The 72089-nt window shown below is 35.1% G+C and overlaps 4 protein-coding genes across 4 annotated transcripts; 1 reads left to right on the forward strand and 3 right to left on the reverse strand.

Moving 5' to 3' along the window:
- The first annotated feature begins 19482 nt into the window (after positions 1-19482).
- LOC133305709 (uncharacterized) lies at positions 19483-20794 on the forward strand. Its single transcript, XM_061505951.1, has one exon. It carries the CDS (start codon positions 19682-19684, stop codon positions 20537-20539), a length of 858 nt encoding a protein of 285 aa, XP_061361935.1. The 5' UTR covers positions 19483-19681; the 3' UTR covers positions 20540-20794.
- Positions 20795-31833: 11039 nt separating this feature from the next.
- LOC133305710 (alpha carbonic anhydrase 1, chloroplastic-like) lies at positions 31834-38681 on the reverse strand. The gene is made up of 6 exons (XM_061505952.1): positions 38557-38681; positions 38146-38354; positions 37197-37303; positions 32960-33062; positions 32665-32847; positions 31834-32202 (listed from the first exon to the last, which is right to left on the reverse strand). Exons 1-6 carry the CDS (start codon positions 38624-38626, stop codon positions 32041-32043), a joined length of 834 nt encoding a protein of 277 aa, XP_061361936.1. The 5' UTR covers positions 38627-38681; the 3' UTR covers positions 31834-32040.
- A 3512-nt stretch (positions 38682-42193) lies between these two features.
- LOC133305696 (uncharacterized) lies at positions 42194-46716 on the reverse strand. Its single transcript, XM_061505936.1, has 8 exons — positions 46553-46716; positions 46198-46229; positions 45609-46075; positions 43218-44790; positions 43005-43148; positions 42700-42904; positions 42442-42608; positions 42194-42351 (listed from the first exon to the last, which is right to left on the reverse strand). Exons 1-8 carry the CDS (start codon positions 46714-46716, stop codon positions 42194-42196), a joined length of 2910 nt encoding a protein of 969 aa, XP_061361920.1.
- Positions 46717-63730: 17014 nt separating this feature from the next.
- Positions 63731-69648, reverse strand: LOC133305705 (uncharacterized). Its single transcript, XM_061505946.1, has 12 exons — positions 69255-69648; positions 67361-67425; positions 66771-66843; positions 66457-66475; positions 66153-66272; positions 65605-65674; positions 65040-65083; positions 64906-64947; positions 64608-64667; positions 64375-64442; positions 64151-64208; positions 63731-64042 (listed from the first exon to the last, which is right to left on the reverse strand). The coding sequence occupies exons 1-12, from the start codon at positions 69575-69577 to the stop codon at positions 63950-63952; spliced, it is 1035 nt and encodes a 344-aa protein (XP_061361930.1). The 5' UTR covers positions 69578-69648; the 3' UTR covers positions 63731-63949.
- Between the last annotated feature and the right edge of the window lie 2441 nt (positions 69649-72089).

Below are 72089 nucleotides of genomic sequence, written 5' to 3' on the forward strand. Positions count from 1 at the left end.
GTCTAGCAGATGATGTTTTCTAACTTAAAAGAAGCAAGGAATTAATCATAAATGTGTGAAAATAGTCATTAAATGCAAGAAATATTGATTATTCCTTCTTAATCATGCTCTCACTCAAGTTATATGCTAAATAGCAGGAAACGCCTCAAAAAGGAGCAAAAATGAAGAAACCAAATTTCCCTCTAGCGCACGACGCGCGGATGTTGGCGCACGGCGCGCCAAAGCAACGATTTGCTTCTATTTTGGCCGCACACGGCGCGCTGGAGGTGGGGCACGGCGCGCCAACCTGGCGCCCGGTGCGCGGGAGTTGGCGCACGGCGCGCGGGACAGGCGCACGACACTCCAGAGTTGGCGCCCGGGGCGCCGTTGACAGATTCAGCTTCTATTTCTCCCAAGTTTGGGGCGCCAAGCTTGGCGCCCCGTGCGTGGGCGATATAATTTTTACTGCGAATTACCCAAAATAAGGCCCAATTTGGAGTGCAAGTGAAAATAGGTTTTCCCAAAACCTAATAAATGGATCAGAAACAGAGGAAGAAGGAACTTTTCTGACAATCAAGAGGAGAAAAACAACAAAGAGAGTGGAGATTCCTTGGAGCTTCTCGGAGATTCAAGGATTCGATCGATCAAGACGGAAGATCTTCATCTTCCCTTTCTCTCCTAGGTTTTAAATGCTACTTTATTTTATTGTTATTTTGTCAGACATGAACATGTTTGGCTAGTTTTATCATTGTGGTAAGGGTCACAACCCTTGATGTGAACCCCTTGTACCTTGGTTGAAATTTACGTTTATCTATTTTAATTGCATTTATCTTTTCTTGTTCTTCATTCTATAATTCTATTGGAACTGATCAATCTAGTAGGATTGCGAGGGTTAGGGTTTTCAATAGGGATGTTGGAATTCTAATTCCTGACAAAGAATAAGATAACTGTTCATGTACGCACTAGGGATAGGCTACATGAACCGCGAACGTTAAAGATTCATTGATTCTAAGGGTTAACTCGAAAAGGGATTTCTAAGGAATTAGGATTCTAATAGAGTTAACAAGGTTAAAGTCACTAAGGGATTAGGGCTTAACTACTCATATAAAAGATGATGAATTGTTCGATCAATTGAATAGGTAAATGTAAACGTTATCCAAGTTGCAAGGTGGGGATCGGAAAGGTGTTTGTTTCTCTTTACCGCAATATTTTTCTCAAATATTTTCTCCATCCTTAATCTTTTGTTCTTGCATTCTGAAAGCACTTTTGGAATCATTTACAATTTTCCTTTAATTGTTTTAGTTTATTTTATAAACCACAATTGCTCTCAACATATTTTGATTAATCCAACAAGAGAGGAACACTTATAACAACTTAGATGCCTCAATCCTCGTGGAGACGATACTCTACTCACTATTTATTACTTGGTACGATCGGTACACTTGCCGATCTTACACAGCAAGTTTTTGGTGTCGTTGCCGGGGATTGACTACGCCAAGTTATTTATAACTTTTGATTTTCTTGCTTGGATCTTTGTGTTACTAATCTGCTTGCTTTAGTTTATGCGTGGTACAGTTGATCCTGCAACTTTGATCTACGATCCAGAGATAGAAAGAACTGCAAAGAGGATAAGACAATATACCAAGCAGAAGAGGCAAGCAGAGGCTTCTACCTCACATTCTGAAGCAAAAAATTCTACTCCACACTTTGAAGTAGAAACAGAGCTGGCAGAAGAAAATCCACCAGCAGCTGAGCTGATGGAATCAGTTTTGGCCCCACAATTCACAAGGCCAAACTCGAATATTGTCAAACCACCGATTGCTGCTAATAACTATGACATCCAGCCAGCACTCATCACATTGGTGGAGAAAACTCAGTTTTATGGGGAAGACTATGAAGATCCTCACGATTTTATAGACAAATTTTTAAGGATCTGTGATACAACTAAGCATAACGGAGTGACAGACGATGCGATCAGACTCCGATTGTTCTCGTTTGCTTTGACCAGGAGAGCTCTCAGATGGTTAGACCGACAGGCTCCTAACAGTATCCACACATGGGATGAGTTAGCAGCCAAGTTCTTTGCTGAGCACTTTTCCATGGAAAAGTACATTAAGTTGGTGAATGAAATCACCAATTTTACTCAACAACCAGGAGAGACTTTATGTGCAGCCTGAACTCGATACCAGGAGTTAATCAGAAAGTGTCCACAATATGACTTGCCAGATACAAAGAAGGTCAAAGTCTTCTATAATGGGATGACACCAGAATGCAGAATGATTGTCAATGGTGCAGCTGGTGGCACCATAGGAAAGAAGACAGCAGATGATACCTTAGAGCTGCTGGATTTAATGGCAAGGAATGAGAATGCGTCTATTGTAGCAGCATCCCCATCTGTTCAGCCCAAGAAAGAAATTTCATAATTGGGGAATAATGATGCATCACTGGCTGAGCAAAAAGTGATTTCACAGCAATTGGCCAGTTTGAATGCCAAGCTGGACAAGATGCAGCTCTCAACATGCAAGGTTGATATATTTGACTGTGAGTATTGCAAGGAGCCACATGACACTAATGAGTGCCCTACACTCAATAAAGCTGAACCATTCCAGGTCAATGGGATTTGGTATGATCCACGGCCTCCACAGAATACTCAAGGTTACCAAAGGAATCAGAATGGAGGCCAAGGAAATAACTTTCAAAGGAGGAACCAAGGGAGTGGCTTGGATTATAAATCCAATAACTATCTGCAACCACCTCCTCTGCCACAAAAAGAGCCATCCGAATTGGAGAAGGCGATGATACAACTGTCCAAAACCACTAATGATCACATAAATGAGACAAGAGCCTACCACAAGAACCAGGATGCTTCAATCAGAAACTTGGAGACTCAAATTGGCCAACTTTCAAGGCAACTAGCTGAGAGGAATCAAGAAAGAAGCAATGCAGTGTCAAAGGAGCAATGCAATGTCATCACTACAAGGAATGAGGAGCTAGAAAAAGAGAAAGCTGAAGTTTCTACAAGAAAGAAGGAACAAGCTCAAAAGGATAAAGAAGAAGCAATAAAACAACCTCCTGCAGTTCAAAAGAAGCAATGAGATTTCTCACGTTTTGAGAAACCCCCAAACCCAATGAGGCCCAAGCAAAATGAGCAAAGGAAGCAATTTTCTAAATTTTTAGATATTTTTAAGAAATTGTAGATTAATATTCCTTTTGCAGAAGCTCTAGAAAAAATGCCTTCATATGCCAAATTCTTAAAGGAGATGTTATCTAAGAAGCAGAAGCTCACAGAGGATGAACCCGTCACATTAACAGAGGAGTGCAGTGTAATCCTACAGAAAAACATGCCTCCAAAGTTGAAGGATCCAGGAAGCTTCAGTATTCCATGCACCATTGGCAAGACAATTATAGAGAGAGTCTTATGTGATCTTGGTGCCAGCGTTAATGTGATGCCATTAACCCTGATGAAGAAGCTGGGGATTGATGAAGTAAAGCCAACAAGGATGAATGTTCAACTGGACGACCGCTCAACAAAGCAAGCACATGGAATTGTGGAAGATGTGCTAGTCAAGGTAGACAAATTTCTAATTCCTGCTGATTTTGTTATCCTTGACATTGATGAAGATGCCAGTGTGCCTATGATCTTCAGGAGGCCATTCTTAGCAACCTCAGGAGCATTAATCGATGTACCTAAGGGTGAGTTGATAATGCGCGTGGATGGAGAGCAAGCAATATTCAAAGTACTTATAAATGAAGCTCCTCCATTGCCTGCTCCTCAACCTAAGAATCAAGTCAATTACATTGCGAAGAAAAAGGTTGAGGAAAGGAATAAGAAGGAATTTCATCAGTGGCATGAAGGAAGCAAGCCAAAGGTTAAGATGGAAAAGCCCAAGGGTAAGGAAAAGCATGTGAGGACTAAGTTTAAAGTTTCTGAGAACCCTCATCCTTATCCACATGCATATGAGTATAACCATGGCGTGACACAAATTCTGAGCAAGGGTATAATGTCATCACTGAGCCTGAGTTACCAGCCACCATGATCACAAGGGGTACGTCAGGCTCATGACGTTAAACAAGCGCTACTTGGGAGGCAACCGAATGAGTTTTTATTATTATTATTTTTTTTATTTCCTTCCCCTTATCTGTCTTTAATTTTTATTTTGATGTTTTATTTTGTTGTCTTTGTTTGACCATCTAGGTTTATGTTAGGGTCATTTGAACCTCTTTGGTATTTTGAGTTATAATTCTCCAGTACATTGGTCATGTTATTTTCTGCCTGATATTTCACATGTGTGATGTTTATACTTGTGCAACAGTATTTTCTCCGACTACTTTAGTTATTACTGAGGACAACAATATTCTAAATCTGGGAATTGGGGCCGCATACAGGGCAATCGAGGTATCACACACATAAAAAGGTTCAGCAATTCATAGCTACTTCAGGGGAGTTATTTTAACCTTTCTAGTTATTTTCATTTTTATTTTTTTCATTTTGGTAGAAATTTTGTGTTTTTAGTTTAATTTCCTGCTATGAGAAAGCAAAATTCTGATTTAGATGTGCTACTCAGTCAATTCCTTAGTTGGATATGAGGAAGCATTGCATGATATGCAGGATTGTCATAACATTGCATAGAGCATGAATAGAGATTATGATTGCTCGTTTGTTTGATTTCTATGATAATGATGCTTAGAATGAAATTAAGAGGAGTCTAGTTTGATACCACAACTTGTGAGGTTTGTGCCTATACAGTTGAATTTTTTTAGAGTGTGCTCACTGCAGTAGTACTCTAGAACTTGATCTAATTCTCTCTAATGCATGTGTTGATTGAAGTGATAGAGGCATTTTATTCTATTAAGCTTATGGCCAAATAGCTACCTGAGAAATCATCTATTATTAGCCATGTTGAGCATGAGACCATTTTTTTTAATTACCTTATTAAACTGTTTAGACCACTTCCATCAAAACTTACCTTAATTAAGATTGAAATGTCAATAATCAAAAAGTTAGAAGTGATTGAGGTAAGCTCCACTAGAAGTTAAGCAGTTGAAAAGGAAAAGAGAAGAATAGTTCTAATGTGAAATTAAAGAGGAAGAAGAGTAAATTGCAAATATTGAAAAGCAATGATGAAGGTAAAGGTGAGAAAAAGGGAAGAAATCATGAATTCAAATAAAAAGTGGAGCTGAAACTTGAATTGAAAGATGATTGGGTCTTAATGAAAATGGTGTTTCAATCTCAATACTTATTCAGCCACTTTCCAAAAGATTATAACCTTAAGCCAAGCCAAGTCATGACCTTAAAAAGCCCTTTTGATCAATCATACATGTGTTGATGTTCCTCATCTTCAAGAACTTGAGAAAAAGATCAAGCTTATGGTAGTACAACAGCTGTGATGAATGAGTGATGATGAATGACCCTAAACACTGAGTGATGAATGAGTATCATGCATTATGAGGGGTAATCAAGTTAGACTCTGATGTTTGAATGTAGTTGATAAGCATCATCTTAAGATTGACTTGGAAATCATTCATGCTTAGTATAGTAATCTTTATGATTGTCTGTGCAATGTTGTGCTTGATTAATTAGACCTTGCTTCCCATGCTTAAATTTAATTTATTGCTGAGGACAGCAACATCTAAATCTGAGAATTGTTTGATGTGAGTCTAGCAGAAGATGTTTTCTAACTTAAAAGAAGCAAGGAATTAATCATAAATGTGTGAAAATAGTCATTAAATGCAAGAAATATTGATTATTTCATCTCAATCATGCTCTCACTCAAGTTATATGTTAAATAGCAGGAAACGCCGCAAAAAGGAGCAAAAACGGAGAAACCAAATTTCCCCTGGCGCACGACGCGCGGATGTTGGGGCACGGCGCGCCAAACTGGTGCACGGGGCGCAGTACCTGGCGCACGGGGCGCCAAAGCGACGATTTGCTTCTGTTTCAGCCGCGCACGACGCGCTGGAGGTGAAGCACGGCGCGCGGGACTGGCGCACGACACTCCAGAGTTGGCGCCTGGGGCGCCGTTGACAGATTCAGCTTCTGTTTCTCCCAAGTTTGGGCGCCAGGCTTGGCGCCCCGTGCGTGGGCGATATAATTTTTACTGCGAATTACCCAAAATAACAATTGGAGTGCAAGTGAAAATAGGTTTTCCCAAAACCTAATAAAAGGATCAGAAACAGAGGAAGAATGAACTTTTCTGAAAATCAAGAGGAGAAAAACAACAAAGAGAGTGGAGATTCCTTGGAGCTTCTCGGAGATTCAAGGATTCGATCGATCAAGACGGAAGATCTTCATCTTCCCTTTCTCTTCTAGGTTTTAAATGCTACTTTATTTTATTGTTATTTTTTCAGACATGAACATGTCTGGCTAGTTTTATCATTGTGGTAAGGGTCAGAACCCTTGATGTGAACCCCTTGTACCTTGGTTGAAATTTACGTTTATCTATTTTAATTGCATTTATCTTTTCTTGTTCTTCTTTCTATAATTCTATTGGAACTGATCAATCTAGTAGGATTGCGAGGGTTAGGGTTTTCAATAGGGATGTTGGAATTCTAATTCCTGACAAAGAATAAGATAACTGTTCATGTATGCCATAGGGATAGGCTACATGAACCGCGAACATTAAAGATTCATTGATTCTAAGGGTTAACTCGAAAAGGGATTTCTAAGGAATTAGGATTCTAATAGAGTTAACAAGGTTAAAGTCACTAAGGGATTAGGGCTTAACTACTCATATAAAAGATGATGAATTGTTCGATCAATTGAATAGGTAAATGTAAACGTAATCCAAGTTGCAAGGTGGGGATCGGAAATGTGTTTGTTTCTCTTTACCGCAATATTTTCTCCATCCTTAATCTTTTGTTCTTGCATTCTGAAAGCACTTTTGGAATCATTTACAATTTTCCTTTAATTGTTTTAGTTTATTTTATAAACCACAATTTCTCTCAACCTATTTTGATTAATCCAACAAGAGAGGAATAGTTATAACAACTTAGGTGCCTCAATCCTTGTGGAGACGATACTCTACTCACTCTTTATTACTTGGTACGATCGGTACACTTGCCGGTTTTACACAGCAGAGACCTAGAGAAAGAAAAGGAAGTTCATAATTATGCTTTACAGCTAGGGATATTGTCATATATTATTGTTGCTACCCCCTGTAGTGAGCATATATGCAAAAAATTTAAAGGTGACATAGTGTTTGATATCTCAATAGTAACAACCCTTGTCTCATTGTACACTAGATATGCATTATTTATGAATGCTATGATGCTATTCAACAATATTCACTATAAAGATGTTGTGGCATGGAATACATACTTGAATACCCTTGTCTCAATAGTTTACCAAATATGGTGCAAATCACACAAGTACCTACTCTAAAATTATCATATTATCAAAAGAAGGGGAAGAAATTAGTAAACTATCCTAATTCCATACTTGAATGTGGGAACTTTAACTTGAACATGCCAAATTATTTTGGGGGCAAAGCATTGCAGTTACTGCAAATACTTCAATAGCATAAAACATATAGCAAGCTGAATATTGTTTTAAACAAATGTTTAAAACATCCTTCTAAAATTTATAATAAAAATATATATTTACAAAAAAAACATATCTTAATTGTAGAGAGCCTCCAAATATCAAGCATTAATCCCCCCAAAGTTTTCATTAACTATCTTTTTACATACAAAAACTTAAAAAAATGTATCCTAATTAAATGGGAAAAATATTTTCAATACTAAGTATATATCTTCAACTTTAAGCACATTTTCATGTCTTTATCATAGCTGTCAATCCACCTCCAAGTGTTCCATGCAATAACTTCTATTTTGTTTGCATCTTTCTTGCAACATCCATCTACAAATGAAACTTAACAATTTTTTCATAAAGTTCAAAGAGAAAAAAAAAACAATTTTTTTTATAAACAAATACCTTTTGCTTTTGACAACCAGTCTTATGATGACCTTTTTCTCCCACAATACCTACAAGTCTTTTGTTGTTTTGTAGACAATTCCAAGCTAGATTTTATTTGTGAAGAACCATTTGGACGCCCTTTAGTTTTGATTGGATGAGTGGGATCACACACATCATGAATGAGGGTAATTGGTGAATGAATTGGTTGGCAAATTTTTTCATCTTCAGCTCTCTTTCTCTTTCTTTCCATTTGTAGTTGTCCTAGCCTGATAGCCTACAAGATTTTTTCATGGTTCATCTAGATAAAAGATTTTTCAGGAATGGTCATTATTTGTTTCTTCTTCATGATGTAAAGAATATGTTTGCATAATATCCCCATACTTTCAAACTTTGCATAAGAACAAAGAGCTGTGAAGTTTTCTGTAAAAATGATACTCAACAATTGCCCACCACTCTTTATCAACTTTGCGAGACCCAACCCGATACTTGATAATATTTTCACCCATTGAAATATTTTCATGAAAGAAATCATGCATGGCAGCCTCCACTCCTTTTTGAAGATTTCAACTAATTTTCTTGTGAAGCGCTTTCCAACTATTTCTTCAATTGGGTGATCATTCTCTAAACTTGCTTTTGTATTTCTAGTTTTGAAATCTTCATCTTCTTCTACATCCTTTCTATACTTTATCGCTTTCTCATATTGGGTAACAAAGTCATTTAACATTGTGTTAGAGTTTATGTATCCATCAAAAAATGCATTGATACTCTCACTTCGGCCACTTGTGATCATTCTAGAAAAAAAATATCTTTCAGATATGCCTTTGCCCAATAATGACGTGGAGCATACATGTTAGCCAGTCTGCTTTAAAATCATATTTTGTGATTAATGCTTCCTATTTGTGTTCAAACTCATCGACATTTCAAATTTTATATCATGCACGAAAGTCAACATAAAAGCTATCTTTAAATTGTGTGCGAAGTGCTTGGCTATGCTCCATAACATGTTTTTTATGTACCACGCACAAAAATGATGTCGAGCTCCTGGAAATATCTTGACAATTACTTTTTCTGTAGCTTTATCTTGATCAATGATAATGGCAATAGGAGACTTGTCAAATATACTTGTATGAACTGCTCAAACAACCATGTAATGTTGCCTCTGTTTCAACTTCTAATGAAGCCGCACCTAATAAAATTGACTGCCCATGGTGATTAACCCCCACAAAAGAAGCAAAAGGAAACTTGAACTTATTTGTTGTATAAGTCACATCAAAGACTAAGACTTCACCAAATTGAGCATATACAGCTCTCAACCTACCATCGGGCCAAAAGATGATTCTCAAAGTACCATCTTCTTCCATTTGCATATCAAAATAAAAGATCCATCAAGAATGGACTTCCTTTGAAAGTGTTTGATGATGCTCTGACATTCTCACCTTACATTGTTCTTTCGCTGGCTTGAAATAGTAATGCTTATTTGAACTAGAGTAATGTTAACTTCTTCGCCCATAACATTCACCACCTTTGAGATTTTTGAAGAAGTTAAACCCTTCTAATAGAGTTTGGAAACAATAGATTTAGTAAATTCTAAGCATCAAATTAATTATGAGAATAAAAAATTTTCACCTTCGATGGAGTGTTAATCAATGGATGATTATGTGTATCATTGAACTTATCCACTTTCCACACTCCATCCTTGAACCTTATTTGTAGCATGGCTAAACAATTGGTCCTTGTACCCCTTCACCTTTTGACATTGTTAATATCAATTCTTTTATCATTTAGGCACTTCAAGCCTTGCTTTGAGCACATATATTTTCACCTATATGGTTCTTATGTTCTTGTACTCTTGTTACAATACATCTTACGTATTCTGAACCCGTTTCCTTTTGCATAATCATTATAAAAATGATAAGCTTCTTCAGTTGTTCCAAATAGTCAATATAAAATAGGGGTCTCAATAAATTCACCATCATAATCTACAATAATTTCATATACATTATCTTCCTTGTGATCACCATCTTCTTGTTTCATGATTTCACTATCATCATCTACCATAATTTCATGTACATGATCTTCCCTGTGGCCACCATCTTCTTCTTTTATGATTTCACACCTATAATCTTCGCCAAATTCATCATTATCTTTCTCTAAATCAACAACATCGTCAAAACATACTAAACTTCCATTCATATCAATGTCTTTAATAGTTATTATAGAGTGATCCATCATAGAGATATGAAAAGTTTGAACAACAACCCCTGAAAAGTAACCAACACAACCACTAATCAAACAAGAGAAACACTTATTTTTGCCAATAATTGTCATTTATTTCTTAAAAAAGTAGCACATGTAAACAGTTGACATGAAAGGGAGAAACAAATAAATAGATTTTCAACCTGGAAATTTCATCACATAGAGACATTAGTATTTTTTTCCTGATTTTGCATGAAATCCAACAATCTGTGGGGGGGGGGGGGAAGAAGGATTTTCATGTGGGTTTACCTTGACTATAGTCATTGTGAAGCAAATGGCATTGTCGATCACAACCTTGTTTAGCTGTGAAAGCTCAAAGTCAGTGAAGTAATAATTTTTCTCGAATTTCAAAGCTGAATAAAAACAAATTTTTAAAAAACAAAGATTTTCGGAAGAAAAACATTCCGGATACATGCAAAAGGGAAATAGAATGTTAGACACTATAAGGAAGGAAAGTCATAAAATTGTTAAAATACTGATATCAGTACAAAATAATTTGAAAAGTATATTTTTTCTCTCCCTTCAAAAATCTTGTGATTTTTCAATACTAAGGATACCTGTTAAAAAAACACCATCTCGTGTCCCTTGCTAATGATCGGTGGAAGGTTACTGGCGTGACTTGACGGCGGTGTGCAATTTAGCAACAAAACTCCAACACAGTGGCTGGTTTGCAACTAAAGAGGGGGGAAATTAGAGGCAAAAGACAATCAGAAACCAAAGGGGGGGGAAAGAGAAAGAAAAAATGTTGTCCTTTTTTCCTTACTGCTAAGTTTCTTTTCTGCCTTAAAAGCAGATATATTAATCCCCAAAGGGGGTTTATTGTGCTGCCTAACCAATAATACTATAGTGTTGATTGTCCTATAAGCCTACTTTCGTGTTACTATTTGAGGGGTCGTGTTTCAACAGTGGTGTGAGAGGTCGATCATAAAGGGTTCTGAAGGAGACGAGATGGAGACCAGCGACAATATTTCCCATGATGGAGACATTTTCAAGTTAACAGTGAATAATTTCACTTACTATAGATCGATTATGGACGATCTTCTCTTATGTAAAGATCACTATGAACCCATTCTTAATGCCATGAGACTTGAAGGAAAGAATGAAAGAGAATGGGAGATCCTGAATAGGAAGGTCGTGACCATGATCAGGAAATATATTGACAAAATTATCTCTAAGCACGTTTATGAGTTTACCAATGCCCACGAGTTATGGATGAAATTGGAATCCTTGATCCAGAAGAAGACTCCTAGTATCAAAGCACATTGGTTCACCAACTTGTGAAGTTTGAATAGAAAGGCGACATGAGTATGATTGAGCATTTAAACATGTTCAAAGGTGTTGTGAATCAATTATCAAAATTGAGATAAAAGTTGATGATGAGTTTCAAGCTTTGTTACTCCTCAATTTGCTGCCAGAAAGCTGAGATATTTTAGAAGTGAATTTGAGCAACTCAGCTCTAGAAGAAAAACTGACTATGGATTCTATGACTTACAGCCTCCTGAATTAGGAGTCCATGAGAAGAGAACGAGGTGTATCCAGCACGTCTGATGTAAATATTGCAGAGAAAATGAAGGAATGACCGGTGAAGAAGAAGTAAAAGTCGCGGTCATGATGGTCGTGACAAGTCCAGAGGTCGGTCGAGGCCTAAGTATAAGCTGACCTGCTTCTACTGTGGAAAGCCCAGCCATAAAAAGCCAAACTATCGGACTCTGAAGAGACTTGCAAAGAAACAATGTCAAACCCGACCAGATTGTGCCCATGAAGAAAGAGGGTAAGAGCACCATTTCGGTGGGTGCAAATTCTGACACTAGAGTCTCCCTCCTAGGTAAGGATAATTTTTTGAATGTTGCATATGATGGTTGTGCCTGGAATGTGGATTCAAGTACCTCCTTCCACATCACCCCATAAAAGAACTTATTGTCTTCTTACAGAAGCGATGACTTTGGAGTTGTGAAGATGGGTAATCAAGTCACGAGTAAGATTATTGGTGTTGGTGAAGTTACCCTTACCACTGAGGTTAGTTGTAAACTTATACTAAAAGAAGTAAGGCATGTGCTAGTGCAATTGAACCTAATCTCAACCCAAAAAGCTTGACGGTGCCAGATTAGTAAATTACTTTGGCAGTGGAAGATGAAAAATAGACAAAGGTAACTTGGTGGTTGCTCGAGGAAAGAAAGAAGGCTCATTGTATGTGATGCAAGGAAAGATTAATGGTGGAGAAGTCACTGATATCCGAGCGGATAAAGCTAGTGTGGAACTGTGGCACAATAGACTAGGACACATGAGTAAAAAGGGCCTTCAGATTCTGAACAAGAAAGGTTTGTTGCCCGGGCGGCAAGAACAGATGACTGGGCGAATACTGGAAATCTATTCATATTGCAATGCTAGAAAGCAACATATAGTGTCCTTTGTCCGACCGGACTAACCTAGACGAGACAAGTATAATCTAGACCTTGTCTACACCAACGTCTGCTTCATGGGGGAGAGTTCAATCAGTGGGGCTCAATATTTTGTTTCTTTTATTAATGATCATATCCACGAATTATGGGTATACTTGTTGAAATCCAAAGACTAGGTTCTCCAAGCCTTTAAGGAATTTCATGTTATGGTAGAAATGGAGATTGACAAGAAGCTAAAAGTAGTCTGATCGGATAACGAGGGAGAAGCAACCTATGATCACTTGAGAGTGTTTGGTTGTCGGGCGTTTGTACATATCCCTAAGGATGAAAGGGCGAAGCTTGATGCTAAAACAAAAGAATGTATATACCTTGATTCACCGAGATGTGAGTTTGGCTACAGACTTTAGGATTCTGCCAACCGAAAGATTATGAGAAGCCGAGATGCGATCTTTCATGAAGATGAGACCACCAAAGACATCTTGAAGCCCAAAGTTCATGTGACCAGCAAAGGCAAAGAATCAATCCCTCATGTCAGGGCAAAAATAAGGGAAGAAAATGTTGAGAAAATAGGCAAGAAGTGTCGACCGACAATGAAGGAAATGAAGTACATGGTGATGCTGATCACCCAGAAGAAAATGAAATATAGGACTATCAAACTGACCAATTGGTAACAAGGCACTCAACTAGAGTAAGGCAACCATTCACTAGGTATCCACCTTGATGAATATTATGATTGCAGAGAAGGAGAACCACAGAGCTACCGAGAATCCATGACAAGTATCGACTGAAATGAATGGGAAAAGGCTATACAAGACGAGGTGAAGTCTATGTATGAAAAACAAACTTATGAGTTTACCGATCGGCCTAAAGGAAGACAAGTTCTGAACAACAAATGGATATTCAAAATCAAGCATAAGGCGACAGTTCAGAAGCCAAGAAACAAAGCCAAGATTATAGTGAAAGGTTGGAATTAGAAGAAAGGAGTAGACTTTGACAAAATATTTTCTCTTGATGTGAAGATGACTTTATTTCGATTAGTACTTGCTATGGTCGCATCAATGGGCTTGAAGGTTGAACAAATGGACATAAGGACTGCATTCCTTCGTGACGACCAAGAAGAGGAGATGTACATGGAGCAACATGAAGAGTTATAGGCTTCAGGAAAAGAATATTTAGTCTGCCGATTTAAGAAGAGCCTATATGACTTGAAGCAAGCACCTCAGAAATGGTATAAGAAGTTTGAATCCTTCATGACGGAGCATAAGTTCATAAAGACGGAGGCCGACCACTACAAATTTGAAAAGAGGTATAAGGCCAAAGATTTTCTAATCTTACTTTATATGTTGATGATATGTTGATTGTAAGGCAAGACAAGTCAACGATTGTAGCCCTGAAGAAGGCGTTGAACTTATCCTTCTAAATGAAGGACCTTGGCCCTACAAAGCAAATTCTTGGAATCAAGATTATCAAAGATCGATCGAGAAAACTATTGTGGTTGTCCCAAGAAAAATATTTTACGAAGATCTTGCAGAGATTCAGCATGGACCAAGCCAAGACTATGAGCACCCTTCTAGATGAAAATATAAAGCTAAGCCAGAAGTACTAGTGTCCAAAAACTAATGAGGAGAAAGAAGAGATGATGAAGATCCCATACCAATCTTTAATCGGAAGCTTGATGTATGCACTGGTTTGCACTAGACCCGACCTAGCATATGTTGTTGGAATTATGAGCTAGTACCTGTCTACCTGTCTAATCTCGGTCGGGAACACTGGGAAACTATCAAGTGAATTTTTAAATATCTTAGAGGAACAAACGACTTATGCCTCCTCTTTGGAGATGGTAAAGCCGAGCTTACAAATGTTGATTTAGGGGGAGATACCGACCTCTAAGAAGTCAAGTGCAAGATACTTGATAACTTTTGCATGAGGAGCTTTCTCCTGGCAATCAAAGCTGTAGAAATGTGTTTCACTTTCAACGACTGAGGCTGAGTACATAGCAGCGACCAAAGCTTGAAAGGAGATGATGTTGATGAAGAAGTTCCTCCTTTAACTTGACCATGAACAAGACAAATAGGAGCTGAAGTGTGATAATCAAAGTGCAATCCACTTAGCGAAGAATTCTTTCTATCACTCCCGTATGAAACATATTGATGTGAGGTATCACTGGATCAGGACGGTGATAGAAGACAAACAACTTGAACTTGCAAAGGTACGTATTGATCGGAATGGGTAGGTACATGATGACAAAGCCAATCGGTGCAAGGAAATGTGAAGACTGCTTTTATGGTGCCGAGGCTGCTGAGCCTGACCGAAACTGACCCTAGCATTAAAGTCAGAAGGAGGAGATTTATTGGAGTGTGTTCCTTCATTTAATGCTTGGAGGCTTGGCATGCATCGCATTTATAGGTGCATGGCTCAATGTTTGACAGTCACCTCAATAAATATTGCACATCTCATCATTGGTAAAGGTTCTAGAAGTTGTAGGGTTTCTCCTTACCTATTTAATCATAAGAAACTCTCTATAATAGTTGACGAGAGTCATTTCGAGAGCTTGTTAAGCACTGTGAGTGTGAGATTCCTCTGAAGAGAAGTTTGAGAGAGAGACACTTCTTTAAAGAAGAACTTGTAACCATTATTGTTGGTGAAGATTGAGTGTACCACTATTGTTTGTGAGGTTTAAGTGTACCTTTAGTGAGATTAGGGAAGTTTGAATCTCTTGTAATCTTTCTATTTCATAATGGAAGTTTTCTGAACTAGTGTCCCATGATTTTTTCTCATCTGCCTTAGAGGAGGTTTTTCATGTTAAAACCTATTGTGTCTTCTTCTCCATTTCTCATTTTTTTGCTTTTCCCTGTCTTTCTGAGTTTATGGTCTACTTGTTGTTTTCTAAAGGTGACTGACTCGTAAGACTATATATAGTGTCCCAATCAGCTCGCTAGTTGTGCCGACCGGTAAGCCTACTTCCGTGTGACTATTTGAGAGACCGTGTCCCAACATATAAAGGTATCTTGAATGAGAATATTCACCTAAGATTGGCCTTTGTTCACCACATCATTTATCTTGATAACTTAATTAAACCCGGAAACATTTTCATCTTCATATCATAATTGTCAAACTTTGTTCTAACATAATTGTCAAACTATGTTCTTGCATAAAGTTGGGCATTTTGAATACTGATTTGGTATAACTTGACTTGTATTACTCATACACAATTGTCAAACATCCTTCTATTCTTAAGTCACACCTAATTTCCGAAAGTTGGAAAGTAAACAGAATTTTATCTTTAGGTAATACGATTGATTTTGACTCTAACCATATAGGATCATAACGATAGTTCTTTGTTGCGAGATTATACATCCCAGCCTCTAATAATGAAGCTATAGCCCATGTCATCAAGTAGGGATCTGAGATCATAACAAGCCAACGGGTATATCATACTATATATCGGAAAATTATACAGATTAAAGTACTTAACACAAACACTAGTAGTCCATCACATTTATAACCTCTTCATCAATCATCAGCAGACGTAACGCGTAATTTTGCCGAATAATACTGGGGTGCATGAATAAGGAAGTACCCTATCATATTATCAATAAAATGCGGTGATAATAATAATAATAATAATAATAATAATAAAATATTTTTCATTTTAAACGACATAATTTGTATTTAAACGATTATATTTTGGTGGTTCTTTTATCCAAGGAAGTACGGACACTTGTAAAAACAGGAAGAGTCGGGTCCGACACGGCGACACGCTCCTACACGGTGTCGGACACGCGGTTGACTTTTTCCGACACGTTGACTATTCCGACACGCGAATTTGACCGTGTCCGACACGGTCAAATGGCATTTTCGTAATTTTTTTTAATTTTTTTTTAATTTTTTTTTAAAAAATTTATTTTTTCTAAAAAGTTAAAATATATTAATAAAGCTTCCACCTGATCATATCAATTTTATCTTTTTGTCTTTTTTCCCCTTAAGTAGATAAGAGATCATCTCAGCATCATTGTTGTCAATTCTCATCACGCTCTTGTTGTATCTCTCTCTAATATGATTTGATCTCTCTATCTGATATTATATCTCTCTCTCATCCCAGTTCTTATTTTTTTTATTAAAGTTTCCATCTTTATAACGTGTTGATGGGTATTATTAATTTAGTTTCATTTTTTATTAAATTATTAAATATTAAATGAAATATACACTATATAAATTAAAAATATTATTTAATATTAAAACGTGTCCCAACGTGTCGAAATCCATAATTTTTTAAGATTGACGTGTCGGAGTGTCGTGTCGTGTCGTGTCACGTGTCGCGTGTCGTATCGGTGCTACATAGCTTTTATCTTTTATCTCCTTTACAATATACTATCTTTCTCTCTCATTCATAAAATACGGTCGTTTCATTTAAAATGACACAAAATTGTGTCATTTAAAATGATAATATTTTTTCCTAATAATAATAATAATTTGATATTAATTTTTTTTCACTTTGTAAATTAGTGTGCATGATCATTTTTATTCACTACCGTAAACAATATTTCTAATTTCCACCTCATTCTCTTATTATTAAAATAAAAATAATAAATAATGAGTGTGTCAAAAAATTGCTGATCTCAGTATGTAACTTCTTTGCAATAGCAATGGATAGTAATATTCAATAGTTTTGTAATAGCTGTATTGTGTTAAACACTTTTATAATGACTTTATGAGCTAACGAGCCAAGCTCAAATAAACACATAATGGTTACAATTTTGTTAACCTTTTTTATTCGGTAAATTTTTTTTGTTAACCTTTAATGTTTAAGTTCGGTTTCTTTTAGTCGATCTATCTTAATTTAAACTTAGTTTGACAATATATATATCATTTACAAAAATAAAAATATTACTCTTAACCGACCATGCATTCTCAAATTTCTAAAATGATAAACTATCTCACTATCTTGGCATGGTGGCACTATATATGGAGTTCCAGTAAGTGTAGACATCCACAAAGATATAGGATCTTTATTCCAATTGCAAATAAGTGACAACACTATAAGTGACAACACTAGTTAGAGGTCGTTTGTATCGACTTTTGAAAAAAGTCTTTTTTATCACTTCTTTATTTTAAAAGTATTTTTTATAAAAGTTACAGTTATTTAGATTTTTTTAAAATATTTTTTTTTTTTTGAAAAAAATATTTGACTTTTGACTTCTGCTTTTCTTAAAAGCTAAAATTTTTAGCTTCCGAAAAAAGTAGATTTTTAGCTTTTTTTATGACTTCTGCTTTTCTTAAAAGTAGGCATCCAAACAGACTTTTTTCGAGAAGTGCTTTTTAAAAAAAAAAAAAAATAGCTTTTGAAGAAAAAAAAGGTCATCCAAACAGACTCTTAGTAAGCTTCTTCGTCCCGCATGGTACGTCATTAACCTTGTGAATAGAGTAGAGCTCACATATGTGACTATGTCATATACCCATGATTATATTTACCATTTTAACCTTCTCGTTTAATTTATGTGTAACTTCTTCGAATGGATAACTCTGCCCAACAACACTGAACCAACTTAACAAGAGTCAAACCGTAGGGTAAGCCATGTCATGTCAAGTAGAAGACAGTACAATTTTTTTTTTTATATATTTATAGGGAAAAACTACTCTCCATCCGCAGGAGAGTAGTTGATTTTTCTACAGAGACATTGGCCTTTTAAGTTTTTTATTTGTATTTGTTTATTTTATAATTACGTGGGTCCCATTATATGATTGTGAGAGTGATAGGAGATAATCTCCCTTATGCAACAGTAGATTAGTAAAGCCCATATTTATATCTAAAAATTGGTTTTTAGATACAAGTTAGAAACTGGTTTTTTGACCCTTATAACCCTTTACTAATAATTAATTACCAAATTGACCTTCATTATAAATTATTTCAAAAATTTAACCTCTTCAAAAAACAAAACACTAATCTGCCCATGTTTGACCGTTGACCATCAAGCCTACCCGGGTACACCCCTCCCTACCCGAGTATTTTTTGAAAATTTTTGTATACCCGGGTAGGGAGGGGTGTACCCGGGTATTGTTCTTGATTTTTTGAATTATTTACCCGGGTAAGAATGAGTGTACCCGGGTAAATCTTCTTCTTATTAACCCACAATAATTCAAACACGTATTGTGCCAATGCTTGCGGTTCCTCGAAAGCATTTTTAGATAAGTTAATTAGGTAGATGCTTAGTAAAAAAAAAAGTAAAGAAATGAACACTAACGCTGTTCATGGAAACCATAAAGAACGAGAAACAGAGAACGCGTGGCAAGTAATTAAGTAATGAATCACTAATCACTAAAATAAAGAATATTTACCCGGGTACACTCATCCCTACCCGGGTAAATAATTCAAGCAATCAAAAATAATACCCGGGTACACTCTTCCTTACCCGGGTATACAAAAAATTTCAAAAAATACCCAGGTAGGGAAGGGTGTACCCGGGTAGGCGTAGTAGTCAACGGTCAAACAGAGACAGATTGGTGTTATGTTTTTTAGGGGGGTTAAATTTTTGAAATAATTTATAATGAAGATCAATTTAGTAATTATTTATTAGTAAAGGGTTATAAGGGTCAAAAAGCCGTTAGAAACTAGGAAGTAACAACTTTTCGAACCAAGTGGTTTTACATTTAACAAAATACAAACCAACCAACGACCTGACCTATTTTATGTTATATTATTGAGAAAAGTGTCTCTTATTTTAAACGACGTAAAGTTATGTTATTTTAAGAGAGATAAATACAGAATAGTTTTTTTATTTAAATTTTAAATTTTAAATTAAAATAAATCATCCGCTTTCTCTCTCATGATTTTTATTTTCTGTGTCTATCTCTTCCCTAAAATAACATAACTTATATCATTTAAAATAACAAACACTAAATCCTATATTATTACTATATGCATTTTGCTTCGACTTTCCTTTCGTATTCTTTTGACCCCTCTCTCTCTCTCTCTCTCTTTCTAGAAGAAAAACGATAACTGGGAATGTTCATTCATTCATATAAATACAGCACAAAAACCACCGCCAGAGCACCACCACTCAACAATCTTTATAGTTTAAACCCTCCAAACTCTCTCTCTCTCTTCGTTCTAATTTAGGGTTCATCAATTGCGATGCCACAGGTTGATTTGGAAACGCTGGTTTCAGCCTGTGCGGGCGGTGCCGCCGACCGGAAAATCACCTGCGAGACCCTCGCGTACGGCGATGATCCCATGGACTCGCCGCCGGAGTCGTTCTGGCTCTCCGGGGACGCGGAGTTCGATTGGTGGGACCGGAACGCCGTCTACGAGAGAAGTGAATCTACCAAAGGAAACTCAATTTCCACGAACTTGAATCCTAGCTCCAATTCCAACTCTCAGCGATTCTCCAAGAACTTGAAATCCAAAGCCGCGATCATTGGCTTGCCAATGCCTCATAAAACTTCCTTCGCCGACGCAAAGAACCGCCGCAACCACAGGCCGGGAAACGCAAGGTTGTTTCCCAAGCGGAGCACGTCGGTCGGAGGAAAACCGGAAACAGCCGTGATAGAACCTTCGTCCCCGAAGGTTTCGTGCATGGGGAGAGTGAGATCTAAGCGTGACCGGAATCGCAGGTTGAGAACTCGTCAGAGGTCCATTTCCTGCTCCTCCGCCACAGCCGTTGCAGCCGTCCCCGCCGTCATCAGGCAAAAATCGTCGCGTAGCCAAAGAAAGAAAACCGGTTTGTTTGAAAGAGTTCGCGCTATTTTCCGGTCCGGCCGAAAAGGAAAACCGGTTCAGAAGCCCGATCTTCCGCCGCGGGATTCATCATCAAAGAAGAGAAGCTGCAGCAGGAAAGCGCGGGGTAGCAATACGGCGAGCCGAAAAGACGCGTCGTTCGAAGAATCGGTCCAAAGTGAACCGCTCGGTTTGGGTTCTATGAACCGGTTCGCCTCCGGGAGACGGTCCGAACCGTGGGGATTAGGTGACTCGGAAATCCAACTGTCCCGTTAGGCATTCGTTTTCATGCCGTGCAAATTCGGCGATGGCTATTAGTGGGGCCCAACTTTTTAAATAGTTGTTAAAGGATGACGTGGCACGTTGAATAACGGTCTGTAACTGTTCCTCACTACTCTACTTTACTACTATAGGTAGGTAAATGTAGTTTTCTTTTGAAGCGTGTTTGAATTTGCTGCCTCTTTTTTTTGTCCCCGTCTGTTTTTGCGTAACGACAGCGTTATGTGGATGTACATATGTGCCTTTTTGAAGTGAGCAGCTGCATATTTTCTATCACACTTTCAAGTTTCAATAATTAAAATGATACAACAAATTTTCCTACACACACAATATTTTATGGAGTTCACATTTTTTGAAAAAAAAATAAAAAATTATGGCACACAAAACAAATCTCTATAACATTATACAATCATTTTTCCTACAATATAACTCTTATAAAACCTTTAAAAGTGGGGATACTTAGCATTCATGTTTAATTTTTCTATCAATTTCCAACACTATTAAACTATGAAGCACCGACACTTCAAAAATCTTGATGTGTCATGTCCGACATTTTTCGACACGTGTCTGACATTCTGACACTTCCAGACACTCCAATATTCGTTGCAAAGACTCAAAAAATGTTCAAAGGTCACGTTACGTTGCATTTTGAGTTCCAACTATAAGATTCGTTAGATTATGATTATGATTTTATTGAGTTTAATATAAACATTTGGGATATATTATGTTTCTTTACAAAATTGATGGGTATTAAAAATTTAGCTCTCTCTTTTTGTTAAATTATTGAATACTAAATTAATATATACTACATAAATTAAAAATATTACATAATATTAAAACGTGTTCTAACGTGTCAAAATTTAATATTTTTTAGAATTAACGTGTTGGAGTGTCGTGTAGTGTCGTATTCTGTGTCCTATATCGGTGTCAGTGCAATATAGCTATTAGATATTAGTTGAGATGATAAAAATTAATTGAGATAATAATCTAATAGTATTAAAAAATAATAGACTAGGTAGGCATAAAAAAGATAAGTAGAATAATTTATCCTTTATGAGATAGATTATTCTATTTATTTTTTTATGACTACTCTACCTATTCATCTCGAATAAACATTGAATCAGAATCTTGAAAGGAGAGAGAAACGATGAAAGTTAATTGAGATTCTGATCTAACAGTGTTAAAGATAAATAAGTAAGGTAAACATAAAAAAGATAGATAGAATATCCTATCCTATCCTATAATTTATACCCAATGGATGTAACTCAGTTGACAACTGAATAAGTGAGGAGAAAATTTGTGTTCAATTTCCACCAAATATTATTTTTGAAGAGAACGATAAGTTTTAAATATGACTAAGTCCGACTCAGAATTAGTTTCATAGTGGCTAAAAATAATAATAATAATTTTATACTGATTGAGGACCTTAATTAACACACGAAGAAAATGAATGATTCAAAGTTCAAGCACACTTTAGATCATTTTGAAAGTCAAGTCTAGTTTCCAATGTATTGAATTATTAATGAAATGTCATTATTCTGAATGTGTTTTTTATTCTCTCTTTAATTGGAGTGAAACTTTGGTGCTACCCTGCACCATATAGCGATCCAAAAAAAAAAAAGGATTTAGATTGAAATAAAGATAAAAGTGAGAGTTTAAATAAGAAGAAAATTTTCCTTTTTAAAAAAAAATGATGTACCTATTTGGGTTCATTCGATGTACTGAAAAATTTTCCATTATTTGGAGGATGGAGGGAATAGGTTCAGAGTCTAGGGTTAAAAAAGCGTCGTCTTTTCATATATCATAAAATAAAAAATTTTCTTTTAAAATAAGACAATCTTCTTCTTTTTTCTTAGATTTATTGTTTTTAATTTTTTTATAAACTCAAAAATAAGTATTTACCTTCAATTTTTTTATATCAAGATTTTTGTTTTTCGCCCCTCAAATTTCATTGTTTGTATTCTTAAATTAATTTTTTAGTTTGTTATGTTAAAATGTACGCTTTTTTTCCTCAAATCTCAGTCACTCGACTCGCTCCAATCCTAAATATTAAAGTAAAATACACTATATTAAGATGACTTATTGTTTTAATCTATTCTCCCTTAAAAACAAATATATATTATTCTTAATTATCTTTTTAAAATTAAAATTATTTTAAATTAATTATAAACATATTTATATAATTTTAAATATTTTGTTCAAGTTTTTTTTTTTGAATTTTACGTAAGTTTAAAATATTTGTTATATATATTGGGAATATTTATTAATTATAAATAGGGTTTTATGTTTATCATATAACATCACTTTCCTACACACATATTAAAGAGGTGGAGTCCACATGTTTTTCTTTTTCTTTCATCATTCCACTTTCTCTCTTCATTTTTTTGTGTGTATTGAAAACAACACTTAAATCATATAACATAACACTAATAAAACCCTTATAAATATTGTAAAACCAACTGGAGGTAAAAAGAAAAGAAAAGCAGAAGACTAGGGGTGTCAATATGGGTTTTGACACGCGGGTCGACCCGCGACACGACACGAAAATTCGTGTTTGGGTTGACCCGTAAAAAAATTCGTGTCGTGTTCGAGTTGGAAAAAATGACACGCAAAAAATTCGTGTCGTGTTCGTGTTTATGAATTCGTGTTCGTGTCGACCCGTATTATTTTTAATTATTATTTTTTTATTTTTTATTATTATTTTATAATTTTTTCTTTATTTTCGATCTATTTTTTAAATTTTTTTTGTCAATTACCGTTTTGTCCCCTATTTTGCGTGTTATTCGTGTCGTGTCGTGTCAACCCGCAAAAAATTCGTGTCGTGTCAGTGTTGAAGATTTTGACACGAATGAAAATTCGTGTCGTGTTCGTGTTGATGTATTCGTGTCGTGTCGAATTCGTGTCGTGTCAAATTCGTGTCGTGTCAACCCATATTGACACCCCTACTACGTTTAGAGATAATCACTATTTGAAATATGTTCCACTTTTTTTTTTAAGGAAAAAAAGTTACCCGAAGATTTTACTTTTCTAAAATGAACAGAAATGTATAATCTATTTCGGTGTGGAAACATTTTATTATCTTTACTGCTACTAAAGAAAGCTGTTCATATGGTTCCTTAATCTCCCCGTTTCAAATATATAATTAGTAGAGAATTGAAATCAAGAGGTGTTGCCATACAAGTCTTGGACCACAACATTTCAAAGCTATCCATAAGAAGTATATATTCATGCATATAACGTTTAATTGAATTTTTATGCATTGTGAGAATCGTATTAGGGGAATTTAAGATTCTTCACGTCACTTATTATATAATTGGGGTTTGAAGTCAAAGGGGCCAAAGTTCCATCATGTTCTATTCATATATTTAAATCATGCGACATGGAAAAGTTGCATTAAGAAGTTGGACCACCAACCTTGTGACATCACATAGAAATTGATCCTATGAAAATTCTTAATCATTCATTTATAAATTAACAATCACAATTTTAATAATCAAAATTATTAAAATTAAAAATATTTTAATTCTTAACTTTTATTTATTAATAAATGATTAAGATTTTTTAGATGACCATGTTAAAAAGAGATTAAAGATACATCGCAGCCACAGCACCTAAGTCTTTGTGTGTTGATTATGTTAACGTTGATAGCATAATGATTTATGGGTTTTATAATTTTCATATTGAAGGAGAATTAAATCTTATGTTGTAGAGATAAAAAGTATGTGGGACCCATGTGTTAGAAATAATTATATGTAAGACCTATGTCAACACGAAAATCGAAAGATGTGTAGAAAAATTGTAATTCTCATATTAAATGAGAATTATAAAACCCATGACTTATAGTAAGGTTTACCATGGGGTTGGGCAGCTTACCATTAGCATATTGAGGACAGTGCCATTATGTCAAAGATAACGGTTAAAGATAAATTTTTAGATCCCGAAAATCTTTTAAATCTTATCTCTAGCTATGTCATTTTTGCAATATGAATCATGAAGCCTAAAGCACATAAAAAATGTGGTTAAAAATAAAATTAGGATTAATAAAAAAAAATTCACTCGATTCTTAATTTTTATTATCAAAATAACAAAATATTTAACTCTTACGATAAGGGTTTCAAGCACTTTTTTATAGATTGATTATAAATTAATTCAAAATTATAAATTTTTAAAAATAAAAAATTAAGTATAACTAATTACAAATCAATCAACATTAAATACATCTAAATTAAGAAAATAATTAAAATAAAAATAAAGATACACCTAAATTTCAAAATAATGTATACGCATACACATTTTAAACTAATTCTAAATGCATCAAATCATCTATAGAGTTATTGAAAAACAATTACAAGAAGAGCACTTTATGATTTTTTCGCTCTTGATTTATTAATTTATTTTTTTAAATAATTTAATATGTAATGGAATATATTTAATTGAAAAAATCTCATGCAGATATAAAATAGCTACATATAATTCGTATCTGTCATTTATGAATCATTTATCTAATTTCAACCATTACATTTTGTTCTGGGTATATATTCCGATTTCATATTTGGGCTCCCGCCAATTGGGGGCTTCCCCCTTTGCTATGTCTACAGTACCCATTGGGAGGACTCTCGATGCACAATGCATTCTACCACATTCACCCTCACTGTACCCGTTACTTCATGGTTTTATAATTCTTATTCAACATGAGAATTCAAATTTTTCTATACATTCTTCGATTTTCGTACTGACATGGATTTTACATATAATTTTTTCTAACACATGGGTCTCACATGCTTTTTATCTCTACAACATAAGAATTGAATTCTCATTCAACATGAGAAAATCAAATCCCTTACTTCATATACACAACTTAAACTCATTACCGTCAAAGGATTATAGCATGAGGCTTAAAATTGAGCCGACAAAACGGGTTTAGCTCGGTGAGCCAACCGGTCCCATCAGCTAAACGGGGTGGCATGGATTAAATTTTTTAACCCATCACAAAAATAGAGCGGGGCAGACTTATTTTTTGATGGGTTGATGGCGGGCATATGAGGGCTGAGGCGGGTCAGTGTAAAATAAGCTTGGGCTACGGGCCAATCCGCCCAACCCACCAAATAGGGCGAGACAGACAGAGTTTTTCAGTCCAATTTCAAAAGTGAAGCAGGACGGACTGGCTCATTTTTTAGCGAGTTGATGGTTGAGGGGCAGGACGGGCCGGGCCTGGCCGCCCGCTTTGCCACCACTATTTAAAACAATCACCCTACTCATATCTACTTATTATCACCCTAGGTCTAGGTATGAGTGTTCACCCCGAACAAATTTTAATTTTATTGATTTAGTTAGTTTAAGAATTTAATCTTTCAAAAGTTCCATTTAAAATTATTATATACTTTTTTTGAAATCGCGTTTCATTGGTTGACCAAGTTGCAGTTAAGGCAACTAAAACAGGAACTAATGGCTAATGGGGTGTTTGATACAGGAGAAATTTTTTTTTAGTGGAAACAATTTTTTACCTGTAAAATGATTGGAAGTTTTTTTTACCGGGTAAGTTATGAAAAAATATTTAATAGGCCAAATTTTTCCTGGAAACCTGTGCTAATTTTTACTAAGTATGTTTGGTTGATTGAAAAAAAAATGATGGAAATCTTATCCAAAATTACCAAAGTACCCATAAACACTTGCCGGTTTGCTGAGAACATACTGTGGACGCTACAAGCTGCATATTCAAACTTGATAAGGGTGTTTTTGTCTGACAAAACTTTATTTACTTTCCCCCCGCGTGGTCAGATTTTTATTCCATGTTCTGAGTGGCAAAACATCATAACGTTTTCATGTTTAAAATATTTAAACGGGAGACATTTTTTCCAGTAATCAATTTAGATCTTCTCCTACCAAACATCACAAACTTATTTTCCATACCACTCTTTCCAGGGCAAAAAAATTTTTGTTTCGTACTATTAGATATTAAGTATAAGGGTAGTTTAGTATTTTAATGATATTCTAGATCTTTCTCTGTTATGCTCTTCTATATAAGAGTTCACTCATTGTACAAATTAATTCACCACAATCAATGAAATCAATATTTTCTCTTTACTCTCTTTTACCTTCTAATATGGTATCAGAGCATTTTTATCCTCCATGAATGGAGCTTCCGCTACCATCATATTTTTTTTTTAGTTTTCTCTTCATCGTTCTTTCTGAGTCTTTTATTTTTCTAGATCTGTGCTTCCTTTGCTTCTGTATTTTTTCTCTCTTTTTCTTCCAGATCTCCTTTGCATCTGAACCTTTTCCCCTTCCTTCCTTCTTCTGGTTCACTCTTTTGAATTTTCCGATTCCTTTTTTTTTCTTTTTCTTACTTAATTGCTGCTACAGTTAAGCTAGTCTTTTATTATTCCTTCCATTGGTATATTCTCATCCAACCCCACAAACATTCCAACGACCCAAATCTAAAGGACCGTCGTGCGATAAATCGTCTTTTATTATTACTTCCATTGGACCATTGTGCTACAGTTAAGATATTCCCCTTTATTTCCGGTCGGTCACCGTTGAATCTCCGGTCGGTCACACCCAGTTTTTAGATCTGCGTTTATGTCTTCTTCCGGCCATGTCCTTCTCTTTTTCGACTGCGTCTTCTTCTGTTCCGGTAATCATCTTCGACCGTGTCTCATTCTCTGGCCACATCATCCAACTCTCTGACCGTTGTTCCAGATCGTTCACGTTTCAGATCTGTGTTTTTCTTCTCCGGCCTTTTCTTTTCTGATCTGCGTTTTTTTTGTCTTGCCATTTTTTTTTTCTTCTTAGTTATCGTCCACCTTTGCAATATGGGTCTCTGATATATTCTTATTTTCAGATCTATCTTCGTTCTCTTTCACTTCTCATTTTGCAGGACCATGAAGATCCTTGGAGCTCATGGATTTAACTGCAATGCATCATTATAATTTTTTATTTTCTTATTTTGATTTTTTTATTTTTCTGATGTACCGTTTCTGGCTTGTATTTAGCCACTTAGATTTTATTCTCACATATATTTGTGGTGTTATTCCAGTCTGATTTGACTTGTATTTGGTTTATTTCTGCCATTGTTTTGGCTTTATTTTGGCTTCTTATTCAGGGGGAGCATTGATCATGTTGCTGAATTTCATTTCAGAACAGTTAATTTTGCCGATGTCCATCTCGGCAGTTCATATTAGGTTGCTGATGTCCATCCCAGCCCTTCCTTCCTTTGCTGATGTCCATCCCAGCACATTATAGCTTATGTCCATTCCAGCACTGTTTCTTTACTGGCTGATGCTCATTTTATTTGGTTATTATATTTTCTTGATTTTTCTTGTTCAAGATGAAAGTTCTCTTTGTTCACTCTCCATCTTGAGGGGGAGTATTAGATATTAAGTATAAGGGTAGTTTAGTATTTTAATGATATTCTAGATCTTTCTCTGTTATGCTCTTCTATATAAGAGCTCACTCATTGTACAAATTAATTCACCACAATCAATGAAATCAATATTTTCTCTTTACTCTCTTTTACCTTCTAATACGTACCAAACAGCCCCTAAGGTTTTGCACTTTTGCCTCATACTTTATTTAAGGGTATTTAATTGGATGTGATTGGTAGGGATGAAACTGAAAAAAGAAAGTAAAGAGAAATATTAAAAGGTAAAAGAGAGAAAATAGAAAATATTGATTTCATTGATTGGTAAATTCATTTGTACATATGAGCTCTTATATATAAGAGCAGGAGGAGAAAATAGAAAGATCTAGAATGTTGCAAATTAAAATAAAATAAAATATTTATATCTCTAATATATTAGAAGGTAAAAGAGAGAAAATGAAAAATATTGATTTCATTGATTGGTAAATGTGTTTGTACATATGAACTCTTGTATATAAGAGCATGAGGAGAAAATAGAAAGATCTAGAATGTTGTAAATTAAAATAAAATAAAATATTTATATCTCTAATAAGAAATGAAAATCGAATTGAATTAGAATATCTTTTCAAAGTTTTAATTTTTTATTTATATATTTAGATTTAGTATTATTAATTCTGAAATCGTTTTCAATATTAAATAATGATATGACATATCAAACTATGTTAGCGCTAAAGTAATAATGTTTTGTTAGTTTCATATATGATACATCACTTGAGATTTGTGTATGTACATAATGTTCCATTTTTTTTTCGGTAAACCATAATGTTCCATTTTATAATATATTAAAATAATTTTTTTGAAATATATATTTTTGAAAAATAATATCTCATGTTGCATAAGAGATTTATCTTATGCCATATATTCATAGAGTTTCGTGTCAATTTTTTCTCTTCTTTTTACATTGTGGACCCCGCATATTTGTGTCACCCACATGAAAGTACTATCTTATGTAGCATGAGATTAGTAAACTTCTTTATAGTTTTTTAACCAAATGACATCATTTGACCTAAATATTATATTATTTTGTATTGTTACGATTTAAAGTTAACATTGTTAAATTAAATAAATGAAGAGACGAATTTTTTTTTCTTCAAGTTTTAGAGATAAAATTGATAATATCTCTAAGGAATTAAATTAATAAAAAATTTATTTCTCATTTATGTACCAAAATAAGGTTTCACAAGTGACATGATTTATTAAAATGTATTTTTAAATCACGCCTTTTACGTTTGAAATTATGTGTTACACTTCTTTTTTTATAAGGTTTATCATTAACAAGATCAAATTCACATTTTTTATAGAGTTTTTATCTCAAATTAAAATTATTTCAGGAGCATAGGAGATTTGTTTTAATGTATTCATACAATATAAATAAACTTTAAAGAGAAATAAATAAAAACGTTCAAACGAATGTCACTATCAGTGGCGGAGCCACTTGAAAGGTAGGTGGTGCCTTGGTAGCCTTTATATTAGTTGGATTTTTAAAAACAATACAAATTTGGCACCACCTAATTCTACTGGCTCAATCTTTTGGCACTACCTAACTTTTTTCTCTGGCTCCGCCACTGGTCACTATTGTAATCCAGCGATATTGATACAATTAAGTGAATATTAATGAAATCTAAAAAGACTAAACACAAATTACTTTGATCTCAACTTACAAAAAAAAAAAGAGGTGCTTTGATCTCAATCTTTGAACAAGCGTCACACATAGCATAATTAGAACAAAGAAACATTTGGGAGGGTTTAAAGCTTTAATCTCGATACTCATCCCGAATCGAACTAGTCATGAAGTGATGAACTGATTAGAATATCTTCAAAATAATAATAATAATAAAGAACCATTTTCCAATGTTGAATTTCTTTAAAGGAGTGTACTTTTTAAAGGACATAAACTTATATCATTTTAATAATTTTTAACAATGTATTCGTAAGAATGCATAGTTATAATGTTAGAGGGCGTTTGGTAGAGGAATTTATTTTAGATTCCTGAGAAAGTGAGGGTGATAATCATATTAGCCCATGTTTGTTACGTTTTTTCTGAATATTTTCCTGAGATTTTCATTTATGTGCAACATGTGATTGAAAATACTATCCAAGAATACCATCCAAGTGGTGGTATTCTTAGATTTCGAGGGGAAATTTTTCAAATACTTTTGGAACAAAATACTCCTTCTCTCTCTCTCCTCTCTCCTCTCTTCTTTTGCCAACCAAATCCCTTTTGGGTTGTGTTGCTTACATCAAATCCCAACCTGGCATGAGTGGCAGAAGACCCATAATTGCAACACCGTGACCACTAGAAGTACCACCACAGAGAGGTAGAGCTGCAAGCAAACCACATGGTCAGAGAAGAACCCACATAAAATTTGAGCCCTTTTTTTGGATATATATCTATCATGTAACATGAAATTTTTTATTTTTCCGGCAAACACAAAGTTAATTGGGATCCACTGGCTTTTTGTTTTCTCTCTCTTCTAAATTTGTGTACGCTGGTAAAAACTAAAATTTTCTTGTTATATTATACATATATATATATCCTTTTTTTTTATTCCAACACTTCCAAACACAAATTTGTTCAGATTATTACATGAAGGAATATATAGGTCCTCTACCACACGACGTTCAAAAGAAGAAAAGAACAAAATGGGGAACTTGGAGTTCAATGATATTGGTTGAATGGTGTGTTGTGTCTCTGATTGCGAGAGTGTGAAGTGGTTGGGTGTTGGAGATTTGCATTGGTGTGTTGTTTGGGATTAAGGTTAATTTTGTAAATTTGGTACACATTTCCAATAATATTTTTTTTGGGACCAATTTCCAATAATATTTTATAATCCACAAAACATATCATTAGGAAAATTGGCTTAATTTTCCTGAGAATATTTTAACCTACCAAATAGTTTTTTGGTAACATTATCAGAAAATTCACTTTGCCAGGATATTTCTGGGAATCGTAATTTTCGGGTAAAGAAAAATTCTCCTCCACCAAACGGCCCTTTAAAGTTGTATTTTTTCTCTCTCAAAAAACTGTCTGCTCACGTGGAAAGTGAAAAAAGTACAACTTTAAATATTATAACTATGTATTCTCGGAAATATATAGTTAAAAACTGCTAAAAGGACATAAGCTTGCACTTTTTTTTTCTCTTTTCAAAAGCTGTATGCTGACGTGAAAAGAAAAAAGTATAACTTTAATATTATAACTATGCATTTTTGAGAATACATAGTTAAAACAACTAAAAATATATAAGCTTGTGTCCTTTAAAATGGCAGTGACTAAACCCTTTCTTTAATGAGTTTTATCTATCTCATTTTTTAGGAAAAACATTATTGGTTCTTGCAGAGAGAAGGTTTGATGTGGGGCTCATTTTATCTTTTCTTATATTTGTGTCTCTCTCTCAAATCTTCTCTATGCTATAACCAACAATATTTTTCCTGTAAAATGAGAAATATAAAACCCATTTTTAATAGGGATAAATTTTTAATGATCATGTAATATCTTATTAAATTACAACACAAGGACCCGTTTAACCGCATTCATACATATTTCCTTGACAACTTGTTGAGTTATGTGTTATAATTTAAGTAGGTATAGTATGTAGAGGCAATATCAACTTTCATTGCTATAAAAATAATAAGTCTTATATTAAATTTTAACTATTGATTTATTCTGATAACTGTAATCTAATAAACGGTTAAATGTATAGGATCAACGATTAAGATTTGATACAAGACTTATTATTTTTATACCGATGTAAGTTAATCCTATCTCTAATATGTAATTAAGAGAACTAAAAATTTAGGGAAATACAACTGTTATATTGCATGAAAACAAAAACCATATGCTGTTTACCATAGAAAAATGTGTTGAGCTTTTTTTCTGTTTTTTTTATTTATTAAAGCAGTGGATCTCATGTAATATTGTGTACGCAGAAAATCATCATCCTGTCCTACAACATAAGGGACTTAAACCCCAAAAATATATCCCATAACTATACTAGATAATGCCCCAACGTCCCTGTTAAAAGCAGGGTAAACAGAGTAAGATACTCTCCTATGCAAAACTACATGATACTCAAATAATTTATTTATGATATTTCGTTGAGTCTCTATGCCTCTTGCTGGGATGGCAGTACTTCTCAATTTTGCGACCATTCAGTGGCTGAACTGGCCTTGCATTGTGCTTGAACCCTACGCCCAGTGGTGCCTTTAGGAGCTCCAATTGTTTTTTGGAGAGTGTCCTCACCTGCATGCTCATTTGAATTAGCCGTGTTGCCAAAAAATAATAAAAATATAATATAACTTTCCCCTTGCAAACCTATATGCATATTTTCCATATGTGCATTACGTAAATGGATATTCTCAAGTTTAGCTTTATTATGATTGCGTCCTTTGAAAAATCTTATTCACACATCAGCGAGTACAAATTTAATAATAAAGCTCTTGAAATTTTCATATTAGTTAAGAGATAAAAATTGCTCACGATCGGAGCAAATCAACTATTAAAATTTGGTGTCAAATTTTTGTCAATTAACAGTTATAATTTTCGTCAATTAAACCTATTAATTAATTATTAATTTCCAATAAATTATAATCATTAATTGGAGGAAAACAACAGTTAAAATTTGATGTCAAATTTCAAAATTTGATACTGGTGTCAAAGAATCCTGATCCTAAAACGAGATATGAGAGTATTCAGATAAATTACCTTCCTAAGGATGTGCCAGGTGACACCCTGTGTGCATGGAGGAGTAGTGAGAGAGCCAACATATCTATAATACTTGTGGGTCCTTGTATTTATCTCCTTTACATCAAAGGTGCCAAGAGCAATAGGGGCACCCTTATAACCTGCACAGGTCTCCTTGTCCAATTCAATCAACTTGTCTTCAATCTGTACCCATTAACATCATATTTAGTACTACCCAACTATAAAGTTTCCAAGTACTACTCTACCTTTGAACCACATGAATTTAGAACACAAGTGATTGCAACTTCAACTCTACCTTTGAGATGATAGGATCGGGATCACCCAATTTGTAGAGCACTGCCACAACTGCCGTGTCATTATCTTTGGTCTGGTGGACTAGATGCATCTCCGCGTCATGTCTGTATTTGTGTGTCATTAGTCACTAACATTGTAAAAGTCAATAGAATCTTCATAACAATTATATTTTAGTGGTAAGAGTGAAAGGTGGCAATGTATGGAGAAAATTATAGAATTATAATGGTTGATTGAAAATTAATAGTCAAGATTATGATAAAATATATTTACATATATAAGTGGAGTGTCGGTGTGGTAGAAATGGATCCCCCCCCCCCCTTCTATAGGGTAGTATATCAACATTATAGTGAACTGGCATATGTATGAACCTATGCTGAATGGAGAGTCACTATTTGAGAATTAGGGAAAGTGTTTGGCACAACGACTCTGTGACGGTAGTGACAATATGAACATAGATATGCAAAAGATGTCTCTTCAATTGTAGAAAGGTATATATAGGTGGAGAAGATTCTTCAATAATGAGTGAAGAGATAGGGTCATAACCGTTTTGTTTTCATGAGTCCCATTAGGTGTAAGATAATCTTCCTCACTTAATGCATGAGATATATGTGTTTGGGAAGTGAGACTCCCTCTAAGAACAATCCAATTGTTTCACTTTAGAGATGTAGAGAGTGACCCCTTATAAGGGCCTCATTTGGTCCAATAAACAAAACATATATGATAAGTTCATGGGTTTTATAATTCTCATTCAACATGAGAATTGAAATTTTCCTACACACCCTTCGATTTCCGTGCTGACATGAGTTCTACATATAATTTTTTCTAACACATGGGTCTCACATGTTTTTTGTCTCTACAACATGAGAATTGAATTCTTATTTAACATGAGAAAATCAAACCCCTGAGTTCATATCAATAACAAAACAATAAAACTATTGAAAATTCACTTTGTTGATGCATTTTTTTTTTTTATAAATAACTTGGTATTCTCACACAATCTCCTCCAACTACTTTGAACTCGGAATACAGCCAATAACTCTAGTTGCTCTTCATTGAAAGAGAGGGAGTCATATGTTATATTTTATGCTTTGAAACTTACAGAGGTCCTTGAACCATGAGCATGCCCAAAACTAGGAAGGGCTTGACTAGGACTTTTGGACATCTGGGTATTACAATTGCTTTGTCATTTCCTACATGTACTTCTTGTACAACAAAGCCGAGAAGGCCCAAACTAGAGTTGTATATGGGTTAGGTTGGTTTTTGGTCCTTCAATTCAATTTGTGCCCTTTAACTCAAATCAATCTAGATTAATATCATTGTAAGTAAAATCATAAAAAACAGAATTGGGTTGGACTGGATTTTTAGAGTTATACAATTGTATCCTGATAAATTGATTTGAATTTTGAAAAACCTTAACCCGAAATGGTTCATGACTCATGATGAGTCATGCTTCTCAACTAGTTAGTCAGAACATAGAATTGAATCTAAGAGTTTTATAAAGACATGATATAGATAAAAAAAAATTTGTATCCCTAATAAAAATTACGATCCTCATTTTTAGTTTCTTACAAAAAAAAAATTAGTCACCTAGTTTGTATGAAATTCAAAGTGGACCCATTTTAATCCTTTTGAGGAACTAGTGTGAGTTTTTTTTGAATTTATGAGAGGTCACAATTTTAACTAAATAAGCCCATTTTGAATTTCTTAGGGACCTCAGAACTAATTTTTTTTGTAAGGGACTAAAGTAAAGACCATATTTTTTGTTAGAGACTCAAAATGAATTTATTCAAAGAAAAAAAAAAAGACCATAAAAGAGTTGTTTTAAAATTATACAACTAAATAACTTTCTAAAGGATAATTAAGCTAAAAATAATCTTTTTAAAGGATAATTGTTTAACTTCATTGAATCAAAATTTCACTTAATGAAGATAGTATTGATTAAGTTTAAATTAAATAAAGTTAGTGACAAATAAAACTTGATTTTTTTATTACTTCGTATTCTTTTAGTATTCTGTAGGATTACCTTATCACAAGATTTCTAATATTAAAAAAATATTAATTTCTTGATTTTTTTAGTTAGTGGCAGCAAACTCAATTAAAACTTGACATGCATTATTACGGTTAGACAAATAAAATCTAATCTTTTATTAGATTTTGAAAAGATATTATGTTATTATGTGTTACACAATTATAAACAAATATTAACCAAATTTATATTGCCCCACTTCCTGGAGCTACCGTTGGCTAAAGGTTATACTTAATAAGGAATTTATAATTGGGAATACTAATTGATATGAAAATTTAGGTAATGTCTTATAACTAATTATGGTTGGAAAGAGAAAATAGTAATATTATGATATATGGTTGTAAGAGGTTGTAAAAAAAAAAGTTGTAACTATAACCTCTCCCTTAAATAGATAAAAAAAATTTCACTCTTAGGAGAGAAAGTGAAGGAAGGTGAAGATTTTACTTATGTCTTCTCCATATTTGTTAGTTTAAAAAAATAAGAGAAAAGAATTTAGGATTTTTGTTAACCCTCCAAAACTCTTCTCACCTTTAAAATCAAAAAAATTCAATTTAGATGATTTAAGGATAACAAATATTTGAAATTATTTATCCGTGGTAAGAACCACTTCAACCCAAAATCTTAAGGTGTTGGGTGAGGGTTTTTTTAATGATTTATATATTCTCTAACACATCCCCTCACGCAAGAGCACTTTGGACTAGAAGCGTGGATATTGCACTTTAAAGTGGGGGACGGTGAGGATCGAACTTGTGACCTTGTAGTCACTCAAGCTCTGATACTATATTAAGACTCACTTCAATCCAAAATCTTAAGGTATTGGATGAGGGCCTTTTTAAAGATATATATATATATATATATATATATATATATATATATATATATCATCTAACAATCCGCCCTTAGTATTAAAATCCAAACTTTCTCTATCCAATTTCCTCTCTCTCTTCTAATATATATACACGGATACACCTAAAAATACAGCTCTACCTGGAAAAAAAATTGCACAATTTCTGAAAATTAAAGACATAAAATATATATAGCAGTAATAAAATGACATATAAGAGTAATAACTATGATAGTTATAATTCTTAATAGGGGTTATATTTTCTTCTGCGCCACAGAAGATATCAATTTTTTCTGCACACTCATGAAAATTCGTATTAACAATTATTTCTTTTTATTTTATTAAATAGTGGGACCCACTTAAGAAAAATATATCTAATGCATAACAGAACAATTTTTTATTTTTTTTTGGAAATAAAGAACAATTTTTCTGTTGCAGAAGAATATGATTTCCCTTCTTACTAATAACATTATAAATAACGGTAATAAAATTAAAGGCTTTTAATCTTCTGCCTCGCCAGCAGATAAGATATCTCTATTACATAGACATTCTTTTTTTTTTTTATATAAAAATGAGACCCATTAATTTAAAAAAAAATTGCACAATGTGTCCGGCATAAAATTATTTTTACAGAAAAAGCAGAAATTTTTTTATGATAAAATAATAGTTATAACTGATATCATTTTGTTTGTTTTATGGCAACCAATCAAAATGAGAGAGAGAGAGAATGCAGGTTTTCTACGTTGTTGGTTTGAAATGTGAATGGGATCCATCGAGAGGGAGAGGGAGAGGGCGAGAGAGACAGAAATGGAAAATAGAAATGCAACGTTAATTGTATTCAATTTAATTTTATTTGAGAAGTATAATAATTATATTAGGTTTTTAAAAAGGAATATATTATAAAAATATCTCATGAATCCTTTGATTTTGTCTGTTATCATATTTTTCACTCTTAAACAAAAGAATAAAAGTACTTTTCATTTTTTTCAAAAAAAAAAAAAAACCTTTCTTCTCTTGTATCCCCTTCCCTTCCAAATTCGGCCTTAGTAAATGATTTCACAGAAAAACATTTCTACTGTTTAGCACTTTTTATTTAGATTTTCTCTTTTTCTCATGTTACTGACATTTCTCATGCTATGTACACAATAAGTGATAGATTTTACCACTTATTAAAAAAATAAAAAATAAAAAAAGATAGCACGAATTTCGATACCTCACAACGTGATAAAACAATCTCCAACGACATGATAAAATGATTTCCCTTTTACTTATACTAAGAGAGGTTTCTCATATTATAATTTGTGTGTGCATGTGTCCATGGAGAAGAAGAGAGAGGGAGCGAAAGAAGAGAGGGAAGAGGGAACTTACTTAAAACCATTGACCCGGTGCTCTGCAGGAGAATGCCAGTGCAATTGTTTCAAGGAGTAATTTTTTCCATTTATATTAATATCTCCTACTTGTCCTTCAAAATGCACCTATAAATGTAAAAAACTTAAGCATATCAGTTGAAACTGAAAATTCCTTAACAACCTTACGTTATAATTGTGTAATTTTTTTCATGACAACAAAATGAGAAATTATAAAATGGGATCCCCCCCTTTTTTTTGTGTGGAAGGAGAGGGTCTTAAATTCAAGTTTCCTCTCTTTGGCTCGAAAAATACAAATCAATACAAAACAAACTATGTCAAAAAGTGTTATTGGCAATAATATGGGGACGTGTTATTTATCAAATTCAAATAAATTTTAAATTTATAGTAATAATAAAATGAGAGTTTATATTTACCAGCTTTTTTTTTACCACCAATCTTATAAGTATTGGATCAAAATGAAATTAATGGTTACAAAATGACATCAAGTGAGAGCCATTGATTTGATTTTGATCCAACGATAATAAGATTGATAGCAAGAGGTGGTAAGAAAAAAGTGATAAATATAATCTATTCTATAATAAAAATAAAAACTCATATTTTAACGTTAAAAAAATGAGTTTTATAAGAGTTATGTTGTAGGAAAATTGATTGTGTAATGTTATAGAGATTTGTTTTGCGTGCCGTAATTATTTTTTTTTGATTCAAAAAGTGTGGGCCCCACAAATGTTGTGTGTGTAGGAAACTTTCTTGTGTTTAAATGATAAATGCAAACCCCTAAAAAAATCCCTGAGTCAGATGAAGAAAAAATCACATATGGATATGTCTATTCAAAGGAATAAAATCAATCCACTGAAAATACAAAATAGAACTTGTTCTATCTTGAGACGAATCTAAATCCCTAAGTCCTTAAATGGGATGAAAGGTTATTTTGAAGTTCAAGAACAAACCCCAATGTTGAATATGTTGTTGACCAGAGTGGCATTTGTGGGAAGATAATGTTCATCTAAGGACTTCAAATGCTTGTTCAAGACAATATCAACCTTCTTAAGGTCCACAGGACTCTGAGCTTTCCCATTTGAGCATGCTGCGAAAGATGGACTCAAACTTCCCCAATGCTCAGGACCATTTTCACCCGTATAGCTAAAATTAACCGAATCTATTGTAAAAGGAAATAAAAAACTTCAATTATGTAACAACATACCAAGTAATAATAACATATATACTAATATTTTATCTTAACAGTTTCTAGAATGACAAAACTAGACCTCTCTAAAAACCTGAAGAGAGCTTAAGGAAAACAATAGTTTGTGTGAAGCAAACCAAAGTGAGTTAAACTCAAATGAAAAATGAAATCTTACAGAGATCTGCAGAAGTGCATATGGCCAAAACTGCTATGGAAAGGATTGAGAAGTGAATTTTCAGTGCCATTGTGGATAGCTAGCTGTGTCTGCTTTGATCTGGATCCTTTGTTTTATTCCTCAGCTTTATATATATATAATATATATATAATATATATATGATGTAGTGGTGGTTATGTTCTGTTCTCCAATTTATTATCACTGCTTGGGAGTGTGCTAAGTTTGAGGAGTGGTTGACTCGTTAGTGGTTACTTAGGAGATGAGTGGAGAACCATTGCTGTCTCTGTCTATTCAGGGACACTTCGCTACCATGGGGGCACATTGCATATTATGTTGTTACTAATGAGTGAGACTTTTCTGCAAACCACAATTAAGGAAATCAGTTATTACATAAATAGGTTTTCTTTTCTTTTCTTTTTCTTGGACATATTTAAAGTAGCGAACCGGAACAGTGGTAAAACCGTCTCTTCATGACTGAAAAGTCATAGGTTCAATCCAGGTAACAATCTCTTTGCAATTATATGCAAGGGTAAGGTTTGTAATTATGCAAGGGTAAGGTTTGCAATTATGCAAGGGTAAGGCTGCGTATTCCTCCACTCCACACTCGCCAGCCGGTTTAACGGAGAGTGATTTTTTTTTTTTCCTTGAACATATTTACTTGTTCATCGATTATTCAACTTATACTGTTTGAATATTATTGAACTCATTATAATACGACTTTTGAAAATTATTTTCTCCGTTTTAAGAACTCGAAGTTGAGATCTATGATTAAGACGAATAAATTTCTTATTATTTAAACGGATAGATGTTGGTAAATATATCTCTTTTTTATGAAAAAAGGAGCTTCTCCTTGAGCTTTCCACATAGTGACATTCCTTACCAGTCGAAGAAAAGTGATTTAAATGCATGTGCATATAAAGTAGACAAGATTGAGGTCAGGCAAATAATGGATGGGGAATGCGTATAAAGCACTTTAAGAGGCTAGAAGAGAGGACACTCTCTTTTGTGTTTGTGTTAAAAGACACATTGATTATTCTTTCTTTCACAATTTTCATCTTCGAAACCGAAGCCATGCATAGATTAATAACATTTTACTTTAGTTTTGGTTGCTTCGTGGGATGCAAAATCAGTACTTAACCATGGTAGCTCGGAGATATATAAAAAAAAAAAAAAAAAAGAGAAGAAGATAAAATTAAATAAAATTGATAAAATAATATAAATGTAATACAAGTTTTTTTCCTTTTTAAAAAAAATTCTTATATGAGATATTCTTACACCTTTTAAAGGTAAGACTAACCCCTTAAACCTTTTACTAGGGAATTGAACCATACCATTCCGAGTTTAGGGAATAGCAGTTTATTATTATAAGAGAATTTCATAAAATACATACCTTTATAATATTTTTGAGTGAAGTTGCTTATACAGCCACCAATACATAAAAAATAAAAATAACTTGAACTCTGTTTTGATAATGTTTGAATGTGGAACTGCTAGTTCAACAGTTCTATATATATATATATATATATATATATATATATATATATATATATATATATATATATATATATATATATATTGTCAAATGCTCGGTATTCAATATAAAACTATTGTCAATGCTCGGGATCCAATTTGTTTTATATGCACCATGCACTTTGATAATTCCCCTTGACAATTAGCTGAATATTGTTTTGATCAAAACATAAGCCAACTATGAAAAATCAAAACACATAAAATTACAAAATTTGCAAAAGAAACAAAACTAAAAAATGCAAATCTGCCGAACAAAATTATGGAATCCTTTCTTTTAATCATCTCCACCTTGTTCATTGTCTTCTTAACTTTGGTAGCTGAAAGGTTCTTTATACAATAATGCATTCACATTCATTAATTCATATTAGAGGTTATTATTACTATTATTTTTTTTTTTCTTGGTATGAAGAAAATTAGAATCTCGTATGGTTATCCTATTTCATGGTCAGAACAGGCTCGATGCTCAACAAGTATTACAAGAGGTACCATATGACTCACTAACAACATATTTTGACAGAATTACAATCCCAACTAACTTAATTGAAAATTTCTACTCTTACCAATTCTACTTTTAAGCCTGTTTGGATAGCCTTATAAAAAAAATATTTTTTATGGCTTGTTTATTTTAGGAGTATTTTTTTACAAAAGTTAAAGCTATTTAGATTTTTAAAAAATATTTGAATTTCGAAAAAATATTTTGTTTTTGATTTTTATTTTTTTAGAAGCTAAAAATTTTAGCTTCTAAATAAAAGTAAGTTTTTCTTAACTTCTACTTTTTTTAAAGAAGACATTTAAACAAACTTTGTAATAAAAATATTTTTTTAAAATGTAGCTTTTGGCTAAAAAAAAACTCATCCAAACGAGATTGAGATTGTTGTGGGCACAAAAATGGAGCCAATTTCTTGTTTAATGGATAAAAAATTTGGATCTTTAAGTCATACTTCATTCACAGTAACTTAATTATGTTTGGGTAGTTTTCCAAAATATAAAGATTTATTGAATTAATTTTAAGAGAAGACTTTTTATTTGTTTTAAATGCCTATACTCATCACCACAAATTTCATCTTAATAAATAAATAATATTAAAAAAAAATTATACTCTAAAAAATATTTTACTTTGAAGCTTTCATTTTGATTTTTTATTTTTTATTTTAAAATTTCTTTATCGATCCATTAATTAATTAACTAATCTTATACAGAATCACAGGAGCGACAAAATTCCGGTTATTAAATTTTTAATGTATTTGCATTTCTAGAACTCAATATCACAAAGTTAGTGACCAGTGACCACTACTCATCCAAAAAGCCCCACAGTTCCACATTCCTAAAGTAGATAAAGACTCTTTTGGACTGCCATTGCGACACATGGTGTTTCCCGTCATACGGAAGCTACCAAAATCCATCGTATCTTTTGAATCCAATTCAGTTCACATGTGCCGTTCATAGTTCCAAACTTCAAATCGAATGCTTCTTGTTTCTTCTTTTTGTAATACCTAACAAGAGGTAGAGAAGTGCTTTACTCAATTAGTCTATACATATGTATAAACTAACTTCTAGCATCTTACTTAAATGGTTAAAATTTTCGAAGGTATGCTAGTTATTAAATTTCTTTTAATGATTATATCGCTGCAGATTTGTGTCCTGTTATGAATTCCATCTAACGTGTTGGGTTATTTAAGTGTGATGAGTTTCACATTGATTGATAATAAGTATATAAGTAGATGGACCCATGAGTTCAATGTCTTTAAGTTTTGGATTGAGATGTGGTGTCGAACCTACTTGCTACGGTTGGGCTAGCTTAGCCTGTTGGAAACAATATTAAACTCGACCCGGTCGAGGTACTGGGTCACTGGTTCAATCGCATGACTTGGTAAGTATATGCAAACCTGTAATTTATACTCAAATACCTGTAAAAAAAATACTAATTCCAAATATTCTAATTTAAAAAGCAATAAATCATATACTATTGTCCAACAAAAGATAAAACAAATATATAATATTTGTCTAGTTCTTAAACACTTAATATCTATCACAAGTTTAGAACAATAACTCTTGTCGATATCAAGAGAAAACAAACAAATCAAATTACTAGTACAAAAACATATAATTATGCCCGCGGAGGCAAAGTTGTGTCAATTAATTCATCCTCTCCTCCTTCATCAAATAAATCCAAAGCTTGACCAACATTGCCTTCAGTTTGATTTGCATTTTCCATGGTGTTGTCTTGTGCCTCATCTTCATCATCATCATCCAAATTTAATTGATCTAAAACAAATATTATTTTTTCATGTAAGTTAGTTATTAACATGAAGTAATCAAACAATCAAATAATCATAGAACAATAACTAAACACACCATTATCATCTAGAGTTGGTTGAATGGACATATTTGCAAGCTTATTATGTAAGGTTTCCATTTCTTCAGCTGTTAAGTATGGTGGTGAATCCTCTAGTACCCAATTAGAATGGTCCTCAAATGTTTCAAAATTTATTGGATCATAGTTTTGATTCTTCAATCGATTCCTATGCATACAAAAAAAAATTTGTTCAATTTTCAACATTAGAAATACTTGGAGAAATAATTATATAAAAAAAAGTAAATATTAAATAATACCTTTGTGCCAGCCTCAAGTTGTAACGGACATAGACAAGATCATTAAGCTTTTGGTGCTCTAATCTATTACTCTTATTCGAATGAATATGTTCAAATGCACTCCAATTGCGTTCACAACCCGAAGCACTACATGTTTGACTTAAAACACGAATAGCCAATTTTTGCAAATTTGGTGCACCACATCCATAAGATTCCCACCATTGATCTAGAATATTGCATGTGATAAAATAAATTAGTATTAATATTATTCAGCAATAATAAGAATTAATGCTCATAAAAAAGAAGATATCAATGATAAATTTTACCTGGCATCACGGTATTTCGTTCGCGTGTAGCAGATGGCCTTCCAAAATCTAACTCAGCATTTTTGAATATTCTCATCTCACTTGTCAACTTAGAATTTAAATAAGGATCCCCATAAGCATATTTCTCAATGACATCCAAAAGGCCTGATGTTGTGAACTTATGTTTTTCAAATTCTTCATCATTGTAACGACAACCTGGATTCAACTAATAACCAGCAGCATGAAGATTTTTGCGAAGCTGTGAATCCCAACGACGATCTAAGATTTTCAAGTAAGGTTCCACCTTCTTCTTGTTTCTTTGAAATCTCTTTATCATCTCCTCTCTAGCTTTAAATATAGCTTGATAAAGAAAACCCATGGCAGGTTTGTTTTCACTGTCAACAATACGTAACACACGAATAAGTGGCTCAGTAAGCTTCACAATCTCAGCACATTGTTTCCAAAAATTAGAATCTAAAACTTGTTCCACAAATTTTTTTGCCTTGGCCTCCTTAGAATAAGTTGAGCTTGTCCAATCTCTAGAAGTTACCATAGCCCTTAATGCATCTTTTTGAGCCAATATGCTTTGTAATGCAATAAAATTAGTGGCAAAACGAGTAGGAGCTGGACGAAGAATTTCCCTTCCACCTGTATATTTTCTCATCAAATGCAATGGATGACAATGGTTATATATGTATTTGGTAATTGTGGCAGCATGAGACACAACAACACTTACTTCCTCTAGCTTCCCAATGTCATGTAACATCAAATTTATACAATGAGCAGCACAAGGAGACCAAAAAATCTTAGGAAACTCAGCCTCCAATAACCTTCCAGCAACAACATAATTTGCAGCATTATCAGTCACAATCTGAACAACATTTTCAGGGCCAACATGCAACACTACATCTCTAAAAAGCTTATACAATAAATCTGCAGTTTTAGAAGCATTAGAAGCATCAACCGACTTGAGAAAAATAGTTCCTTTTGGGCAGTAAACTAGAAAATTGATAAGAGTTCTCCTACAACGATCAGTCCACCCATCTGCCATAATAGTGCATCCTGTTTGCTTCCAAACAGTGCAATAAATCTCAACAAGTTTATTGACTTCTCCAACCCACTTATTTAACAAATGACCACGAACTCTATAAAAATTTGGACCTTTATACCCTGAGCCCATGCTACAAATAGCATCAATCATTGGTTGGTAATATGATGAATTAACAGCATTAAATGGCACACCAGCATCAATCACCCATTTGGAAATTGCAAGGTCACACTTCTCCATTACTTCTTTACTTTGCAACACACTTTTTATGTCAGGTTGAGCTCCAGGAGTTGTTCTAGGCATAAAATAAGAACCTAAAGGATTAATACTCTTCCCCTTTTGAGATGTAGAAGGTGCTTTTCTTGATGGATTTTGTGGCACTTCATCAACTACTCTCACTTGATCTTCATCTAATGGATTACTATCTTCATATTCCTCTTGAACTTTTCTTTTTTTGTTCCTGCCCTCATCAATATTTTGCATCATTTGAAAACGAATATCTGCTGGAACCTTCTTACATTGTTCAACTTGCCCTTTTTCTCCTACCAAGTGAATCTTCAGTCGATTGATGTCGCCTCCCCTGATTATCTTATCACAATAAAGACATATTAGAACAATTTTTCCATTCTCTTCAACACGTTGTTTACAGTGTGCCCAACTTGGATCAGTTTTTCCCTTATGTTGATTTCTTTGAGATGATTGTTGAGATGAAATTTCTTGTGAGACTGGTGCTTCAGGTCCAGTAGATGACATATCTAGCTATAAATCAAACCAAATTCAAATAAAAATTCAACAGGTTAATGAACCAGCACCAACACACACACACACACATATAAAAAAACTCTATATACAATAGTCTGTTTGAAAATAAAATTGTGAACAAATAAACTTATTTCGGTTAGAATTGTGAAATAAAATTCTATAAATTAGTTATTTTATTTGAAGTCAATCAAATTAAGGATCTATAATTTGAAGTCAATCACAAACCTGTAAGAAGCTGCACTCTTTCTTGTTTTGTTAAAGGAGTTTTGTTTAACTGATCTAAACTTACCATATTTCAGACATGAAACAACATTTACCAAATAATATTTTTCATTAAGAATCAAATAAATTTGTTTTAACAACAAGCAATTTACCAATTATGGTGATATGAATTTGTGGTCTCTAAATAGCAACATGAATAGGAAAAAATTTCATTCATTTAAGTTACATTTGTCGTACAGAATAAGAATCTTTGTCTCATATACAATGTCCACTTATTTAGGAAATATTGTGATGGGAAGATGAGATGCAGGGTCTGAATTGCCACTTGCAAAAGTAAAACACTAGCAGATGGAAAACCAAACTATGTTTACCGTTGACAGAACAACCACTAGATCTAGAAGTAAATATTTGAATGAGCATTCCCTTCGTATCATGATAATTTACGATTATTTGTAGGTTTCTACCTAATAATACCCAACGGAGGATGAAGCAAATTTACAGAGATGTAAAAGTTTCGCTTAAGGATATAATTAACAAGAGAGAGAAAGCACTAAAGGCTGGTGAAGCTGCAAAGAATGACTTATTAGGAATACTTCTTGAGTCAAATCATAAGGAAATTGAAGAACAAGGAAACAATAAGAATGTTGGAATGAATATTGAAGATGTAATAGAGGAATGCAAGCTATTCTACTTTGCAGGGCAGGAGGAGGTCTGCTCAAGATCAAGCTAACTATATCATCTTCTAAGAAATGTTGAAGATAAGAAATACTCCAATCCCCGTTAATCATTATGGCACAAGATGCATTACTCTGCTCAGCTTCTACCTCCTCCAAAGGATACTTAGAAACTGATTCAAGATTATGCTCCAAGCCTAACCAATTATCCCTCCAAAACTTGATTGATTCACCATTCAAAGGTTCCCATCTTAAACCCTTTAAGAACTCTTCCCAAACTTTACCTAAAGCCTTCCACAATGGGGAATCGTAATGCTTCACAGAAATCTCTCTTCTAATATCTTTCTTCCTTCCATATTTGCCAACTAAAACCCGTACCCATAAATCTATTAGTTTTGTCAATAAAGACCAAGCTAGTTTGTGCAAATAAGCTTCATTTTGTTTATGTAAATTAATTTATAAATTGTGCAATAAATTAAGGATCTATAATTTGAAGTCAATCACAAACCTGTAAGAAGCTGCACTCTTTCTTGGAGGTATCTGCATAAATAGTACAAAACCATTAGCTTGACACCACAAAAGTTTTCAAATCCCAAGCTACACATTTCATCACAGACACTAAATTCAACTTCAAAAAAAATAAAATAAAAATAGCAACATTCAATGCAACCATAATTTCTTAACAAGCTTAAATGTTGTACCCCATTCAATTGCAAATTGAATTCCCACCTTCTTATCACAACCCATTGCAACTTGTATGATCGAATCGAAGCAAATAAAAGATAAAGCAATCCAAATATGGACTGTCCAAAAAGTGGTTCAGAAAGTTGAAAAGCATTTACCTTTGAGTTGATCTAAGTTACCCTCCTTGATCTTCTATCTCCAACACCCACAGAAGCAACGAAGGGGCTTTGAGATTTGAGGCGAAGAAGTGCTTGAAAGTTGAAAACTTGAGTTGAGATGAGAGGGTTTGAGAGTTGAGACCGAGAATAAAGCAAGAAAAGAACTGATCAGATGTGATTCTCATTACACGACGTCGTATTGAGTTTTTTTTGTTTTTTTAATTAATACGCATGACCCGTCCGGTTTGTTTAAAACCCGTCCGGTTCACCGGTTTTCCTAAAACCCGGCCGGTTGACACCGGGTCTGTGACAAGTCCGATCCAACAAACAAACCGGCTCGGTTTAGTGACCGGGTCACCGGTTTCCGGGCCGACCCGGCCGGGTCGGTCCGGTTTTGATAACACTGGTTGGAAAGAATATCTTTGGAAAGAATATCTTTAAGTTATCTTTATTATTTGTAAATATCTATTTACTTATTTCATTAGGATTTAGGTTAAGTATGGGCTAAGCCCATTAGTATTTCTTTATATATTGTACTATCCTGAATCAATTCAATATACAGATTTATTTCAATGTTCCTCTCGTCTATTATTATTTTACATAGCCCATTAGTGGTGATCCCCAGCCACGGACTTTACCTTTACCCCGCCTGACAGTGGTATCAAAGTCGAATTAGGCTCGAGCTAGCCTGATGGTGATTGGCTAGGAGCCAGGTTGAGTAATTTGGCCATGGATACTCGGTTGAGGGAGAGCATACCAATATTGGGTTTCACACTTGAGAGGAATATTGTTGGAATATTCAAGTGTGACAAGTCTCACATTGGTTGATAATGGGCTAAATGAAGTCCATATAAGTGGAATGACCCATGAACCCTATTATCTTAAGGTTTTGGGTTGAGATGTAGTGTCGGACCCAAAATAACAAGCATATCCTGCAAAAGAGATTTTGTAATCTCTTCAAAATAACTTGTTTTACATTGATTTTTCACAGCCGGTTTTATTTATTATTAGGGATTAATGTTTTTCCTACCATACAAACTAAAATTATCTCTACAATACAAAAATTAATTTGTAAGGTAAGAAAACCCAAAACTCATATGAATCCCACACTAAAACCTGTTTTCGATGTGAAACTCCGAGTTTCATAACTTATAATTAGAACATAATATCTCTCCTCATGAATAGGTCCAAGGAAGAATCAGACCCATTATATGGCCTAATGGTGGTAATGGTGGCGGCATAGTGGTTGTGGTAATGGTGGCGATGGTGGTGGTGGTGGTGATAGCAGTGGCTGCGACGATGGTGGTGGTGGTTGGTGATGGTGATGGCAGTGGTTGCGGCGATGATAGTGTTGGTTGGTGACAATGGTGGAAGTAGTGGTGGCGATGACGTGGTGATGGTTGTGGTTACGACGATGGTAGTGGTGGTTGGTGACAGTGGTGGAATTGGTGGTGGCGATGGCGTGGTGATGGTTATGGTGGTGGTGGTGACAACAGTGGCTGCGATGATGGTGGTAGTGGTTGGTGGCAGTGGAGGTGGTGACAGTGATGGTGGCGGTGGTGACGGTGGCGATGGGTGGAGGTGGTGGCGATGGCATCCTGCTGGTGGTGGTGATGGCGACATTGGTGGTACAACGATAGAGGCGACGATGGTGGCGATGGTCGTGTCGGGATGATGGTGGTGGTGATGATGATGATAGTGATTGAGAGAAATAAGTATTTCTCATTTTGTGCCCCGGAATATAAAAGCAGAAATTTTTTTATTTTTTTTTTCTGTTCCCCAGCACAAAAATTAAATCGTTTCATCCAGGGAACAAAAAAATAAATCGAGTTTACCAAAGGAGTTTTCTATCCATTTATGTTCCCGGAAACAGAAATTAAAAAAAAAAATCGGAAAGGTTGTCTTGCACCCTCTTAGAACAACATCAAATGGGTGTCATGTCTCCCCTTCTTAATTTTTATTAGTTTTACATAATTGTAAATTTTAGGCAGTACCACAGAGCTAATATCTACTAATTAATAGACAGAAAACAAAAGCAATTAAATTATTTCATTAATTGATAAATTTTATTAACTGGTTGAAATAGTAAGCAAGGCATGACATGTTATGTAACGTAAAAAGTACTACATGGATTTTCTGCAGTATTATTAGGAAAATTTTAACATTGCCCTATAATTCCCCACTTAGTCAAAAATAAAAATCAAAATAATATGGGTCACTAGAGGCAAACCAGAATTAAAAAAAAATAATACATAAAAGCAGGTATCTTCACAGATATCAAAGGTTAATATTCTTCTAATAATAAAAAAAGGGTTAGTGGTGTATGTTCTGTCTTGGAGACAGAGATGTCCAGCCCAATAGACTGATATGTTAATCTTGGATCTAGTTCCCTCTCCAAGGTATCTATGAAGGAGATACCCTTGAGTCAAGCCGATCACTGTGCACAATGAACTAATAACGACTTTTGCCAATAGGGTGTGTGTGCGCGCACAGTGACAGCATAACAGTAAAAGAGAGAGAGTGTAACGTGTTAGTATATGGGTGTCCTAGAGACAATTTTTTTGATTAAATAAGGACATAAGATGTGGACCTTTTTGTCGCAAATAAATAATAAGCACTCTTTATCCTGTTTCATATTTTGTCTCGATATTATTGTTAATATATTATGAATAAACTGGATAAACTCCTTGGAATAGAACAGGTATTTCTTGAGTATCTGTGATGAGATCACGATTATGAGGATTCAAGGATACCGCACGTTTATTCCTAATTCTATGTTCCTAGTCTAGAGTCACTGAGAATGGGGATCAGTGATCTCGGGTAAGACTAGCACGACTTATCTACTTGTATTTGGATACAAGGTAAAGACCTCATCTGCTACAGATATGGAGATGTCTTAGCTAAAGTCGTGGGTGGACCTATAAGGGTATAGCTCGCACTGAACAGACCCACAAAGAGACTCTATGAGGAAATCTCACAGAGAGTATCATTAGAGTAGTCTCTTTATATTTGGGTATATCTTTCTTTAGACTAGAAGTTATTACCTAGACTGTGTTCTAGAAGGCACGCTTTGACTGTATACCTCGTCTGCCTGAAACATGGAGACTCATAGGTACACTGTTGGGCTTGTCCTGAAAGAGCACAAAGCTAGGGTGATAAGCTGAAGGAATTCGTCAAATCTCTGTGAGAGATTAGGTTATCTGTAAACCGAAGAAATCAGGATGACATTTACAAGGACTCAGGAATCTATGCATAGTAAAAGAGGTCATGAGATGATCTGTCGTTAGAGTTAGTAAATTGAAGATTTCCTATTTCGAATAAAGCTTACCCTAAACCGCAAGGGTTGATACGTTTCCTTACCCTAGGTTTAATGGGAAGGTAACCGAGACGAAATGAAATACATACGGCAACCAAATATGTGTAATGGGATGATTATGTCATTAACCTAACTAGCTCTGGGGCAACAAAACATTGCTAGTGCTCTATGTTGTCATTAGATGGGTTGTGGGCTTGATGGGCCCAAGCCCATTTATGTCAGTGGCTATGTTGGGCCTAATGGGTCACACACTAACACCTTATTGTCATGATAATATAGCATTAAAGGTATTGGGCCTAATAATGGTTGTTAGCCCAAGAAGAAGTTTGGAAGCCCACCAAAAAGGAAAAGGGCGCATGGATCATGTAATGGGCTTGGATGGTCCAATACATTACTAATTAATTTAATTAGTTAAATTAATTATCAAATATTTAAATTTTGAATTTTAAATTTTGAATTTTGAATTTTGAATTTGAATTTTGAAATTCGAATTTTGAATTTGGAATTTGAAATTTGAATTTTGAAATTTGAATTTGAATTTAGAATTTAAATTTAGAATTTGAATTTAGAATTTAAATGTTTGAATGTTTGAATTTAAATGTTTGAATTTGAATTTGAATTGGCTATGAAAAGTTGTTTCATAACAAAAGGATAAGGTAAGATCTTGTTGGAACAAATCCCAAGTATCAAGAGGAGATCTTTGAGCATCATCCAAGGCTGATTTGGGGCACTGATTTTGGGGTCTTGTGATGGTCATAGGATCAACCAAATGAGCTCCAATTAGATTTGGTTTGTTGAGAGAATAAGTGAGTGAGTTGGTTCAAGTTTGAATGCAACTGCTCAATGTATCTGGACTGTTTTGAGGCTGAATGGGGCGCACCATATGGCTGGCCATATGATGGTTGTTAAGTCAGATTTTTGTTGAGATAAGCACTTGATATCATGAGGATATGATAGGAGGTTGTTGGCAAGATTTGATTTGCAACAACTCCACTCATTCCTCTCCTAGTGTGCGCTACATAGGGCTGATTTTTTAGTGAAGAAATTAGATTTTTATTCACTCATTCTCTCATCTCCTTTGGTCATCCTTTTGTGAGGTTCTTCTTAAGAGAGTTTTGAAAATTACCTAGCACTTTCTAAGTGAATTCCATGCGCCACTTTTGTGTTTTTTCTTGCTGAAAATTCACTCAACTAAACACCTTGAAACCTTGCCTCCTACCTCTCCATTAGGGACGCTTAGCTTGCCTCCCTTGGTGTTCGTTGGTGGCCTTGAAGAAGAGTTCCTCCGTCTTGACAAAGGGTGGTGTGGATCAACATTACAGGGCTTGTATCTTCAAGACTCACCTTGATCATGTTCAAGTTTTGGAAAGCAAAAAAGGTAACATCCATGTCCTACAGCATGTTTCTTGATATGGTATGTGTAATTCCGCTTTGAAAATTTTGTTTTCATCCTCACATGCCTACGGCCTTCAAGGCCAGTTTCTAACATAACGTACCTTTAGGGTTTACCTCTTATTTATAAGAGTTACCTGTGGATAATATGACGTGGACCTTTAGTACCTCTGATGAGGGCCCAGGCCTGTCTTCCATGCTGTCGCATTAGGATTAGTATCCTTAATGGATACTATCCATAATTATACTTGATTTAAATCTTGGATTGCCCCTTGTTGGGCCTATCATACAATGGGCCCTTTATACGAGTCCATAACAGTTGCCCCTCATCCAGGCTACTTGGGTGTCCGAGTTGTCGGGGTGAACTTCCGTATTTTTTGCTTCAGGTTTTCGGTCCAACTGGGAAGCATTTGAGTTTTTGTGAACTGTTTGCATATGTGTTCTTTATATCTCAGGATTTTCAATCGGGGTCCTCATTGCCCCTTATCTCGACGGTTGAGCATACACCCGTGAAAATATCTCATGTATTCCCTATACCGAGTTAGGGATGAGCTTGAGTAGTTAGGATCCAACTGGCAAGTTTCCCCCAAGAATTATTCTTTATGCACATGTCCTGATTTTGTAGCTTTCTTCTAGAACCGGGAATGATTTTCCCTGGCCAGCTACGTGAGCGGGTTATGCATGAACCCGGCAAGATACTTGACATGTGTGGTCGGGTAACGAATGACCTTGAGTTGTTGGGATCCAACTGGCGAGTTGCCCCGAAGCATCATTCATATAACCCGCTAAGAGTTGTCGTACTCTCGTGTCTTACGCGCGGACTTATCACCAGCAATCATTTCGTTATGACACGTGCTGCTGGTAACGTGTGTTAGCGTGCTGCAGCCGTTTTGTGCCATTTTCGCGTTTCATGCGCATTTATTGGGAGTATTGTTTCAGGCGTCTAATCATTGCTTTTGAGTGCAATGACGTTGGTGCCCCTGACCCTTGCCATCCATTACCACTGGGGTTACCACTGACGAGTGAAATGACATTGGTGCCCCTAACCCTTGCCATTCGTAATCGTTGCAGTTATCATTGTGCCTATATAACCACGCATCTTTTCCCACATTTCATTCTTTACTTTGATTATTCTGGAGAAGTTCTTGCCCTAAGTTCTTTGAGCGCTAGCATCCGCAATTGGCTTTCTGCATTTTAGATATTTTCACTCAGGTATTATCACTTTCTTTCAAACTTCCCTTGTCTTCCTTTTGAATAATCTGCATTTGGTTGTCTGCATTTTAGATATTTTCCATTTCTATTTTGAGTTTGTCGTTCTTCAGGCCTTATTCTGGCAAATTGTTTGCCTTTTGATTTTCCTTCTTGCTTTGCCAATGCTTTATGTTCGTAAAATGTCTCACACTGCTTCGCTTTTGGAATTTTAGCGTGCATCAACCTTCTGTCGTTTTTCCTTTGATTCTTTAAAATTTAGTGTCATTTGGAACTTTAATAGAATAAGGGGGGAAACCTCCCTCTTCAGTTCTGCTTTGTGAGGGGAAAAAGGAGGAAGATTCTGACTTTTTGAAAAAGATTCTCCCTGGTGTTCGTTTCTGGCTCTGGGGGATTCCAAGGACTGAGGAAGAAGAAGGTGAAGCCATGCTTTGTGGTTACCGCGGTGGTAGATCCCAGAGGAGATCAGGGTTATCCAGTAGAGGATTAGGGAAGAGCCGGGGTAGTGGTTCGTCTATCCAGGGTAGGGGTTGCCTTTCTGTGAGCAGACATATTCCCCAGCATTTCCCCCAACCTGGTTCTAAGCCCTCTAGTAGTTCACCTATAACAAACCCTGGTCTTCCATCAGTCAACCGGGATATCCCGCAGTCTTCCCATATCCAGAAAACCGGTCATTGTTATTCCTGTGTCTTTCTCAGTTCCAAACTCATTGAACAAGGATGTGACTCTTTAGTCGAGTCAACGTTGGCTAGTTGCCGGCATAGAGATGTTCTGGGATCTACCTCTGCATCTGGTGAGGCAGATGACCCAATCACCATTTCGGATAAGTCGACTTCTTCTTCTTCTAGTGATTCTGCATCTAGTAGCATTTTTGATTCAGGTATGCCCATCCTGCCCTTCTGATTATGTTTTTTTTATTGTTTTAGGTATTTATGGCATCTCCCCCCAGAGGTTGTAGAGGAGTCAGGTTCAGCCGAGTCGTATTCTGAGTCCCTTCCAGCCTCCCTAGTTTCCCAGTTTCCCTAGGTAACCTATGAAGTTTTGAGTACCACGTCTGAGATGAGTGTGGACGATGTGGATGGTCTTCCCGTTGGGAAGTTAGAAAACTTTAATATAGCTCCCCCACATGAAGACGAATCAGTTTGCTCTGGGGGAAGTTTTGATGAACCTTGCTTCTTTTTATTTTATCGAGATGTCGTGACTCTACTCGGCATCTAGTTTCCTTTCACCGAGTTCCAGATGGACATCCTAAATCACCTTCACATAGCTCCCAGTCAACTTCATCCCAACGCTTGGGGTTTTGTTAAGGTGTTCGAGCATTTTTGTGCATATCTCGCTCTTCCACCTTCTGTCTGTGTTTTCTTTTACTTTTTCCAAGCTCTTATTCCTCGAACTGGCCGTGAGTCGCCAGAACGAAAGGGTTAGGTTACCTTCCGGGGTGTCCCTGGTCGTAAATTTTTTCATGTGTACACTAAGTCTTTCAAAAACTTCAAAGAGAAGTTTTTCAAGGTTTTCACGCATCCCGGCAAGGAAGTGTGGTTCCTCAATAGTTGTGCTTCTGAGGATGTGGAGGGAAAGTTTCCCCTATACCGGTCATCTGACCATTATCAATTCTCTTATTCAAGCTATCATTTTAAAGAGTCCGAGTTGAACCCAACTGATGTCAATAGCGTGATTGCCATGCGTGCATATAACGGTTCGCGTACTCATATTAGCGTTGCCTCCATTCTTTAAAGTCCCAAGAAGAACTTGATGCTGAAATAAGTATGGCTTGTTTTTACACTTTTATGCATATTTGTTATACTGCATCTTATGACTATCTTTATTGCTTTTAATTTTGCAGTTCCCGATATGGAAAACCAACAGCAAGACCAGCAGGATGACCAACCAAGCTTCTTGGCAGCCCTAAGCCGAGGTAAAAAAGAAGCTATTGTCGACTTGACAGGCAAGAAAAGGAAAGCCCCTGAGTACAAGACCAAGAAACATGTTACTACCGAGAAAACCAAGGGGATCCCGGCTGACATGGCAAAGGCCACCCCTGCTGACAAAGGTTCCCCCACCTCTTCTCAAGCTGCGGTGAAGTTTGCTATGCCTCCTCCATCCTCTGGTATTGTCAAGCATGCTTTGTGGCAATCCGGGATAACTGCTGCTCTCTGGGATGTTGTTTGCCCCCCTGAAATATTCTTCAACTCATCTCCTTTTACTACTACTTAAATAAGGGAGTTGGAGGAGATGGAACTCAATTGTATCAAGATATCCACCATGGTGAGACCTCTTCTTTCTCTGAAGAGTAAGTACCTTCATACTTTAAACGAGGTAAACGCATCCCGGGAGAAGAGGGCGAAAACCGTTGCTGAACTGGTCCAAGTAAAGGAAGAAAAGGACCAGGAAATTCTGGATTTGGCCAAGGTGAAAGAAAAGTTCTCCAACCTTCACAAATAGCATAATGAAATTCAATCCTTACATGCTTTCAACTGCAAATCCTTGTCGGACTTCAAAATTATTCATGAGATGGTTGAGGCAAAGCTAAAGGAGGTCGAAGACAATGCCCTATTTTACCGGGGTGAACTTGAAAAGTCGGTGGTAGGCTCCTTCAATAATGCTCTAAGTCAATTAAAGGTACTTAATCCAGAATTGCAATTTAATGCATCTGGGTTACATCCCAAGGCCTACGTCAGCAAGGGTAAAATTCTTGCTCCTCCTTTGGAATCCCTAGTTGGTGACTCCATCACTCAAGTTGAAGGTGATGAGGAGGTCATGGTTGAAGCAGGCAAAGAGACCACCAATCAACCTACTGAGACCCCAGCTGCACAAGAGAACATTCCTGCCAACCTTGCTGATTGAAGGACCGAGATGCCGGTTTAGCTTGTATTTTTCCTTTGTTACTGGGCTTTTGAGCCCCTTTTTAAATTGTCATGGATATTGCCGGTTATACCCCGGTTTAATCTCTTAACTTCTTTGAAGTTCTTTCTTTTGCATTATGCTTTCATGCTTTGCCTTTTTTCTTTGACATTTTGCATTTCGTATCCTTTTAATAACTTAGATATCTTTGCCTAAGTATTTAAGGTACATCTTCTTTCTGGGTTGCCTGAAGTATTTATTAAATACTTCTCAGGACTTAGCATAAACAGATTTGCATATCCATTATCTAGGTTTATAACTTAGACAATTTTCCAATTTTTCTTAAACCTCATTTGTGTTGCTCCCCATCCAAGATGGGTTATTTTTAACAACTCGAATATACTTTACTTTCATTTTTGCTACTCGTGCATTTTACGAGTGTCTGTATATTGACCTGGCCGAGGTCAAAAAGCATTGTACGAATTCCATTTTTTGTCATTTTCCATGACGCATGTTTGTTTTGACTCAACCATTTTGGTAAGCCAGCATTGGTGATGGTAATTGTCTCTGTTGACTTAATCGTTTCATCATAACCCGGATTTTGTAACCCAGCTTTATCCAAGGTGAAGGCAGTACTGTCATTTGTCCCGCTTTGGTCTCTTGACCAAAGTAAGGAGCATTTCGACTTGATCAGAGTCAGCATGACGAATTGCACTTGCACCTCAGATTTTGTATTGATGCATCAAATTGAATAAGGATAAATCTTAAAAAGAAAAATTCCTCATTTATTGATATCAAATTTTTAATTACATGAATTTGTCGGCATATTCGACTTTAGTCAAGTCCCTAAAAAAGGAAAATAATTCGCCTAGGAAAATCTTCAAATAAATTGAAAATAGTTCAAATCTTCAGAAGGTGGATCCCAGATTTAGCTGTAATATATTTTCAGCTTATCCGCGTTCCAATTTCTCTTGATTCCTTTGCCTTCCGTTGTTTCCAAGACATAGGCTCCTCTTCCAAGTTTCTCTTTAACTCGATAAGGACCTTCACAGTTTGCAGCTAGCTTTCCATCTCTGGCATTCTTATTGCCAATATCTGCTCTTCTGAGTACCAAGTCATTTTTCTCAAACACCCTTGGTCTCACTTTTTTATTATATCTAGCTGCTATCAGTTGTTTGGCCATCAATCCCGACAGTGAGCTGTGACCCTGGCTTCATCAACGAGATCTAACTCGGCAATGAGCATTTTGCACTTTTCTTGTTCATTCTGCTTAATAACATTCATTCTTCTCCAAGAGGGTTCTCTAATCTCCACCGGGATCATGGCTTCACATCCATATGTCAATCTGAAAGAGGTTTCCCCTGTTGCTGTCTGGGTACTCGTTCGGTATCCCCACAAAACAAAGTATAATTGATGAACCCAACTTTCTTTGGCATCCATCATTCATTTCTTGAGCTCATCAACGATTATCTTGTTTGCAGCTTCAGCTTGCCCATTTGACTGTGAGTGTTCCATAGATGCGAAACAGTGTTTGACCTTTAAGTCTTTTATCAATTCCTGTAACCTTTTATCAGCAAATTGTGTTCCATTATCAGTCACCACCTCAGCTGATATTCCAAACCTAGAAACAATGTTCCTTTCAAAGAACCTTTGTATCCTAGCCGAGGTTATTGGGGTAACTGGTTCTGCTTCTATCCACTTGGTGAAGTAATCTACGGCCATAATTAGCCACTTCAACTGTCCTTCGGCAGCTTTGAAAGGTCCCAGCAAATCTATCCCCCATTTGAAAAAGGGCCATGGAGCCGAGATATATTTCAATTCTTCTGGTGGTGAAAGAATTAGCCTGGCATGCATCTGACAACTGTCACATCTTTTGACATGTTCTTTAGAGTCTGCTTCCTTAATTGGCCAGTAGTAGCCATCTCGGAGGGCCTTTCTAGCTAAAGCTCTACCCCCTATGTGGTGGCCATTGATTCCTTCATGTATCTCGGTCAACACATATTCTGCTTCCTTCGAGTTCAAGCATTTCAGCATAGGGATATGCAATCTCTTTTTCTACAGCTGATCTTATACTATTACATATTGTGTCACATCTCGGACCAGCTTCCTTGTCTCCAATAGGCCTTCAGGCAATGTTCCTTTTTCAACGTAAGCCATTATGGTTTGCCTCCAATCATTTGTCGAGGTGATTATCATCACACAACTCGGCTCAGTTCTGCTTTGCTGGATCACGGTTGTTGCAAAATCGGCAAGTATACCATTCGTTTCAAGTAATAAAAGTGATAAGTAAAGATCCTTTCCCTCGAGGATTAATGCACCAATAACTAATTTTAACTATTTCCCTTGATTTGGAAGAAAAGTAGGTTTGATTGTGAATTTGATTAATTGTCGTAATTTAAAAACAGAATTTTAAAAGCAATTAAATTCAAACGCATGCAAGAATATCAAGAATGACAAGAAATTATGAGATTGAGTAAAAATTGTAAAAAGACTGTAGTTAGGATGCATTTCACCTCTGATCCTCCCTTATATTCCTATATTGTATTTTATACTTAACTAATTTGTTTGCTCAGACAATTCATTATTTCCCTATAAATTAGTTGAACCCTAATGTCTTAGTGATTTCAACCCTTTAACCCAATTAAAATTCTAGTGTCCTAGTAATTCCTCTTGAATTAAGCATTAAGCAAATGAATTAAAAGTCTGCAATCTATGTAAGCATATGTCTAGGTCATGTACAAATTGTTATTTTACCTTTGTCCAGATTAAAACCCCAATATGTCTATTGTGAGCTTTAACCCACAAAGCCCTATAATTAGAGTGGCAAGTTCCTAGTGGCCAAGGTCTATCTACTTTCTTCATCTTCGTCATTGCCACTTCCCTCCAAATTTGAGAGCGTGAGGCATTCACCGGTGTGGATTTCTCATATCTTCCAACCCGATCTCTATCATCTGGGATTCTGCTTCTGGAGTCTTTCTTTTTATTACCGGTTTGCTCCTTTTCTCTCAAGGTCGGGCTCCTCCTTCTTTGACTTGCTCTTTTACATTCCTCTGATAGTGCATTTGCTATCTCCATTTGTTCGAGTTCCAAGTATTTCTTTGAACGAGTTCTGAACTCCTCTAACGTCCTCACTGGGTCTTTGTAGACTAACTTGGCTAGTCTGGATGATCCATCCAGGCCAGCCACAATGAGGTGAATGTGGACATTTTCTTGTAAACCCGGCACCTGCAAAGCAGCATCTTTGAACCTATTAAGATACCTCTGGAGAGTTTCTCCGGGTTGCTGTCGTATCTTTCCCAGGGCGAACTTAGACTTTGGGCGTTTTTTGCTTGTTGCGAAATTCAGCAGAAATTTCTCTCTGAATGCCTCGAAGGAACCAATAGAGTTGGCAGGTAGGGTTGGGAACCATGCCTACGCTGCCCCAGTCAGAGTTATGGCAAATATCCGAGATATGAGGGAATCATCAATTCCTCGGATATACATGCCCATGTCAAATGCATCTATGTGGACCTGTGGGTCCTGACTTCCATCATACTTCTGCAAGCGTGCCGAATCAAAATCTTTTAGAAAAAAAGCATTCAGTATTTCACCAGTAAAGGGGTTGTTATTATACTGCCCCCTACCATACTTCCTTTTGCAACCACCGGGTTCCACACGTCCTCTGGTGGTTTGGGCATCCTGGTTACGATGTGTGCCATCCCGGTTTCTCTGCCCTTTTGCTCCTGCTGAAGCATTTTGGGTCAAAGTTTGTGCGTTGTCATTCCGATCACCCATTCCATTGTTCTCCGGGTTTGGACCCAATGTACTCCCAAGATTGGTCCTTACATTGTTTCTCAGGTTCGTACCCGATGCAATCCCAGGATTGGGCCTTCCTCGGTTTTCTACTTCAGTAACCCGGTTTTGATGATCCGGATTGTGGTCCCCTTCACGGCCATTAGCATCTCGGCCTTGGACCTCTTTCGCTCCAGCCCTATCGTCCCCCTTAAGCGCTATTCCAAATCCAGCATTCTCCTGGTATTTTCTTCTTGCATTCTTTGAAAATCTTGCTGTTAGAGGTTGTTACGATTCTCCATGTCCTCCATTCGCCGTAAAATTATGGCGAACGCATTTTGAGAAAGTCGTGAATCAGGATCTGCAGATTGGGCAACGCGAGCAGCAATATCCCCAGGATGTTGGGGAGGATTATTCAAGACGGGAGCCGCAACTCAGTCGCGGGGTGCTGAGGTAGAGGCTGTGTCTGATACATCCTCACTGACATGAACATGATCGTAATCCACCTCATTCTCAGGCTGGTTTTGAGGTCGATTCGCCTCTTTTAGGATTGGATCCAGCGGCTGATTCTGAGGGTGTGGCTGTTGGCTATCACTCCTTGTACGGACTGCCATCTTCAGTCAGAATCGTGGGAATATCAAATTCAAAGGTTCGATCCCCACAGACGGCGCCAATGTTCTGTCTTGGAGACAGAGATGTCCAGCCCAATAGACTGGTATGTTGATCTTGGATCTAGTGCCCTCTCCAAGGTATCTATGAAGGAGATACCCTTGAGTCAAGCAGATCACTGTGCACAACGAACTAATAACAGCTTTTGCCAATGGGGTGTATGTGTGCGCATAGTGACAACATAACAATAAGAGAGAGAGAGAGCGTAACGTACCTTTAGGGTTTATCTCTTATTTATAGGAGTTACATGTGGGTAATATGAAGTGGACCTTTAGTATCTCTAATGAGGGCTCGGGCCTGCGTGCCATGCTGTTGCATTAGGATTAGTATCCTTAATGGATACTATCCATAATTATACTTGATTTAAATCTTGGATTGCTCCTTGTTGGGCCTATCATCCAATGGGCCCCTTATACGAGTCCATAACAATGTATATTAATGGACACATGAAATAACTCACGGAACTCGGTGCAGAATCAGATTATACCTCCCCCACTTACATCAAAGGAGAGAGAAAAAATTCTCCACTAGAAAAATACGTGAGTACGTCTCTATATGTTTTCAAGCACCATATTTCAAGGAGGTGTGAGGTTTTAATTATGAACATTTTCTAGATTCGCTTATGCTTTTAATTTTTTTTATAAGAAAAAATAGTGCAATGGCACATCACATAAATTATGCGGGTTGACACGAAAAGGAACTGGTGTTTAGAAATTCGATCCATCAACTCGGCCGAGGTCAAGGATCACGATTTTATATATTAAAAAAATAAATATATATCCTATATGAAATTTTTTCAAACATCATCATAGAAAACTACATACAACATTCATTATGTCAACTTCATGCCTTCTAAATAAAAATTTGTCAACCCTTACTTTCTCCCAATCTACTTTCATGATCCATTGGAGCAACGCACTACATCATAATTATTATAAACAGCAAAGCATTCTATTTTATTTGCACTTTTTTCTTGAAATAAAACACATACATTACAAACTGCTTACCAAAAGAAAAAAAAAACATACAAATTTGAAATTTGTTTAGACTCTAGAGAAATAATGTCATCACAGAGAGCATAAAATAATAGCTTCTGAAGAAATATACCTTCCACTTCAAAAAATTTGTTGTTTCATGAAATACTGAATGAACTTCTCTGTACCATTTGAAGTCACAAACAACAACTGAAAATTGAAGTCACGCATAAAAATTATGAACAACATGTAAAAGGATATCCTTTATCCAAGAGAGAACGACGGAGGAGAGGCAGCGACGAATCAAAGGTGGGGAGAGAAGAACCAGCACAATGGAGGATTGGGAGAAAGAAGACCGGAGAGGATAGGAGGAACCACCTCCACAAGGGAGGAAAGGCGGAGGAGATCACCGGATCAGGGAGACTGGGTCTGGTGGAGAAGATCGGGAGAGAAGAAGAAGAATGATTTAGATTTTAAATCTAGTTATGGATCTAGGAAGCAACTGAGTTTTTTTTCCCTTACAAACCTAACGACGTAGTTTCGTGTGTAAATTCATTTTTTAAATACAGTGACCCCTTCTGACTCGGGAGTCACCGAGACCCGGCTGGGTTTCGAGGGTCAGAGGGTCAACATGCATGCAGGGGTTAAACTGTTGACCCCAACCTTCAGAGAAAGGGATCGGTGACCTGACGAGGCAGGGTTTTAAAACACTGGACGAAATAGATAATACTTAAATTAAAATTTATGAGCTCTTGACACCGACACAAATCACTTTTTGTGCGGCTTGACATGACATGAATTGGCCAAAATGATAAACAACTTAAAAAATACGAATCAAATGTGTTTTTACATGTTGACACGTGACACGACATAGTTTTTTTCGTGTCATATTTTTGTCAATACGAACATGACACAAATTTAAATATGGATCAACCAAAACATAAATTTTTGTGTCATGTTCGTATCGTGTTAGCATGTCGCGTCAAGAATTGACACCCCTATTTGTTTCTTTATTGTTTTTAAATACTTTTGGATCAAAGAAACAAATGAACCTCCCCCGTGTGGAACCGTGGAAGAGGTAGAAGAGAAACACCATATTTTTAGTTTTGGGCTATACTTTTACACATATTATATATCGAAAATGTATTTTTGCAAAACAAATATTTTTCCTACACAACCATAAAAAAATGTGCAACCTCTTTTTTAAAAAAAAAAAAACAGTAGAACCTACTTTTCTGTGTAAGTTGGAGAAAAATCTCCTCTCCTACTACAGAGAGAAATATAAGCCCCATTATATATTATATATTTATATGGGATCCTGATGATATGTTTAAGGTGGACCTTTGGGTTGCATTTTAATCCCAATGTTCATTGATTTTGCATCTTGTGTGAAATTTGGATATTCTAGTGGTTCATCGAGGGTGATGCCTCACCCAATTCTCATCGAATAAAATTTAATTAAAGAATGCTGAGTTTGATATAGTTTTTTAGGTTGATTGTTCCAATGTTGGGTTGTTTATCTATCTCCTTGATCTTGATGTTAATTGTTATTAAAGTTGATTTGCAGATAAGTAGAGATTAAAAGAAAATTTCTCAAACTATAATTTTTTTTTTTCGGTGAACTTTCAAACTATAATTTAGAGTAAATATTCGTTTTGGTCCCTAACAAAAAACATGGTCCCCACTTTAGTCCTTTACAAAAATAAATTAGTCAGTTAATCCCTAACAAATTCAAAGTGGACTCATTTAGTTAAAATCGTGGTCCCTCACAAATTCAAAAAAGACCCATATTAGTCCCTCAAAAGGACTAAAATAGATTCACTTTGAATTTGTTAGGGACTAACTGACTAATTTATTTTTGTAAAGAACTAAAGTGGAAATCGTATTTTTTGTTAGGGACCAAAAATGGTGTTTACTCTATAATTTACTTAAGATGTTGAGGCAGATATTTGGGTGCAGCTGCAGAGTACATTCAGCCTGATTGAGGCAAAATAATCTGGATGACTAAACTTCAAATAATATTAGATGTATGACTAAATCATAATTAAATAATGGACCTTTTTTTTTTCTTGGTATTGATTTTTTTTTTATAGATAAATCACAATTATCTTTCAAGGAAGGCAATCTTTTTTGAGACGGGTCCAAAATTAAAGCTTTAAATCCCTCTCAAAGATGAAATTAGAAAAAATCAAACACATACTCTTCCCCTTACCTACTCAACTCTCATGTACCAACTAAACTATAATTATTTGGTTTTTCTTAGTATTGATTACATAATGGACTTTAATACAAAATATAAAAAAATTTGTTCCATAAGAGAATACATTTTTTACTTATGAGAATAAATTCTCTTGTACGACATAAAGGTTATATGAAAAAATATTTACCGTCGTTCTGCAAATTAAGAGTGATGAGAGAATATATCAAATAAAGGGTGATAAAAAGAAAATCATTAAATTGTACAAATTCTTTCACACAACCTATACCACACGAGAAATTCCCCTTACTTTATACATAAACTTGAAGGTAATTCATGAATTATCTACTTAAAATATTCCTTAAACCATCTATTACAATCAATGGAAGATGAAATTTCAGTACCGAAAAACTACCAAGTTCATTATTTCAACTACAATAAATGAGTAAACATTTCTTTTAATCTCTAAATAAACAAATAACATCACTTTAATCCCAAAAAAAGGTAAATATCATTTCAATCACTTAAGTATAAAAAAAATGACAACAATTTGATTCTTTGAAAAACTAACATTAATTTATTCTTTATCATAAAAGATACACTAATTTAGATGTCTGATCTCAAAAACAGTATATAAAAAGGCAATTTTAATGTTACTTTTTATATTAAAAAAACTAAATTAATGTCTTTCTTTAGAATCAAAATCATGACACTTGTACTTTCAAAAGTTACAGATGATTGTTTAGTCAAAATAAAATGTACAACGTTGAAGGCAGGAAAATCATCTTCGAAGGCATTTAGTAAAAGGCCTTGTAGTGCAATAATGAAGAACAAATTACACTATTACTTTGCAACCGAGGGTTTTAAACACCTCAAACCATTGTTGAATGTTGAGGCATTTGATTCCACTATGTGATATTTTGATATAGTAACAAATGGATTTATCGCAGTGTTAGAACCATTTTCAATCACATTTACATATGAGACAGGCATATGATTACATAGAGAGTAAATAGCCCTCATAAGCCTCTCTTAAAGGTTAAAACTACTCACTGAAGAGCGTAAGTTGCTGTTAGATACTCTATAATTTCTGCACTCTCAAACATTTCTATCCCAGTGTTTGGATCTTCCAAAAAGGGTGCCTGGGAACCATAACCATCAACATTGATATTAATTTATCCACTAACCAAATACCATGTTATGAAGCTTGCAATGTTGACAAAAACTCACTAATTGAATAAATCAAGTACCTGGAAATGTCCAGTTTTCTTGTATAGTATCTGTCGTTTTGGGCTACCCCTAGCACAACTAAAATGAAATATTAAAGTAAGTAACATGAACCAAAAATGGTATACATAATACATTTACCCCAACAATACATAAATGTCCATGAAAAATTCGTGCATGCATTATAAGTCAACAATGAAGATTAAACCAAGGAATTGATATCAACCAAAAAGTACATGGATTTTACCTGCAAAGCAGGTGTGGCAGCTCTAATTCTACAAGTACTTCACGTACAAGTTTGCAGAAAGGAGACCCCTGAAAGAAACAAGTACTTAAAATTAAAATTCTGTGGCAACAGATAATGATCACATTATCATTATATCCTTATCATTATCATGTGCATAACAATCTATAATTTAGTGATAGCAATCATTAATTCATTAAGCGTTAGGATGCATGGCTTGTATGATGTCGACAAACCTCATATGCCCATAATTTAAGTGGCTTTGGAGGTAACTTTGCTGGAGTATAACTTGTCCCCTGAAAACAAAGATTGAGCACTTGTAGTATTCTTTGTACAGATAAAACTGAAATCCCAATGACAACAAAAGCAAGAAAAAAAAAAATTGAAATTCATATGTAGCAGTCTTAGTCTACCAGCCATCTTGGCATATGCTAGTAATTCGTTCCATTAACTTTAGAGAAAGGGTTACTTTTTAATAAGAATTAGTTCAACAATACCACTTAAAAAGGGGGAAAAATTAGACATTAACTTTACCTTTCCAATACGACCGAGCATGGCAAGACCAGCAGTCAGTGTCTGCAGAAAAATATCAGACTTTAGATACTAATATCATTAACACAGTTCAGCTTACTATTAAAAAAACACTGATAGTGGAGTCAGGTTCTAACCGTTAAAAATCCAAGTGATAAAGTAAGAGGAACATTTCCATCACCTATAGAATAGATAATGAATGATCAACACTCAACAATTGGATATTTTTGGGTAAAGCATGGCATTAGCTAAACCTTACAGGAAAAATGACAATGAAATCAAAGTCTATATATATATATATATATATAAAAGGAGAATTGACTTACACTGATGTAAGAATAAGAAGTTTTACAGTAATCTTAACCATTGATTTATTTGCATATATATAGGTATATAGATAGATAAGATCAATGACTAAGATTGAGAGGGTAACTTCCATTGGTATAAAATGATGCTATCCCTATACATATACACTACAATGTAGCAAGATAGTTTCTGAGGTATGTACAATAAGGAATTGTCTAAACTTAACATTTTTTTATGCTTATAATTTAAGTGATCAAATACACATTTCTGAAATGTATGGGTGGTAATCTCTTCTCGCCTATAAATATCAGTATATTTTATAGCTTGAAATGCAATGGGAAAAAGATTACATAACATAAGCACACAACAGAAAACGGTATATATGAAGACACAAACCATATTTGCCAACCAAATACTGAATTATGTCATCTGATTCATACATCGAAACGCCGGTGTTGGGGTCTACCTGAAACGAAGAAAAATAAGAAAAATGTTATAAGTCACCAAGAGTCCAAGAGACACTAAGTAATCAGCATCAGGCATGACAAGGAAAGTGATGATAGATACATAATAACTAGTAAAAATTTTGGAAAGCCAAAAAACAGAATTTTTTTTATTTTTTTTTTGTAGGGAGAACATAGAAAAATTTTACTGCAGCTTTAGATGGTTGTTTGTGCTGTTTTATTTAAGTCAGTACAAATCAATCAATGAGGTATGTACATGAACAGAATACAAAAAAAGTAGTTTATGTGTATGAAAATTTCCAGAGTCTAGCTCCGGAAGGATTCATGAATTTCAGGATAGTTTTTGCATTAACTTCACTGAAGTAGTTTTAGGTAAGTGTATTTTTATCCTATCCTTTTTAAAATGTTAGAAAAATCATAACAAAAAACTGCTGATTTTGTTTTGTTGTTTGCTTTTAAGTTTTAAGAAATCAATCTTACCATGTAGGGAAACTGCTGTTTACCACCCATCTGAACAACCTTGGGACGAAAATTTGGGCCATTTCTTGGGCAAGGATAGAAAAGAACATCAAGGTCCAAAACAGCAACAATTTCTCTAACCTATATTATATAACCAAAATATTAGTCCACAATCCATAACATAAAAGAAGGTTTGTTAATATAGTAATAGAAGAATGCCAGTATTAGACCAGGACAAGAAACAAATTCTTGAAAAAGAAATTAATTCTTAAGAAAAAAATCTTGAAAAATGGAAACGTGAATCCTTCAAAACCAAAATCCATACCTTTCGACAAAATGGACAGCTGCACACGATCCGTTGCAGTACATGATTAAAGAACAAAAACAATATATGGAGTTAGTTTATGTGTCATGTAAACAACAAAAGATTAATGAAAAGGTACAAAAGCAACACAGAAAGCTAGTTTTAGTCCAATGCATAAATGCACACTGACTAAATCCAACAATTTTAAGATATCGATTCGTCAAGACTATTGGGGAGGGTGGAGATGCTCAAACCAAAAATCGAACTAGTTGCAACATTTTGGATACCAGTTGGTATCTAATAAAAAAATATATCGACAGAGAAATATAAGGTACCTCTCAAATTCATATATCTCAATAGGCTTCTCTGGGCGAGGGCCTAAATTTGATGTTTCTTTTACCTTATAGCCTGAAACCATACTATTAATGTTAACAAGAAAATAAGGAACAAGATTTAAAAAAAATTAAAAACTGTTCAATATAAATATGTTGCTATATGAGGTAAGTATTTTCTGATATCAATCCAAATTGTATATAACAGAAAATTTAGAAATGTGCCACAACACTACACTCAGACAACATCTTTAATCTGCAGATACACTCAGCAGCCAAACTTTAACAGTTCAGCATTTTCTTAGCACCAAGTGATGAAAAAAAATCTGCCAACTTTACAAGCATTGCCATCTTAACTTGACAGCTAAAGAGATCTTTCTTTGGAACCTTTTTATGCTTGGGCAACATGTAATTTTGTAGAAAATTTTCATGGAAACAGCTACCCATTGTCAAGTTGGCCTACAACTCTCAATGTTTCCACTTTCTAAGTCAAAGTTGCAAGTCAACCAGATATTTAATGACTATTTGACAATTGACCTAATTAACTTGGTATGCAATAATGATCATTAAACATAAGAGAATGTAGGTGATACCAGAAACTTCCATTGCAAATTGGTCTGGTGGAAATTCATCCTTAGAAACAAATGAAAAAGAATACCTGCCAGGGCACAACAGAAGCACAAAAAATTTAAAATTTCTGCCAGTATCCTGATATACTTTCACATATAACAGTTTTAGAACACCCTCAATAAAATCAACAAAACCTTTGCATAACTTGTGGTGTGTTGGCTTTATCATACTGCTTTATGAATAAGCTACGTTAAGTAATACTCATGAATCATTTATGCATTCAGCAGAATCTTTTTACAATCAATAGATAGAAAACTCCAATCCAAAATAGATTAATTAATTATGATTTTCTGCTTTCTTTGAACGAAAATAAGTTTTACAAGTCAATAGCTCCACACAAACACAATAAAATTTGGGCCAAATTCTAGATATTTGCTCACTTGTAACGCAGTACTTTAAGAAGTGAATCTCCTTTCAAATGCTTATTCCAGTTTAAGCCCTGCTCCTATTTTAAGTTGCACAGTTCAATCATAGAATGTATATGCCGACACCAATTTGATGCTATAGCATTCTAAATATAACATGTAATAAAAAATTTCATGGGAAGCCAATTACGACTAGTCTTTCACAGTATCACGATTCTTCTAGCAGAAGAGCTATAACACCAATCATATCAGATCCCTCTATCAGAACTTGAATCAATCTTATTGAAATGGAAACAATATCAAGTTTGTCTATGCAAACATTCAACGGATGTTTTCTCTTTCTATTGAACCTATGTTATGAACATCACACAGCCAAATCAACCCATTGAGATTGTTTTACCACCACTCTACCTAGATAGTTGCTTCAATTCAATCACTATAAGAATTGTTCTAGAGTCCTAGACCCACATAAAGGGTCCCATAGGTTCGAAAAGATAAGGCCTCAAGGTAGCCCTGATTCAAGATAATGGGTCTTATCCAACAGAAGTTATGTCCCACCCAAACTCTTTAACTCTCCATCTATAAATAGAGGGTTAATTCACGTAAGTACACACTTCTAAAACCCTAACTATCACAGCAATTGAGCACACATACCACGCCCTTGCTTCAACTCGCATTATGTATAAGTAATCTCTGCCACCACGTGCGATCATCTCTGTAAAGAACCAATTCAATCCAAAAGCTTAGGTTGAATTGGTTCTTTACATGATAGAACTTATGGTACCAGAACCTCGTGTCTCGGGTTCGATTCTCACCGCCCTCACTTTCTCTTGTGGAATTTTCTTAGCACAGTTGGTGGGTTTGTGCATTATCCAACCCTTCATGTTCAGTGGGATCTCTTGTCAGGGGGCATGTTAAAGAAAAGTATAAACCATTAAAAAGGCCCTCACTAACACCTTAAGGTTTTGGGTTAAAGTAATTCTTTACATGGTATTAAAGCCTCGTGTCCCGGGTTCAATTCTCACCGCCCTCCACTTTCTCTTGTGAAATTTTCTTAACACAGGTAGGTAAGTCTATGTATTGTCTACCTTTCAAGTCCAGTGAGATCTCGTATGAGGGAATATGTTAGAAAATAATATAAACCATTAAAAAATCCTCACCTAACTTAAGCTTTTGGGTTGAATTGATGCTTTCCAATATCCAAGATCAACTACGCTTAGATCAAACAAGAAACTATGCTGAAACTAACCAGGACTAAATATTAAAATTACATTACACTATTACAGCGAAAACTGAAAAGCAAGAAATGCTATGCACAAACATGATACGGATTAAGAACTCCATCCCATATATATATGTTAAATAAAAGAGGGGAAAAATCAACTTTGAATTGTCACAGGCTACAAGCGTTAGAATTTAGCTATGGTTGTTGTAAAACTAAAACAGAGAAAAAAGAAGAGAGGAAAAAGAGCCAGAGAAGGAATTTGGTTACCCAGAAACGAAAACTCCAGTAGCAAAGCGAAAGAAAATGGGAAGAATAGCTCCAAAAATCTCACCCCTCTTGTCAGGTCTCACTGCAAAGGTTTTGGGCTCAGGGGGTTTGAAATTGGGTGGAGGAGCAAATGTTACTGATGAGGATGAAGCTGAATCATCTGATGTTGGTTCTTGTTGGGTGCTTACAGAAGTAGAAGAGGAAGAGGATGAGGTTTCTGACATGGCTCTAATGCAAACCCTGTTTTTGGGAAATTTTCTTGGCAATGAAATAGGCCTATAAACTGAGAATTGGGATAGACTCAGAGCACCAGACATAGCCATGGCTTTGGAGAAGGGAAAGACACAACACAAGTGTTGTTGGGAGCTGATGTTTGTGACTTTTGTGTTTTGTTCTGGGGTTTTACGAGAGTTATGTGTAGGAAAAGTGATTCTGTTATATTATAGAGATTCGTTTTGCTGCTGGCCTCACAAAATGTTGTGTGTAGGAAAATTTTTGTGGTCATGTTAAATGATAGATGATAAACCCTTTGTTTTGTTTGTAAAACGACCAAATGCTATTGGTGGTTGCTTTGATGGCACATTTTTTTGGCCAATCACCAATGACATAGATAGATAGAGAGGTACTTGACTCAGTGTACTGGCACATTCACAAACACTCAACCCAAAATATCTGTTTTGGACATTCCATCAAAGATTCCACAAAGTACATACTATGATTTTCTCCCACTTGCTTTTTATCCTTTAGCCTCGTGTGATCAACGTGCATCCTTTTTTTTTTTTCTCCAGTAATTATTTTTTTAAGAAATAAATTAGTTTTAATTTATCAACAGTCTAGAATTGGGCCGATATCACCCATGATAGGTCATAGAGACAGCTTAATTGCCGGCGATAAGTAATTTATCAAGATAATAATTAATTTTTTTTATTAAATGACCCTAATTATTTTATTTTTTTGGTACAAATGACCCTAATTATTATGTTGGGGAAGGGGTGTACACGATTAATTCCGAGTCGACTAAACGACCCGTTTGCATGAGTCTGTTAAAAAAAATTATATCTTATTTATTTTAGAAGTATTTTTTACAAAAATTAAAGTTATTTAAATTTTTTTAAAAAAAAAATTTGACTCCTAGTATTTTTAGAAGCTAAAATTTTTAACTTTTAAAAAAAATGGATTTTGGCATTTTTTTAAAAAAAAGTAAACATTCAAGTGAAATTTTTCTGAAAAAAAAAAAAACTAATTCAAACGACCCTACCGTAATAATTATTCAACTTTAACCTCTTTTATCAATTCCTCCAAGGTTCATAATTCTTAGGCTAAATTACATAAAACCTCCTTCAACTTATATGTCTTTTGAAAAAAGCACCTCATACTTTTAATTCAAACAATTAACTCCCTTCAACTTTAAACTTACAACAATCAAGCATATTTTACAATTTTAATACGAAAATAACCCTGTCTTCGCCACTGTATCACCTGCCATACTGGCAACCACCCGCCCACTCGCGGACCTAGGTTAGTTTTATTGTGTGCACTTGCAGACATAAAGTTGAGGAGAATTTTTTTTTTTTTTTTAAATAGGGTGTGTGATTCAAGTCAAGTAAAAAAATAAAAAAATAGGAAGATTAAAAGGAAAAAGGTAAAGAGTGGACCAGAGGAGAATCACACGGGATTTTTCATGTTTTTTTATGAAGCAAAACTGGTCAACTTTGGATCAAATAAACATCGACAAAGGTGGGTTTTTGATCGATTAACCCCTACAATTATACTGTATTTTACAATTGTCTTTTTGTGGTGTTTATTTATTTTTAATTATCATTATCGATTATTTCCTTGAAACTTTGGTTGATTCACCAAAGCTTTACTTTTGAAGTGGAAGCAAAAATTGGATCATGATTATAATCTTTAAAAAAAAATAGGGGGCGCCCTGAGTGTGCAGACATAAAGAAAATTTTCTGGGTCCGCCACTGCACCCGCCTGCCACCGGCTGCTGTCAGCTAGGCTTGCAATGTCCATTGACCACCATCTTTCGTCGCTGCCCACACGACAACACAAGGCAGGAGTGATCACTTCATTGGTTTTTCAATTGTCTTATTTTTGGGGACAAATACAAGGTTTTCTAATGGAGAAGAGCAAATTTTGCTGCTATAAAAAATGCAATCAAGGCTTTAAAATCACTCTCATTGGGCCAGATTCCGTTGATGGGATCCCACCGGTGTTTTCCATTTACATAGATGTAGGCGTCATGTCGAAGCACAAAAAAAACTAGGTTCATCACTTGATATCCAATTTCAAAAATATAAATGAATTGAGTGACATTTTCTTTTTCTTTTTCTAGTGGATTTAAATATGTGAAGTGTTGGAATTGTTATATAATATACAAGTTCCTTTCAAGTGTTAGAATTGCATTTTTCTATCTGGGCACTATTTGAGTATTTTGTAGAATTCAATCGATTCTCTTGCGGAGAAGAGAATAATAATTTCTTATGCTCTTGAAAATTCAAGGAGGAGCAAGACACCATAGCCATGACGACCAACGGATAAGGCGGTGACCGGACTCACCGAAGGGCAGTGGCAGCAGGGCTTGCGGGCAACGACAAGGTCAATAGGTGATGGAATGTTAGGTGAGTTTTGAACAGGGGTATTTATGTCTTAAAATTGATAGATATGTTTAATTGTTTTAATATCAAAGTTTAAGGAGGTGAATTGTTTTAATTGAAAATGCATGGTGGTATTTTGAAAAGATGCATAACTACAAGGTGGTTATATAAAATTTACCCTAATTCTTATTATCACTTTGGCCAGCCCAACCCTTCATATTAGCATAATTAA

Source organism: Gastrolobium bilobum, unplaced genomic scaffold, assembly GCF_033153095.1.
Source record: "Gastrolobium bilobum isolate Gb01-03AN ecotype WA unplaced genomic scaffold, APGP_CSIRO_Gbil_v1 utg1421, whole genome shotgun sequence".
NCBI lineage: Eukaryota > Viridiplantae > Streptophyta > Magnoliopsida > Fabales > Fabaceae > Gastrolobium > Gastrolobium bilobum.

Excerpts from the sequence above, each read along its gene's own strand:
- LOC133305709 (XM_061505951.1), top strand. The coding sequence starts at position 19,682 with ATGCCACAGGTTGATTTGGAAACGCTGGTTTCAGCCTGTGCGGGCGGT.
- LOC133305710 (XM_061505952.1), bottom strand. The coding sequence starts at position 38,626 with ATGGCACTGAAAATTCACTTCTCAATCCTTTCCATAGCAGTTTTGGCC. Across the intron at positions 37,304-38,145 it reads ACAACATATTCAACATTGGG|GTGCATTTTGAAGGACAAGT; the intron begins GTTTGTTCTTGA and ends TTACATTTATAG. Across the intron at positions 32,203-32,664 it reads CCTGGCACATCCTTAGGAAG|GTGAGGACACTCTCCAAAAA; the intron begins GTAATTTATCTG and ends ATGAGCATGCAG.
- LOC133305696 (XM_061505936.1), bottom strand. The coding sequence starts at position 46,716 with ATGAGAATCACATCTGATCAGTTCTTTTCTTGCTTTATTCTCGGTCTC. Across the intron at positions 43,149-43,217 it reads CAAAAATCTTCATGCTGCTG|GCCTTTTGGATGTCATTGAG; the intron begins GTTATTAGTTGA and ends TCACAACATCAG. Across the intron at positions 42,905-43,004 it reads ACGAAATACCGTGATGCCAG|ATCAATGGTGGGAATCTTAT; the intron begins GTAAAATTTATC and ends GCAATATTCTAG.
- LOC133305705 (XM_061505946.1), bottom strand. The coding sequence starts at position 69,577 with ATGGCTATGTCTGGTGCTCTGAGTCTATCCCAATTCTCAGTTTATAGG. Across the intron at positions 67,426-69,254 it reads ACTGGAGTTTTCGTTTCTGG|GTATTCTTTTTCATTTGTTT; the intron begins GTAACCAAATTC and ends GTGCCCTGGCAG. Across the intron at positions 64,668-64,905 it reads TGCTCGGTCGTATTGGAAAG|GGGACAAGTTATACTCCAGC; the intron begins GTAAAGTTAATG and ends CTTTGTTTTCAG.